The sequence below is a fragment of the Cucumis sativus genome, chromosome 5, assembly GCF_000004075.3.
Source record: "Cucumis sativus cultivar 9930 chromosome 5, Cucumber_9930_V3, whole genome shotgun sequence".
NCBI lineage: Eukaryota > Viridiplantae > Streptophyta > Magnoliopsida > Cucurbitales > Cucurbitaceae > Cucumis > Cucumis sativus.
The window spans coordinates 10617864-10689952 of NC_026659.2; the positions used below are offsets into that span (position 1 = coordinate 10617864).

Consider the following 72089-nt stretch of genomic DNA (forward strand, 5'->3'; position numbering starts at 1 on the left):
ATTATTGAACTCTTTGTTTTCCAGTCGTCTACAACTTACTGGAAAGAGTGACGACCAAATTTCCAATGGTTTTCTCAGAAATCCCCCGTAACAAAAACTACTCAAATTTCGCGTTTCCAGCAACCCTTTTCTTTCTAACTTAAAATTTAACCACTTCCAATCATATTTATCTCAAATAATAATCATGAAAGTTGTAGCCCATTACTCTGTTTTCACCTTTAAATTTCATCACTTTTCCATACGTTTCAGCTCAAGATTCCTTCATAAAAATTGTTAGGAATTGAAGTATCCTTTTAACCTGATAAATCTAGACTTCTAATTCCTCTTGTGCAGCTCGGAATCAACAAAAAACCAGAGATATCTAAGATTCACGCACAGATACTGTAAGCAGTCTTCTCCTTCAATTTTCATCAACTTAACAATAGATTTAGCTTAAGCATGTTTCATAAACGTTATTAGAAAATGCATTAGATTTCAGACCTGAGAGGCCTCACCTTCTGATTCTTCTTGTGTAGCTTGCAGTCAACAAAACATCAAAGGTGTGCTGTGTGAATCAACTTCTGCCAAGGATGAAGCTTTGCTTGCAATTCCCTTGTGTTCTTCAACCCAGAAATCTTTCAGAAACCTCTCTCTTCTTCCTTTCGCAGCCTCCCACTTGATTTTCTGAAAAAAATTGATGAGAAGATGTAGAAGAATGCTTTGGCGGTGGATGGGTTTATAATAGGAGAAATTTGGACGGAATGAGCTCTTTTATTTCCTCCTTCCTTCTTTCTTTCTTTCTCTATTCTTTCTTTCTTTCATTTCTTAAACAAATAAACAATTAACTAATTCACCAACCTCATTTCCCTTTCATTTTCTGTTTTTTTTTTCTTTAACGTTTCGTTTCTTTTCTTTTCTCACTTCTCTTTTCTTTGCTTTGATTCAAGAACAAATTTGCCGTGCTAAGCGCTACACAGTAATCATCAACAATAAAATTTACTACTCAGATTTAAGTGAATCAAAATGAATAGGAAGATCTTGGGTTTACATAGATCCACTAAAAAGGCAACTTTCACTAGATGCAATCACGTCACATATTTGGAAGAGAATGATTCTAGGTGCACATGCAATTATTGTGGTAAAGAGTATTGTTGTGATACTACTTCACGTGGAACTAGCTCATTATCTAAATACTTAAAAAATTTGTGTAAGAAGTACCCGTATAAGAAAGTAGAAATAGGACAATATGGTAGTAATTTTGAGACTACTATTTTTAGTCAACAAGCATGCAAGAAAGCATGTGCTAAGAGGATAATTGTTGTGAGTAGCCATTCAAATTTATAAGTTGAAAAAGGTTCTTTATGGCTAAAAACAAGCTCCAAGAGCTTTGTATGATAGACTTAGCAATTTTTTACTTGAGAATGATTTTAAGATGAAAAAATTGATAATACTCTCTTTACTAAAATTAAAAACAATGACATGCTTATAGTGCAAATTTATGTGGATGATATTATATTTGGTTCTACTAATTCATTTTTGTGTGAAGAATTTTCCAAGTGTATACATAATGAGTTTGAGATGAGTATGATGGGAGAACTTAGTTTCTTCTTTGGTCTTCAAATCAAACAACTCAAGGATGACATCTTCCTAAGTCAAGAAAAATACACAAGGGATTTGCTCAAGAAATTCAAATTAAATGAAGGTAAAGTTGCAAAAACTCATATGAGCACTACCACTGAGTTTAACAAAGATGAAAAAGGTAAATGTGTGGATATAAAAAAGACTTATCGAGGTATGATCGGATCTTTACTTTATTTGACCGCTAGTAGACCCGATATCATGTTTAATGTATGTCTTTGTGCTAGATTTCAATCTTGTCCTCAAGCATCACATTTGCATGTCGTTAAAAGGATACTTAAATATTTCCTTGGAACTATTGATGGTTAGATTATGGTATCCTAGAAATGTTGAGTTTAATTTGGTAGGATATTTCGATGTGGATTTTGCCGGTAGTTTACTTGACCGTAAAAGTACTAGTGGGACTTGACAATTTATTGGTAGTTCCGAAAGTTTTTGTAAGAATAGGCTTAAGCTTGGAATTATTCATTGTGATGCATCTTCATTTTATATTTTACTTGATATTGTTATTGAATGCATATTGATAGGGAAAAAATTAGACATTTTGTATGTATTCATATTTTTTTGGAAGAGCTTACTTCCTTGTTATTCTTTTTTATGATTACAAATGGGGAGAAATATAAGAAAAATATGTTTTAATGAATTTGTTGCATAATTGTTTCTATAGAATAATGCATATTTTTAGAGGGAGAATTAATTAAGGGAGAAGAAGTTTCACTTTTCAATTGTTTTCAAGTATGATCTTTATGGTGAAATATATACATGAGCATTATAGCGATATACATCTTGATAATAGAATTACTTTGTTAATCATGTGTGTTACAAGTTATTTTTCTTCAATGGTTTGTCATCAGAAAGGGGGAGATTGTTGGCCTTTTGGCCCTTAATCTAAAATTAATTAATTAATTAATGTTTTGATGATAACAAATCTGATTTTTTATTGAAAATTTTATTATTTTGAATTGTCCATATTGTAGAGAACAATGATTCTGACGCCTCTTGAATTATTTGAATCGAAGTACAAACGAAGAAAGTATTGTTAAAAGAAGTTTAACAGACAAAATACTCGAGATGGTGATATGGGGCCAAGTATTCAATTTGAACCAATTAGAGAAAGCCACTTGAAGCAATGGAGGAGTAACAAATGTGGCCTTTGGTTTTATTTTATTGGCTTTTAATAAAGAAAATGATTTTAAAAAGAAAATGACTTTAATATTATTATTTGTCTTTGTGTCTAACGGCTATTTTTTTTAAATGATGGTGAAATTGCATTATTGGGATTTTAAACCAAGTATCTTGAAAAGACATATTATTATATTATTATTTGTATTGTGTCTAACGACTAAATGATCATTTTTCTTTTACTTACATTCAATTACCCAAAGTGATTTTGAATTTATATTTCCCCTCTTTCTAAATACTCCATTTTCCCCAAATTCTGACAATATTAAAAAACTTTACAAGGCTCAAAAAGTGCAAAAGCCAATATTGTTATTCTCTCTACAACTTCCAATTTTTATTCTTTTTATCTTGTCCTTGAGAGAATCCTGAATTAATGATTGAGAGCTTCAAATTGTATACTCGCTCTTTTATAGAGTTTTCTTTTGTACGATTTAAAACTTTAACATATTGTAATGGTTTGATCCTAACCCGTGGAAATGATCGGGTTTGCTCTTGAACCCAAAAAAGGAGCAAGTAGCGGTTTGACTCTAATCTGTGGAAAGAGTCAAAAGAAGATTTTCGATCAAAGTCCCAAGAGGTGCTTGCTTGGAAAAGTGAATGTTGGTTGAGTTTAACCGAACTACTATAAATTACAATGTCTTCTTTTCTAACTATTTTCTAATTATTTTTGCATTTAATTTTAGTTACATATTCTTGTTGGTTGAGTTTGATTGCATACTCTCATTTATATCTTTTTATCAATTAATTTAAAAATTATCTAAGTAATTTTATTTAGGTTTATTTGTTAAAAAGTTTAATTAAACTCTATTCACCCCCTCTAGGGTTGCCATACTGGTCCAACAATTTCAAATTGTTCAAAAATACTTTTCACATCACCACAAATTAGTCAAGTTACCTCCATTCTCTAAGGACCTAAATCATTCTCTACACAAAGACTTATCATCCCACATTTAGTCTATGAGGTGACCTTTTCATCATCAGCATCCAAGGATATTTTTATCCATTTCTTATTGCTCAGGTCAAGACGCAATGCACATGTTTTATACATTGTCCTGCCTAATTTCACCATGCATATCTTTTATACAATAGTTGTCTTTACCCTTTATGTACACATAACAATTAGTCAATAATAGCTAGGAAGAAGACTAATGGTTTAAACACCATTTCACAATTATTTGCATCCTCCAAAACATGCTTTAAAACATAGCATAAACTTTTCAAATAAATCTCTTTAGAAACATTGAAATTGAAATTATTATTCAATCAAAAAAGACTTAAAACCTTTCAAACATATGTAATACTTTAGAAGAAAATACTCACACAACTTAGAAATCCAAAATCCAAATGCTTTTCCTTTTCTTCTTCTTACATAGCTATTGGCAGCACTTCAACTCTTTAATTTTTCTTTTCAGATTTTTAGAGTAACAATACTAAATAATCTGGCTTGATCCTCTATTTATACAAGTCTGAAAATAGCTTAGTCATCCTTAATCTCTTGATATCACGCCAGCTCCTACTCACAAGGGTGCACGTGAAAGCTTAAAGTTTAACTTAATTATGCTCATCTTAAACCTCTCCACGTGGCCCCTTAAGTACACTTAGGAAATTTATGAGAAGTTTCTTTACTTCTTATCGCCTAGACTTCATTTCACAAAGAACTTAAATCGCAAAGTAACACTTAGTCTTCAAAAGTCTTGCTACTTAACCTATCTCGTGAACTACCTTAATTAACTATCAACTTCTTAATGCGTAGACTTATCAAAACGTGTTTTCTTTAAACACTTAGTCAACACTACTCCTTAACTTAAGTACGAGTCTCACAGTATTTTAAGTCAAATTAATCCAAAGTCGTTGAGTTCCAAGCTTCTTTAATTAAGTTTGTATTTTTTGAACTAGAGAATGGTAGTCTTGTGATTTTTTGAATAGCATAGTTGGATTGGTTTTGTAATTTTAGAATTACCATATAAGGTTGGAGTTGATGGAAGTAATGTTTTGTATATGACAGTATCAAACAAGTAAGTACAATTTTAAAAATATTAATATATACATGGTCAAATGCTAATATATATAAATTTATGTTATATGAGATTGTTGTACCACACTATAGGGATTACAGGGGCAATATAGGAATAAAAACATAACTGAATTACGAATTTTAAAAAAAAGATTGAAAATAGGGTTGGCATTTTTTTAATGTCATAAACAAATATATTCTTGGCGTTTTTCAAATATCATAAATAACTATATCCTTGACGTTTTTCAAATGTCATAAACAAATACATTCTTGAAGTTTTTTAAATGTCGTTAACATTAACATACTTGAGGGTTTTTATATGCCATGAGCATTTGTATACTTGACGATTATAAACTGTCAACATTTATTATTCTTGACGTTTATTAATTGTCATGAACTTCGACTTTTTTGACACTGGCTTCAATGACAGTTTTAAAACTGTCAAGAACAATAATTATTGACGGCTAAATAATGTCAAGAAAGTATTTTTGTAGCAGTGAAGCCAATCAAACAAGAAAAGTAAAATTAGAATTCTAATATTAAAGATTGAAATTAAAGAACATATTAGACATGATTCTCAGTCTAGAATTTCCATTCCCAAATAAAAGAACCTTAGTTCTTCATATTCTCAAAGTAGCTTCAAGAATAAATTCAAACAAAAGAGACAATTCTTGGTGGAATTTGAGAGAAATTTTGTTTATATGTTGGAGAGAATTAACAAGAGTTGTCCAAAATAATGGTAGAATGAATTATCGAGTGAAGTTCTTATTAAAAATACAAAGAAATGGCTTAAAAACTCATCTAACGTTAATTCAAGAAAAAAATGTGCGCATTTGCATGCTTTTTTATTGTTCGTAGCGTTGTGGAGTCGGGTTTTTTCTTATTTACGAAAATGTAACCATGCTTCTTGATTTGACCCATTTTCGCTCGTTTTAGTTCCAAATTAAATGATTCTTGTTACGTTAGACTTGCTGACTCATTTAGATTATTATTTCCTATAAAGTAACAGATTTAATGTATAACGACTAACAATGTTACCTCGAGAGCCTTAACCTAGAAAACCTAGTTCATTTATGATCCTACTACTCAAATAACGACTAACAACATATTTCTTTATCCAACCTCCTAAGTTTATATTTTTTCTACAAAGCATCCTAAACTAGTTTCACTATCTTCATTGTGCTATAATAGTTATATAACTCATTAGTCAAATTGTTTAATATAAAATTTCTGCAGAGGGTTTTCTTATTCTCAATTAGTTGTTGCATTGGTTTACAGCTAGGTGGAACTTTCATTTGGAACCTTAGGTTCCTCTATGGTACAAGCATTGACAACCTTCTTGACAGAGAGAGAATAGCATCTTTGTGTTTCCGTCGCTTGAAATTCTCCCCTTCAAACCGGAATGGGTGGTTAAGTTCAGAAGACATAACATTGAAGTGTGTTAAAGCCATCAAAGAAGATGAAGAGTGTCTTCAAAATGTTGTACGAATTTCTGACTATCAATAAAAGGAAACAACTCAATTGAACCGTTATTTCTACTGAGCAGCGGAGCTCACTCTCTTTAAGATGCTTTGTGATTCTAACCTTGTTTTTGTGCAAGTAGTTTTGTAGAATAATCCAATTTGAAACTCTTTTCAAAAGTATTTCAAGAGATGATGTTAAATATAACAACTAAAACTACTGTTCAAATATACAATTTGAGAAACTTTAACAACTTCAAAACCACAAAACAAAACCATTCTGATTCTTTTTCAGATAATTTCCTTTCTTTACTCTATTATAAACCAAAATGAAAATCTGTTTTCAAGTTAAAATGAGCACAGAGGAATCACTTTATTTCCAAATTCAACAAACTAGGATGGATACGTACTCTGTTTTAACGGAAGATTTAAGCTTATTTGGAACCATTGCTTAAACTAAAGATACCCTTTTCTTTTTCCTACTTCTTCAAATCACCAAACCCCAAAATCATTCAAACTAGAACGCTTCTTCACTTGTGCATCACTAAAAGCACCTTTCTCCAAAACCCAATCTTCAATCATTGCTTGCGAATTCAAAGCTTGATCAGTTGGAAGAAGATGACCAGCTCCCAACACAACAACATTACTTAAACTCTTCCACTTTTGAACATAACCAGCTAACTCTTCACCAACTTTCCAAATCTTTCTATCAACTCCCAAATAATTCTCAATCTCTTCCCATTTCAACTTCTTTACCCAAGCCTCAGTTGAAACCACACCATCTCTCAAATCATATTGCCCTTGATAAAGCAAAACCTTACTATTCTTAACCAAAAAATCAACTTTATATCTCACACTCTTCATCACATCATCATTCAAAACTTCCCCAACAACATCACTACACCCTTCAAAAACCATAGACTCATTAACTCCCAAAGCTCTTTTTACCTCCTTGAAACTCAAAAACTCATCCACCAAATCAGTATTATAAGGAGCTTTTCTTGTATAATCATACAAAGTAGACAAACCAGTCATGTCCTTGAGCAAATCCAATACCTTAAATCTTGCATTTGTAGCCTCACTCCATTTCCCCAATTTGGTCAACTCCACAGCTTCCACTTGGGCAACCTCCATCTCCTTTTTTTGCTTTTCATTAATCAACCCTGAATAAAAAGCATTCAACCCATGAGTAGCAACCTGAGTGATGGGATCTGTTAACCCATCTCCAATGGCAACACCAACTAAATTAACCCTTTTATCATAAGGTAATTTGGGGTTTTTCTTCAAAATATAATACCCAATTGAAGGAACATATTTCCCCGCATAGCTTTCCCCTGTAATGTAAATGGGTCGATTCTTAAATGCTGAGTTAAGCTCAATAAATGATGAAATTGCTGTAAAAAGATGCCTAGAAACAGAGTACTGGTTTTTGGGGATCTCATCTTTGGTCGTAGCAATGCTGAAGCCAGTTCCAATTGGGTTGTCGAGAAATAGGAGGCCGAATTTTCGGTTCCATGAGCCGGGATTGGGGATTAGGGAAATGGGTTCGGTTTTTTGTTTGTGGAAATTGACACGCCATGGACCGAGCTCGAAGAAATTGCCGACCATGGAAGAACAGCCAGGGCCACCTTGGAGCCAAATAAGAAGAGGGGTTTCTGAGATGGGGGAAATCGGGGTTTGGGCTTCGTAGAAGGCAAAGTAAATGGCAGAGCCAGTGGTGGTGTTGATCGGAAGATAGCCGGATTTGGTTGGAAGAGCTTGGGGCGGGAAAAGTGGTGCAGATGAAGTGGATGGAGATGGAAATGAAGTGAAGAAGAAGAAGAAGAAGAAGAAGAAAACAGAGAGAAGGAAGTTGGCTGAGTCCATGGTGAGTTGTTGAGCTCTGGAATGTGAAGGATTAAGAGATGATAATTGAGTAGGAGAAGTGAATTGAAGTTTGTTCGGTGGGGTCGTCCTTAGAGTCACCTTGAAATCTCCGATCATTGGAATGTTTTCTTTTTCTTTTCGCCAGGATTTAGTATTTCATTGCACTTCACTTCCATTATTCTCTTCCAAATATAACCGTGTCAAAACTATGCATGAGGACATAGCTTAGTTAGGCGCTTCAAAATTAACTTATTAACCTAACTTGGACCTCCTTTTTAATGTGATTACTCCAAATTCAATCTTGCATGCTTTTCATCCAATCAACTTGAACTAGTTACAAGCTTAGGAAAGTTTAATTATCTTTTCTAATTAAGTTGGTTAATGACAACAGCTTCATTTGGGTTACAAGCTTTAACCTAACCCAAGCTACGCATTCTATCATTCATTGATCATATCTCAAAATTTCTCTGTTTAATGCAAATTATTTTATTCATAATTGAAACCAACTACAATCCCTCCTTCTCACTCAGTTGCCTCATTTTCTTGAGAAATTCACGTGCTCTCTATGTTCAATTTGGTCTTGCCACTAAGATTGCCTATTGTGGATAATTCAGTAAATTATTTGATCCGGATTTGAGCGATAAAATTAGCTCATTCATAGACTCACTAATTTCTTTTTGTTCAGAAGTGTAGTTGTCACACGTCTTGCTAAGGACACTCGACAAGACATCAAGTGCAGTTGTAGAGTGAATATCTTTTCTCAAACAATTCTAAAAAATGCCTTAACCATCCTTCACCTTTACATCGATGGATTTCATGACACTATTGATGCACCTATTAAATATTCAAAAATCTCTACCATTCAAGGAGTATTAAAAAGAATGCCTTTTTCATATTTAAAGTCTAGTTTTCTTCTTGTTTTTCTATTATTAAAAGTATAATATGAACTAACAAAGTGTTGGATTTTATGTCCTAAAACTCATAGATAGTAAATGTAATCCATTAAATGTTATTAGTAAAGTGTTGTTGTAATTTCAATAAGTGAAAATAATTATTTTATTTGTTTTGTCTTAGCAACCTAATTCCTAAATCTAATTCCTGATTTATAAGTCTTGAACTCTTGGTAGAAACATACATGGATCAAAGTTAAAGATAAAGCTTAAAGGGTCTATAAAATAAGGATAAGAATGGATACTTTATTCTAGTAACACTATGGAGACGACCCATTTTATATTTGATACAAACGGAATGATCCAACACCTTCATGTAAGTCAGATGCAAGTGAAAGTATCCTATGCAATGAGTTTGCATAAGATTGGACCAGAAAATAGTAACTATTAGATGTAACTTTGTTAACTAGTTAAATTTTTATTTCAATAGAATGATCTAGGCACTTTAGTATTAATCATAAGTGTGTTATGAACTCTTATTTGCAAGGGATTGTCATTTGATTTGTATAGGTGATAGTGGCTAAATTGTCAACTCAATAAGCCTACCATTTTATGAACAAGATCGAGTGGGGAGCAAAGAACATAACCACACAATGGAATTCATTCCTTTCAAACCTTAGGGTAAGTAAATAAGCATTCTCTTAAATGGTGTCTCTGGGACATGAGCAAAAGGCCTACCTCTCTGTGGCAGGAGAGTGTTGGAATTTTTTGTCCTAAAACTCGTAGTTTGTAAATCATATTCTGTTCAATAAAGTTATTGAGAAATTAAATATGATAATCTTAAATCCAATAAATCAAGTTCCAAGGCTATTTTTTTAATAAACTTGAACTTTATGTGTAAACATAAACGTCGTGGATCAAGTTCGAGTATATAGCCTAAATAGTCTATAGTATATGAAATAAAGGTTGCGGCCCTTATTTTGAGAAACTATGGATGCGGCCCACTTTGTATACAAACGAGGTGATCCTAATCGTTCATGTAGAGACATGAAAGTGGGGGCATCCTATGTAAAATGTTTACATAAGACTGAACCATAATTGGTCATCTTTACGTCTTTTATAACGTTATAACACGTTTACTGTTTAAAAACTGACTATCTCAATTATTGATGACCTAGGTAAACTTAGTCTTAATCCTGAGTTAACTATGAACTCCTGTTCACACGAGATTATCCTTAGATCTGCATAGGTGAGGGCAGCTCATCAGCGTTGGCCCAATAAGCCTCCATTTCAGGGGTAAGATCGGGGTGGATAGCTGGGAACATAGGGTACAAGAGGAATTCACTCCTACCCGCTTTAGGGTTAGTAGATAGGTTGCTCTCTTAAGCACTGAATCCAAGTCTTGAACAAGGGGCCCCACCCTCTCATTGGCCCGAGAGGGATTAAGTTTATAGGTTACTTAAACCAATTGTTCAATAGTGGAATTAGTGGGACTTAAGGAGCAAGATGTAATCTTGGGGGTAAAACGGTATTTTGACCCAGCCAAGGTTACGAGCAACCTGTGAAGGATTAACTTACTGATTATGGTTTTATCAAATGGACGACACAATATATCTATAGTGGGGAGTGCAACTACGGGACTTTAGTGAATGCCGTTAGTTTTAACGAATGTTGATTAACTCGGTTTAAAAGAGTTTAGCTAGTTAATCTTGAATCGTTGGAGCCCATGATCTATAGGTCCATTAGGTTCCTCTGCTAGCTCATATGGATTAAACTTAGAACAGTGTGATGAAATAAGTCGAATTGTTCGAATTAGGGAGAAGAAAGGGAAACCGACATATATAGTGATATAGTCGTCGGTCTTCTAATTAGAAATAGAGCTTTATGTTTTACATACTATAAGTATGAATGCGGATTCATACTAAGAAGCTCGGAATTGGTCAAAAATAGTAAAAAGTCAAAATGTTGACTTTTGACTTTGAAAAGTCAAACTTTGACCGGCCTTATATTCAAATGTGATTTGAATTTTGGAAAAATGAATGCGGATTCATGCTCGGGAGGTTGGAATTAGTCAAGACGGACAAAATGGTAAAAAGTCAAAATATTGACTTTTGACTTAGAAAAGTCAAAGTTTGACTTTTGACTAGAAATATCTAATGACCATTTTACCCTTGGACTAAGTTAGTGGGAAAATCCAACATTTTGTTGGATAATCCCACTAACTCTTAGTGGGATATGTGGCTATATGAGATATAGACACCTAGCCCACTAAGTTCCACTAATTGTTAGTGGACATTAGGTGTTGAGATTTGGCAATGAATTGCATGCATTTTTGCATGTAATTAGGCTATAAATAGAGTGTTTTCAAATGTTGAAGGACTTTTGCCTCTTTTATCATTTTCATAATCTCAACAAAAGAAAAAAGAAAGCTTCCAATCTCATTTTATCTCCATTACTTTCTACACCAAAATTGGGTCCCACAACCCGGTTCTTTGTCTAGAGGATAGCAGTTGAGTACTAGTGGTGGTCGGGTAGAATTGGTAAGAAGACATCAAACCTTTTGAAAGCTTCAAAGGTAATACTTCTTAAAACCCTAATTTGATTAGTTTATGGTTAGATGTTAATTGTGGCAATTAGGGTAGAAATTCGATTCTTTTTCCGCTGTGCATGACTTAGTTCTATCAGAGAGATGTTTCTATTTACTGATTAGACCACAAACAAGTTGTTCATTAGAGAAGCACTAATATTTAAGAAGTAAGAAGTAATACAGGGGTAAAATAGTAATTTGAAGGTTTATTAGATCCCCTTCCTAGCTCGTAAAGGGTATTTAGGTTATTATATATTGACTGTAATTTGAAATGTTCAAATCTACTTAAAAAATTAATATAATGTATGGTGATACATTATAATATAAACTTTATATTTTAATTAAATTTTATTATATAAAATAAAGTTTGGAATACGATCGCTTATATTTGGAAAACAATCGATAATATTTAGAAAATGATCGTTTATATTTGGTAGACAATCGTTTATATTTGGAACACGATCGTTTAAATTTGGCTAACAAATTTAAACGATTTTTTAAAGATTCTTTGTACACAATCGTTTATATTTGATTATTTTGGTACATGATCGTTTAGATTTGGCTATCCAATATCTGAATGATTTTTTTTCATGATCTATTATATTTGGAACAACTAAATAACAGTTTAAAAAATAGATCTTTTATATTTAGTACACGATATTGAACCAAATAACGAAAAACTACAGAAGAAGAAGAGAAAAAGATAATAGAAAGAAAAAAAACTGCAGAAGAGGGAGAAAAGAAAGACAATGAAAAAGAATGACAAACCTTAAAATTTTAAAAAAATGGTTAGTTTCATGGGCTTTTTCATTTTATTACACGGGTCATAAATATTTTGTCGGTTTGTTATATTTATGAAAATTAACCTTAGTTTAATTATATTTAATTAAATTAAAACTAAAGATTACACGAGAGGTATTAATTTAAGGGATAGTTGCAAACATAACAATTATATTAAAAAAATTAAATATATAACAACTTTTTAAAAATATTGCAAAAATATAGCAAAATATGTCAAAGTCTATCAATAACATGAGTCTATAATTGATAGATCATTTTGTAAATATTGGTCTATCACTGAAAGACCATATGAGGCTATCGGTGACAGAAGTCTATCATTGTAGACTTTGCTATATTTACAATTTTTATATAATGTTGCTATATACTTAATTATTATTCATAAAATTACTACATATTGTAATTACCTTTAATTTAAATCATAAAGGTAATTAAATATATTTTAATTAGGGGAATTTTTAAAAATATTAATTTTACAAAATATTTACAACTTATAGCAAATGCTATAGTGATAGAAGACTAACAATGATAGAATCCAAAAGTTTGCTATAGGTTGTAAATATTTTAATTTATTTTGCTATTTTTAAAATGTTCATTTTAATTAAGGGAAATTGTCAAAAATAGAAAATTTGACAAAATAATTACAAGATATAGCAAAATTTTAGATTCTATCAATAGTAGACATCGATAGAAACTGATATGCTTCTGTTAATGATATTGATAGATAGTGATAAAAGTCTATTAATTTCTATCTCTGATAGAATCTAAAATTTTGCTACAATTCATAAATATCAAATATATATTTTTAATTAATTATACTAAAATAATCAATTAATTTAATTATATTAAATAGACCAAATAACTCCCTTACATAAGAGTTATTTAAGTGAACGTACGTGGGATGCTCTCATGTATCCCCGCTTTCAAACTTCTTTCTTCTTTTATAGGAAAGTAACGGAAAATTGAAAGTTATTTTGCTCTCTCAATATTTTCTCCAAAATCCCAAAAGGATACCCACAAACCTTAAGCTTCAGCTACTCTTGAGAATAGAAGAGATTTCAAGTGCTGCTGACTCCCCAATGGATGTTTGTTAGAGATCATAGACGACTAGGGTATGGTTTTTTTTCTTTTAATTTCTATTTTAAATGCATGCTTAGCCATTTATTTTACAGTAGGTTGTTGTTTTGTAATTATCAATATATTGATATTTCTAATTTTTCAATTAATTTGAGTTTAGGGTTCTCTAAAATTTTTCTCTCCATAAGATCTTTAATCCTTTCACAGATATATAAAAATATTTAACATTAGGTTTTCTCCTCCACAAACTTTCATAATTTGTGCTGAGAGTACCAAGACAAAGAGACACACAATTGTGAAAATTACAACAAACGATGTTTAAAGCTTCTCTCCAGAAATGATAGGTAAGATTGTTAACATGAATCATAGCACCAACCATTTCTTGAAGAGTACGATTCTTCTTTTTCACAAAACAATTCTATTAAGGGGTGATTGGAGTAGAGAACTCAGGATGAATTTCAAATGAGCTACAAAAATCAGAGAATTCATTTAAATTTTCAAACTCTCACCACGACCACGACCACTACATATTTTAATTATACGAATATTCTTCTCATTCTATAGTCGAATACATAAGTCTTTGAAGGTTTCAAAAGTTTCAAATTTCTCACGAAGAAATCTAATCCAAGTGTATCTTGAGAAGTCATCTACACACAAGTATATATATTTGCATATGTCCCATGAGATCCATGTGGATTAGTTTGAGATATGATTAGTAATTGTATGAGAGTCAGATGGACAATGTTAGGAGACTTAGAATAGCATTGTAGGATGCAACTTTCCAATAGCACGTATATACATGTGACCAAACCATTTATGCCATTGAGACAATTCATAATGACGAGAGAGATGAGTAACCTAGGAAAAATCATTAGGGTGCAACAAATTACAATTCTTAGAAGAATGGTGCGTAACTATCATAATTTATGCATCTGCGTCACTAGAGACAATACATTTGTCCTTGGTAATCTTGACATTTAAACTTTAATCACACAGTAAGTCGACACTAATAAGATTTGCATTTAGACTATCTCTCAAAATCACATCCTTTATGGTAGGTAAGCCTGGAAAGTTCAACATTCCTTTTCCAACCATTTTTGCAAAGGTATCATCACCAAAGGTGACTTTCCTAGATAATTGATTTCACATTAGTTATATAACTTATTTCTTTACTCATATGAGAGAAACTATCATTGAAAGTACCAATCTCCTTTAATAAAAGATCTAAATGGGGTAAGCATGTCATGTTCCACCCCAAAAGTCGTCACTTTACGCAACCTAGTGAAGACGTGCCACCTAGACACTTAATGTGTATCTCACCGCGAGATAGCACGTTGAACGCCTAGTAAGCGAAATTACTTAAACAACCACTCTCAACACAAAGCTTGAACTTTTAAACTTAAGACTTTCACAACGCAACATAATACAACAAACGATTTCTTTGTTAACTTAGCAATAATACAATACAAAGCTCATCGATCCTTTCTTTACAACAAAGCTAAAATATAAACTTTAGGCTATCAATGCCCAATGCCACTTCTTGTCTTAAACCATAAGTCAAATACTTAGTGGGTGATGCTTTTATAAATCATCTTAGGGAATACAATACAATCACATAAACTCATTTTCATTTTCATAAATAGTCTCTCAACGCCCCATTTCAATAAAAATATAAAATCACACACTAGCCTTTGCTTATTCCTTCCCCAAAGAACATGAACTATTCCCTCACATAGACTTGAGATTCATCTCACCAGCATCTTTTGGGAATTTTCCTAGTTCATTTCCCATTGCTTAGGTCATTCATTCAACACCTTTACTCATTATGCGCACATCACATAATAGTTAGCTCATTGAGAGGAATAAGGCTAATGGTTTACTCACATACAAGCATCACAATCATTAGTCAAGACACATTAGTTCATAAACTTTCTTTTAAAATAAACAACATCAATCCCCTTACAAGTTAGAATAATGGTATCGACATGCATGATAAATGTGCCAAAACGCGTAACTTATGTTATAAATACATAATTATTTAGAAATGCACTTTACATGAATATCATGTCTGGATTACCATGTTTTTAATGTTTAAACGCAGAATTATTAACAAAAGAACAAGCTGGCAAATCGTAGAGGAGCCGCAAAGGGATAAGGCGAGAAGACCAAATCATTACGCGAGAAAAGGTTTGCTAGAAGACAAAAGTGGTAGATGGAGTAATGTGACTTGATGAAAAGGATAGCTTTCGATGCTGTCATGGTTAGAATGATAAATTTCCTTCCAAAAGCTGCCTATAAAAGAAGCTCCATCTCCATCAAGTGTTGGTGTAAGGCATGTATCAGCCATAACACTACAAGAAAATATATATTTCTTGACGCACAACACAGACGTTGAGATAAAATACATCGGGAGAAAAAGTTTCTCCTGATGTCGTAGAAGCTCTATTGGGAAAGGTAGGCCATCCCAACGTGACATAAGGTGACGTTGGTATAAGTTAATGTAATAAAAAGTTTTAAACCTTTTCTGATGTCATTATGCATGGGTCAGAAAATTTTTATTTTTTAAAAAATTTTAAACTTCTCCGAACTCCATTATGCATGGCGTCAGGAAAAGTTCAAATTTTCTTAAAATTTTAAACTTTTTTCGATGTTGTTATGCATGAAATTGCGAAAAGTTTAATTTTTTTAAAAAAATTTAAACTACTTTCGGATGTTGTGCCTAATGGCGTCAGGAGTTTCCCTTTAAAATCCCAAGATCGTGAAATATTCTGTCTTCCGTCGTTCTTTTCTTCTCTTTTTTCCTCGAACGTCTCTCTCCCTTCTCTTTTCTTCTCTTCTTCCTTCTTTTTCTCTTTTCTTTTTTTCTTTTTTCTCTTCTTCCTTCTCCTTCCCCTTTTTACTCTTTTTTATTCGTTTGATCTCCCTTTCTTCAAAGATATGAGAAGAAGAGAAAGAGGACACTGCATGCTACCGTTAAGGATGTCTTAGTGGTCACCGATCGTGGTAAACCGCGACAGCTAACCAAGTGCGTAGATTTATTTGTTTGTTTGTTTGTTTTTATTTAACTCTAAATTGTTTGTTCTTTATTTTATGATGAATCTGCATTTTGATTTCTGTTATGCTTCAACTTACAAGCCAAAAATGGTGAGGCCAATTCATTTTACAATTTTTAACTTTGAATAAATTTTTTTAAAGTAATATTAATGTTGATTTTCTTTTAAAGTAATACTAGTTCTGAATTTTTTCCTTTTTTTTTTTTTTTTGGGTAAGACTCTTTCAGTATAAACCTTCCTTTTAATAATGGAAGATATTTTTAAAAAAATCAATATAGGATCTACCAATGCACAAGATTAAGCGTTGAGATATCCTACACACATCTCTCGATGCGTAATCTTGTGCGTTGAGAGATCCACTCCTGACACATTTTGCCTAACTCCGGTCCTGACAAACGTTTATTTGTTGGGAGATCATTTCCCAACACTTTTTTTTTGTTTATCTCTCGACGATTTTATGTGTCGGGAGATACCCTTTTTTTTGTAGTGTAAGACTAGACGTCTAGATTGATTGGTCGTTCCTAAAGAGTCGGTGGCAAGGATTAGCCCTTACCATCAGTTGTAAACCATTCTTTTCTTCTCCATTCAGTCGGTAAAGTGAGAGCATGCGATCTGAATGAAGAAGATATCATCCTTCATTCCCCTTTTTCTTCTCTTTCCATTTTAATTATTTCTTTACATTGTATTTGTTTATTGTACAGTAGTGGAAAGCTTATATTCTTTAATACAATGTATGATTGTACACTTTTCTTTCCATCCATCTCTTTACTGTTCATTTGTCCTTATGTTATTTGTAGTTTAGGTTTACAATTCATATTTATCAAGTAATCTAGCTTATAATACTTGTTACGTTAGTCGAGCTACACTTTATACTTGGTCAGTGTATGTCGCCAACTGCTTGAAAGGGTAAGTAACAAAGACGTGACTAACACAAGCAAGGAAGAGTTTTCTCAACCTTGGCGAGATGACTTCCTTCATTTGTATCCCGAAAGATGAACAAGTTGGACATTAGGCGTTAAGAGGTTGTCATCCTTAGATGTGAAACATTCCAAGTATTATAAGTGAACACTACTAGATATAACTCGCTTAGCTAGATTTAGTCATTTGGATCCCGAAAGGAGACCAAGTGTGGCGTTTAATAACTCTAAGAGGAGCACGTCTTAATCATAAACTAGTTATGTGAGGTGTATCATGTTAAGATGGTCATATAGCTTATTTGCCTAGTAGCATTAAACATTTCTTCACCACATTCCCCTTACAAGTTAGTTCACTCAATCTTCCATTACACAACCACCTCATTTAATTCACTTTACAGGATCTCTAGGATAGTAGGTAGTTTTTATTCTTTTTATATTCTTTTAACTCATTTGTCATAAAGTCTAGCTGATAAATAGATCATAGAACTAAGCTTTGATATCAATTTTCTGTGTTCGACCCTGGATCACCCAGGTAAACCTATTGTTCGCTTACACTTGGACAAGCAATTGAAAAACTTGCACTTGCAGACGTAGCAGTGGGTGGTGGAGACATTGGAAGGATTTTGCATACAATGACATATCAACTCGCATGATAAAGATAATATTGGAGAGAATTTTGTATGCAATGAACCGTATTCAATGACACGTCATTACACCACCAAACTAACAAACTAACAAATAGTCATTCTATGATAAGTTTGAATGCTAAGTTCCATGAAACACAATCCCAATTTCAAAAAAATTACATTCACAATCCTCACATCTTGGTCGAGAGTTTCATGAAAGTAAGGTTTTCATAAGCAAAACAAAAACCCCCAAGAAGGTTTTTGAACCAAGCAGCAGCATAACCCTTAAGTAATTTCTTAACAAAATCTCAACATAACACCAATTTTCTCGTCTCTTATTTATATTAATCCTTTTAATCTACTTAATCATCACTTAAGCCTCTCTTAGCTCGCCACGTCCTACTTCTTTACACATGTCAACGTATAATTCATTAGGCCATGCTACCATGTTAAGCTCAATACATAGCCAACTGTCAACTCAAGATTAGACATTCCATTGAGATCCTAACCTTGTCTTCACATACTCTCTCTAACACGGTACACCAGAACGCCTAACCATTCCAACATCAAAATGCTTATTTTTTTGTCTCTAGTTTCATCCAAACACAGCCTCGGAATGGCCTAAATGCTCTTTAGTTTTCACTTTGAGCTTTCAATATCCACAGGTCATGGCCTCAAGATTGTCAAGTTTTTAACTTCCTAAGCTTTTTGTCCTTCATCTCGATCAAACAAGCATTAAGGTGGCCCCGAGATCACACTTGTGTTTTTAATCTTGCCCACGATTCCACATGACTGCTCGAGATCCTAACACAAAAAGTATTATAACTTTCCTTTCAATCGAGCAAGACAGAGTTTTGCCTATTCTTTTGAGGCACCAATCTCACAAGGCACTACATTGCATTTAAGTTGATGTTCTTTTACTCTCCATATTTGTTTAGATTGAGCTTGATGCTTAAAAGGTCTAGAAGATATTTTTCTTTGAACTGAACTTTGAGAAAAGCCATGCATATGGTAACAAAAAGGATGTTTATGCCCAAGTTTCTTACAAAAATAACAAACTCACCTTCTTATGTGAAAATTAACATAAAAAAGTCTTTGTCTAAAAGAATAAGATTTTTCCTTGGAATTTGAGCAACTGAACGCTAACAAACTAATTTTTTTCCTTTGTTAATATTTGATTTAGAGTTTGAAATTATAGATTTTACAAAGCCAAGTCCAGAGTGATCTTTGGTAGACTACAAGTTTGTCCAGAGTGTTGGTGTCAGGATTAAGCATTCTAATGGACTTACACATTTCTTCTTTTTCTGTTGGAACAATATGTATAACCCATGTTGTAGATTAGTGATAGTAGACATCAATTTGTGATTATCCTACACTAATGTCTCAATTCTCTCTTTTTGAACATATCAAGCACATTCCAATCCACTTCCCATTTCATGAATAACATCATGTACGAAGGATTAAAGGAATCTTTTATAGAAGGACTGCTATAAATCCCCTGATATGCTTCAAAATCTGGATCTTCATATGGACAGGTGTTTGAAGATATGTTGCTAACAAGAGCCTTAACATTAAAGTTAGAGTCATTCTTTCATCCGAATCAACATCTGTTGACGTATGAAAATCACTTTTGTTCTATTTTTTCAGTAATGTTGGACACTCAACTTGAATATGTCCATTACTTTTAAATTCTCTACATTTGAAGGACTTCCATTTCTCAAACAAACAAGAGCTACTATATTTTTTTCATTTTCTTTTCAAGAGCTTTGAGTTCTCAGAGGTTTTTTTAAAGGCCTCCGTTGGACTTTGCAGGCTTGGAGCGAGAGTTTCTTAATCTTTTATCAAAACACTTCATTACACGAATGAATTGTTTAGAAAGCAAAGAGATTGATTTTGCAAGAGCCTTATCAAAGTTTTGAGAACTTTTACTGGCATCATCACAAATAAATAGAAGGGAATTTTTTTTTTTTTTTAATCCTAATTTCCCTTAAATAACAATTCAAGAGTTAAGAGTAACCAAAACAATTCATCTACTTTCATAGATGAGTTATCTTAAGCTTCCTAAATTGCGTGACTTTCATGTTAAAGAATTTTGTCAAGGAAATACATAATATTTTTTACAAGCTTTTTTCCAAGAGAAAAGAACTTATTCGCTAGGTCAAGTAATCTCATATTCAATTTAGTAATAGTTTCATCCTCTTGCATTCAAAGATTCTCAAACTTTGTAGATAGGAACTGAAGTCTAGACTGTTTAACTTAGAACATTTTAAGCATCTTTTGCGGTCACACGTATTAATCAACTAAAATATATTTCTATTGACTCCAATGAAAATGGCATTCTAGGCACGTCAGTTTTCTAGAGATGTTTCATCTTATGTAGCATAGTTTATTCAACCTTAAGCTTGAGTGAGATTTTTCCATCCTCACTAGTAATAGTAAGATCAATCCATCCAGCTACAATGGACTTCCAAGACTTGCTTCAAATCTAATGACTTGATGAAATTTGTCTCTTTGCCTTCCAAAATTCGTAGTTAGTCTCATCAATTACAACAAGACGATTCTTAGAGTTGTTTTATGTATAACAATCCACGATCGAGATACCTGAGATGAAGGTAACCTATGATACCATTTTAAATTATGTAAAGACGAATCTAGTGTGAACTAAGATGTCACACAATATGTCCTAGGAAGAATAATAACAACAGTGAAAATAAAAAAAGTAACCAAAGAATACACAAGAGTTGGTAACCTAGTTTGGTGTAATAACACCTACCTTTAGGGGCAGAATGCATATGAAAGATAATCCACTACTATCAATGAGTTAAGTGATAACTTGTAGAAATACAAGTTATTGTAGCCTCTTTTATAGAATAACGAGGCAAAGATGTAGGAGAAATGTATCAAAACGTGTAGTTTATGTTGAAAATGCACAAGTATTTAGAAATATACCTTACATAAGTTGTCATACATGTTTTGCCGTATGTTTAATACTTTAACGCAGGATGGTAAACAAATAGAAGAAGCTAGCGAATTGCAAGGGATCTCGTGAAAAGAGACTTGGCGAAAAGGCTACAACATGAGGCAAGAAGCAATCCACTAAAAGACAAATTAAAATAGTAGTTTGAGTGACATGATCTATTTGCAAAGATTACTTTTGATACGCACAACTCGAAGGACAATTTTTTGCCCAAAGTGTCTATAAAAAGCTTCCTTCTACACTATTCATGAAGGAGACATGTATAGGCCAAAAGAGCCTAGAGAGGCCAAAATGTCCTAGAGAAGTGGAGAGGACTAGCCTTTCCACCGAATGCAAAGAACCTTTCTTCTTCTTTTTCGATTAGGTTGTTCAGTGTGAAGCTTAGAATCTGACCAGGAAGAAATCCACCATTCATTTCTCCCCTAACTTGTATTGTTTTGCCACTCTCTTTCCTTTTCATTTTTGCATTCATTGTGTAACATATTTTGTTTATATTGTACATTGGCCAAAGGCCTGCATTCTTTCATATATTACACATTTATACATTTTTCAATATGGTATTCCTTTACTTTTCATTTGTTTATGTGTTATATGTACTTCAAGTTTGTAAAGAATTCTAGATAAGAAGTCTAGCTTAAAACTCTTATTGAATTAGTCGAGCTACAATCCACACTTGGCCAGTGTATGTCGCTAACTACCTGAGAGGAGACAAGTAGCAAGGACGTGGCTAACACACATAAGGAAGGGTTTTCTCGACTTTGTGAGATGTGAACCTTAGGCATTGAGAGGTTGTGTGCTTAAACGTGAAGCTCTATAAGTTTTATAAGTGAATACGCTAGACATATTTCTCCTAATCAAGATTAGTCATATGGATCCTGACAAGTGGCCATGTGTGGCATTTAATGACCCCGAGAGGAGCACGCCTTAATCATAGTTTAGTTAAGAGCAATGTGTCACATCATGGTTCTCGCAATGCTTAATTGCCCTGCAATGCATAGATATTTCTTCATTCTTTCTTGCATACAAGTTAGTTCGTATCTCCATCTCGCCATAATTTATCTCGTATTACATGAGTCTCAAGGTGTAAATATGTAGTTATAGTTTTTGTCAACATTCTTTCACATTCTTATATTTTTACCATAATGCCTAATTGATAAGTAGACCTTATAACTAAGCTTTGATATCAATTTCCTGTGTTCGATCCTGGTTCATTCGGAAAAACCTATTATGTCGCTTACACTTGGAGAAGCAATAGGAAAACTTACACAACGGATGCTGAAGATAAAACTGGAAAGCATTTTGTATGCAATGATCTGTATTCAATGACACATCAGTACATCACAAACAAGCCATTGGGCTAGATAAGTCTTTGTGCATCTTGATCGACAAGCATGAAGTGATTACAACAATGTAATTATTGGTAGAGTCATGATTACAGAAAGATCATAGATCTAACTAACTAAACACCTAGGCTCCCCTTAGATGTAATACTTCTTCTCTTCAAAACATAGGCTCCCTAAGCAAATTAACATTTTGATTTCACAAAGTTTTCAACAAATCATTCACATAAACAATAGTCATTATAACATCCAGAGTTTAGGAGAGGGACATGAATGAACCGATATCACATCTGAATAAGAGGGATTCTGAGGACATGAAAGTAAGGTTAAAAAAGACTTAAAAGAATTAAAAGTTATTACCTATACCAACAAGGTGCACCTTCCTTTTAGATGGCTTGATCATAGGAACTATGAAGTTAAGTGTGCTTAGCTTAGAGCAATTCCATGTTGGGTGACCTTCTACACTACAGAGAATGAAAGCTTCTACAACCTTTTCTATTTTCTCAAAGATAATTAGCACAATAAGAGTATAAGTGACGACCCTAAACATTGACTTTCTTAAGCTTAAATAACACGACACAAGCAAGGAAGGAGGCCTCAAATGAAATCTACATGAAGAAGAAAAGGAAAGAATTCATGCAAAGTCAACCTCGAGAATATTGTAAATATGAAAAGAAATAACATGTAGGATCCAGAACTTTCGAGACAATAATTGAAACAAGAACATAATGATACATCTTCTAAGACAACTATAGGACAATTCAAGCAAAAAAAACTAGAGGTCGTAAACAATATATTTAGCCAATAATAATGACAGTAACAATATTAATAAGCCAATATATAATTTAGAGAAAGTTAGTATAGGTTAGAATTTAGTAACTACTACAACTATTTATGTGAGTTTATTAAACTATAAGAAGTAAAATTTAATTTTGAAAGTGTATGAACTAAATTCTAACATTATTGTCAATAATTAACTCTGTTAAGGTTTTGTTTAAATACGGTTTGGAAATTGAGTACTCTTAGAGATGAAAATCATATCAATGTCACCAAGAGGGGTTTACTTTAAAAAAATATCATATTTGTGTCAATTAATTATATAATATAGGAATCGTATGGTTGGTTTAGCAATCAAACAAAAAAAAAAAAAAATGAAAGAAAGATTGCGTTTAGCACATTTTTTCTTCTATTGGTTAATTTATGTAGCAATCAAACTTAATTTTATACCAAACTTGATTTTATTAAAATTAGTCATGTTATAAAGGAATTTTGTATTTACCTTGCCTTTTGTTGAAGTTAGTGAGAGTGAATTAGAAGAAAATAAAGGCAGAGTAAAAATTATAAAACTTGTCTAAATTTGGATTTAACTTAATGGAATTGAAATTAATTTTAGGGTGCAAATTCATGTAATTAACTTCACAAAGTGTATGGGTAAAAGTTATATATATATATTTTTTCCATTACCTAATATGTGAAAGATTTTATGTTCAAAGGTAATTTTAGTAGTATACATTTTGATTTAGTCATTAAATTTAGTACCCAATGATTTAATTGATGTACTCTCAAACTATTTGTAATTATTTCATCTATGCAATGAAATGTTCAACAGGTAAAGATGAAAATTTGAATAATTGTGTTAGTCAAAGAGAACGTTACGTTTTAACTATTCTGCTTGTTAAAAGAAATTAAGCTCTTAAATATTGTTTAAAAAAACCAATTAAAGTTTTGAAAACCAACTAAGAAAAAAATAAAAACTTATTTTGTCTATGGAATTTAATAATGAAAAAATACAATTTTTTTTTTCTTTTTAATTTTCAGTTTAATGTGGAATGGTATGTAGATTTCAATATCTCACCCTTACTCAAATATGTTAAAATTTAGAATTTTTTTTCTTATGTTTCTTCTATCACTTTTTTCCTAAGTAAATATTTAGTTCTTAGTCAAATTGAAATTTGTGTATGAACCAACCTGTTATAAATTTGAGAATATAGAAACTATATAATTGTTTCATGCTAAAGGAAACAACTAACAATATCATTTAGATAAGTATTTTTGTTTTTTTTGGTAGACTTGTGTTTATTTTTCCACTTTTTTTCTAAAAATAAGTTTGAAATATTTTTAAAAATAGTCAAACAAATTAAAATATTTTTAAAAATATTCGAATTTGTTATAGGTATTTTTTTTTTTTTTTGTAAAACTTGTTATTTTTGAAATTTTGGATGTTGAATGATAGAGGAAACAATATATAACTCTATAAACAAAAGTATAAATAATAGAAAATTGTTTTATCCTATGAATGTAGTTTAACAACATCAATTTATTTTATATTTATCAATTCTGTGTGTATTCCATTTAGTAAAAGGATAACTCTACAACACCTAATTCATTTTTATGATTATAAAATTTAATTGTCTTTTTGTTTGTTAAATTTGATTATTAGTTGTGGAAAATGAAGGCATAGAAAGAAAAGAGCAGAAGAAACAAAACAGAAACACACATAAAATAATAGGAAACAAACAAGACTGACTCAGCTATCACTAGTAATAATTAGTATATGGTTCTTTGCTAATGCGACCTAGAAGTTTAGGTCTCAACAAAGAATTGTTTGGCTGTATGCTTTAGCTGTATATGAGATATATCTCGACATTAAACACTGAGAAAAGCCTCTGGAAAGGAAATTCTATTATTTTCATTCAATCCATCATGGTCCATGGGGTTACGTTTGTTGTGAGGATTGTCCTAACAGAACCCAAGAAAATAAATTAAACCCTAGATCAGGACATGTAGGGAAAAGAGAGGTATGCTAGTGAAGTTTTTATGTGAAGTAAATTTGTTTCTAGGTATTTGAAATTGTTTTCTTACATCACTAATGAGTATTTTTGTTGAATTTGAGAGGAATGTATTTTCAATTTATACTTTGTATTACATCCAATTTGCAATTTCATATATTGAGAGTTTAATTTCATAATTTTATAATTTTTTATAGCGTTGGAAGTTAGACCTTTTGTTGATATGGATAATTTGGATATATATCTATGCTTAGGTCCTATAGAATGTCTAAAAAAGGACTTGCTCATTATCAATATAGGATGTTAAATAGGTCTACTATAACAAAAGTATCTATTACGGCTTGTGTACATCTCGAAATTGAAGGGAGGAAAAAAAAAACTATCACAAAAGTTAAAAATTGTGAGAAAAGATGAAATTTTCGGATTTTACTTTTCACGGCAGTTATTCGTTGTCATAAAAGATTTCCAAACCCTCGTGCATGATTGTCCATGAACTTCAAATAATCTGAGCAGACAATTGGTTTATACATCCTCTTACTACCCTCTTCGACCAACTCCTCCATCGCTGACACCACCTTCTCGTCCTCAAAACCCCAAAAGAAAGCAATCGAGAATCGATTGATCTCCGGCGGCCTCAAAACCACTCTGTGCTCCGACGACCTCAGCCTGTCGCTGCTCCAAGCTTGAAGCAAGTCCCAAATTTCACCACTAGTGCTACTAATTCTTCACATGGGTTTATGTCTATCCATTTCCCTTCGCTTGATTTCACTTGCAAACCACCTGTTTGATCTTGGTACACAATGGTCAGGCAGCTCATATCTATATGCATTCCAAGTCCTTCTGCTTCTTCACCGTCTTCCAACGTTTACGGAGGTGTGTAGTTGTTTATTCTCAGATATCCATGGCAATTCTTGAAATGGGGTTCATGGTATTTCTTCTCAAAACCTTCACCAAAGCTCATCAATATGTTCTTTATAATTTTCCTTGATAGCTCTGTCATTTTTTCTCCATATTCTTGCAATATCTCACTTTAACCACACGAAAGTAGATTGTTAGGATCAATGAAGTAATGATCTTAGATTACAGAGATAGTGATTCTGAAGTGGATGTGGACGTGGACGTGCTGTGATGTGAATTGTGTATACCTGGACTGGTGAGAGCCTTTTTGGTTAAAGAGGAATTCTGCTGAATTCTGAGCAGAGGCTAATAACTATACTTTTGTCATATGCCTGAAGTAATTGTATGTTTAGACGTAGCATTTTTAGTTTCGTTTCTGCCTTTTAAATTGTGTGTCACCCTCTCATTTCATGTTACTTGAATTCCTTCAAATTTACAACTAGCACAAGGTTAATTGACTCTTGTTGTAGTTTCACTCGTGGGGAAATCCACCCCTCCCGAAGTCCAGCAAATGTTGACTTATCTTGTTGTCATTAGGCATCCTGAAGTCAAGTGTGTTGATACAGCTCATGCTTACACCTTTGGCTTCCTTTATTTCGTCGAGGTTATCCATACCCTATCAACTTTCTATGAGTCACTTTTCTCTCTAGCAATAAAATTTCTCCAATGTCGTATTAACGCCACAATCACCACAATGTGACTAGCGTTTGGCAACTTTACACTGTTGGATGTAGGAGAAAAAGACTAAAAAACGGCTTCAAATTTGAATCCAGTGTCTATTAGTGGTGGCATGCATATTTCTGAATTCACATCCAATGGTTATTAAAAGGTCAACCACATTCCAATTGTAGCTGTGGGCCTTGTGACTAATTGAACTTTCCTCCTGCCGTTCGTGACTAATTGAACTCCATTGTTCTCTCTTTTTGTGAAAAAAACTTGGACACAACCTAGGTGCACCCAATTTTGTGCATTCATATTTTTAAATTGGATTATTGTTTATTATTATCATTACTCCTACCTAAGAAAATAGGACGTATTTTAGAAGTTGCACCTTATTATTGACTCTATTTTCATTTTAACAACTTGTACTGAAGTTATGAGTTCATAACTTCAGTAACTCATGATGTCCTTTTAAGATATGAATAGCCTTAGAACCAGAACGTTGGAATTTCACCCCACAGTTACACGACATTCTTTATTATTCTTCTTATTAGTATTAAAAGAAAAAAATGTAAACAATCTAAAATGGAAAGAAAAAGAATCTGAAACGCATATAAATGTGGGGTTATACATACTGAGAAGCAATGTAAACTCAGGTGGACATTGAACTTTCGGAGGAGCTGCCTTTGAAAGAAGCACACGCCATTGGAGAGACATTGCAAAATAAAGATTGAAAAGCTTCTGAAAGTTGAAAGGGGCATTTGTTCATCTTGACTTTGAATGTGAGCATTAACCGAAGCACTTCATTCTCAACAGGTTACCAAACACTCAGCCCTAAAATGTTTTTTCTTTTTCTTTTCCTCATCTCCTTTTATATGAATATTTTTCAATCACATCAAAATCATCTCTATTTCTACTTTCCAACTTTGTTTTTGGACTATTCCTTTTAATCCATGCTTCCCTCATTCTCTCCCTCTCTTCTTCTTCTCTCTCCTTTCATTTATGGTTTAAATAAATTGTAGGTTAAATAACCATTCGAACACGGAACCCAACTTGGAGCAATCAATTGATATAAGATATTTTTGTATAGTTGATAGCAAAATCTTGGTTCCAATGTACTTATTTTAGACTTGTTCATAGCCAAAGATGTCAATGTTTATTTTTTTTGTATGTAAACTACCATTTGTTTCCATCCTAGTATACGAATATTACAAAGTGTATTATTACGTATATATATTAAAATGTTGACTCTTTAATTTCATAATGATGTGATGTATTATTACAACTTTGTGATTATTGTTATAAAAATAAAATATGACAGTTATTTGTTTTCATAAAATATTAAATAATAACATTTACTTTCGGTCATGAAAACACTTATTTTCTTTATTGTGATAGTTTTTTAAAATTGTCATCGATGGTCTTTCTACAACCGACGATTTTATGACTGTAAATAACTATCATTAATTTTATTTACAACAAAAAATAATCGTCGTCGTAGACCATTTTTCTTGTATTGCTCTCATTGTTCATTCTGTTGGTCAATTGGCTATTACTTTGGATTCTAGAGCTTCCCGACTCATAGATACTATAGGATATACCAAGTTTTATATAGAACATTATTACAGTTGTTTATTATATAATGTGAGGTATATATATGTGAAATAATTAAATATACATGTGAATATATGAAAAAATGCATAAAATATAGATCTTACAATGATGTAAACTTACTAAAAATCTATAATTTTATATTCGTATTTGATATAAACATGGTATTTATTTGAAATTAACAACTAAATCAAATAAGTGCAAATACATAACAATTTTACAATATATTATCTTATATTCCAAATAACATATGAGATGTATATTTTCATTTTTCAATATGTTTATCAACACAAAAAATAAAGGAAAATAATTTTCACAAATATAACAAAGCACCAAAATATTTACGACCCGTGTAACAAAATAAAAAATCTCATGAAGCCGACTATTTTTTAAATATTTCAGGTTTGTCCTTTATTTCCTTCTTCTTTCTTTAACAATTTTATTTTCCTTTCCATTGTCCTTTCTTCTTCCTCTTTTGCAGTTTTTCTTTTCTTTTTTTTTCAAACTCTTATTAGGTTCAAGATCGTGTATCAAATATAAAAGATCTATTTTTTATTTGTTTTTCAAACTATTATTTGGTTGTTCAAGATTGTATACCAAATATAAAAGATCTATTTTTTTGTTTTTGTTTTTCAAACTGTTATTTGGTTGTTCAAGATCATGTACCAAATAGAACAGATCTTGAAAAAAAATTGGTTGTGGTAATTTCTAATTTCAATTAACCGCCTTATATAATCATAAGTGAAAGTGGGATTGTTAAGTGTGTTTAACGGCGTAACTTTTTGCGAGTGGGATTGTCAAGCTAGTTTTGTCCTAAAATATTTTTTTTTCTCTAAAATCATGATTTTTATTTTGTTTGTCCTATTTTATTTCATGAATGAGTCAATTTTTTCATGGAAATTTTACACTCTTGCTGTAAGTTAGATGAGGGAAATTTGATGATATAATTTACATCTATTGTTATAAAATTAGCATTGTTCGAAGAAACTTGATTTGCGGAGTTAAACTCGAGTTGATGTTTTATTTTTGTTGATTTGATATGATGTGGTTCGATTCTAAAATTTGATCATCTGGTTCTCTCTCGGTTGACTGACTACGTTTGATTTAGAGGAAGCGAAGCACGTGATGTTCTTGAAATTAGAGTCTTGTAAGAAAGCTTGTATCTTCAAAGGAACTTCAATATTCAAGAGTGGTCGACTTAGGAGTTAGGGAGCCTTCTAGGTGTTGAGAGAATTCTCTCTAAGCCTTCTAGAGTCAAAAATTTTCAACTCCTACAAATGAATAGAATTCCTCTATTTATAGATTTATCTAATGTGCTTTATGTGCTTAAGCCTAGTTCATCCATGGACCAGACTCATAGACTCAACCATATGGATCTGGGTCATATTTAGCCTTTAGACTAAATTAAGCTTTTTCTTTCTCAAATTTTCATATTCAACAAAAGTTCCTCTTTTTTTAGATTTATGCACGTATATGGGTGGATGAATCTCGAAAAAAGATAAATTTGAAGTCAAAATTTGAGCTTTTTTTTTTTGCTCAATTCGACATGTCAAATTAATCAAACTATGAATTTAGTACATGAGTTTGATTTAAATTTGAAATAAGGATTGGAATATGGTCACACCTTAATTAATTTGAGAAAAGTTCAAGACTTTGTCAACAATTTAATTTGATTTGAGGATAAAAATTTTAAATTGATCTTTTTAAAAATAAAATTTGGAACACAACCAAATTTTAATTTGAAATAAGGATGAGTTTCTACCACACCCAGATTTGTCTTGAGCGTGCACGCGAATTTGAAATGACTATTTTAATTTGAGATAAATAGGAGGATTCAATCTTAAGATAAAGTTGGATTTATGGCTCCAAATTAAATTTAAGATAAAAAAGAAGGCCATATATGCAAGTTAATTTGACTTGGAATTTGAACCCAAATTTTAATTTAAAAATTGGAGATACAATTTAAATTTTGAAACATTTAAATAACTTATTTATCTAAAAAAAAATGAAATTCGAGATTTATCCCAAAAGTGAAATATTTTAAAATAAGATAAGATAAGGGACATTTTTTAAAATAGCAAAATAAATTAAAATATTTACACACTATAGCAAAATTTTGGATTATATCAATGATAGTCTTCTATCACTACACCATATCAATGACTATCAATGACTATTAGTGATAAATGACTATCAATGATAGAATTTGCTATAGGTTGTAAGTGTTTTTTAAAATTTGCTATTTTTGCAAATTTCCCATAAGATAGGGGCATTTTTAAAAATAGCAAAATAAATTAAAAATAGAGTATCTTTTCTCTTTTAAATATTCAATATCATTAAAATAAGATAAGATAATTAGATTATCTTTTCTGTATTATTAAAAAAAAATTGAATATCATTCCAATTTATTTTAAGAATTGAACTTGTTGGCCTTATAAATAGACTCACACCTTGATCATTCATCCCTCATCAAGCAAAAGAAATGTATGAAAAAAAAATTTCTCTTATCCCTTTCTTTTTCTTTTACCTTTCTATCTTTTCTTTTAATCTATTTATAGGAACTAGAATTGTTGTGCCCCTCTTGGCTTCCAAACAAATTCACAGAAGGTTAGATCTCTTTTTTTTTTTTTTTAATCTTTCTTTCTTCTTCTCTTTTTTCTTTTATCTTTCTTTTTTCTTCTTTTTTTTTTTTTCGTATCCTTTGCAGGGGTAACTCTGCCGTTAGTGATCCAACTTCTACTAGGGGACAATCACATATTTGTCGTCAAATCCACCTCCTAGTAGGAACAATCAAACAAGTTGCTTGTCCAATCTTTCATACCAGAAAACGTCTGTTTTGGTCCCCAAATTAGATTACACAATGTTTTTCATCAAAGTTTCATTGTTTTAAAGTTTGGAACTACCATCTTGACCGTTATTAATAAAGTGTTACTATTATAATTTTAATAAGTTTTATTGATTATATTATTAGTTTTATCTTAATAACCTAAATACAATAAACTAACATTCTAAGTTGTTTGATGAGTCTTGAACAGTATGTAGAGACATACAAAAATCAATGTTTGAGATACAACCTAAATAGTCTATAGTATAGAGATAAGGTTGGATACCTTATCTTGGTAACACTATGGATATGGCTCACTTTGTATTTGATACAAACACAATGATCTAACGCATTCGGGTAGGTGACATGCGAGTGAGGGTATTCTATGCAATGGGTTTTGATACAAGACCAAGTGGAGAGCTGGAAACATAATCACATGAGATGGAATTCACTCCTTTTTTACTTTAGGGTAAGTAAACGAGTGTTCCATTAAATGGTGTCTTCATGACTTTAACAAAAGACCATATCCTCTCTGTGGCACGAGAGAGTTTTTGTTTAGTGGTTAGACCATAAACAAATTGTTCATTAGATAAACAAGTTGTTCATTAGATAAACAAGTTGTTCATTAGATAAACAAGTTGTTCATTTGACCATAAACAAGTTGTTCATTTGACCATAAACAAGTTCATTAGACCATAAACAAGTTGTTCAAAACACATAAAATGGAATTCGCTCCTTTCTGACTTTAGGGTAAGTAAATGAGTGTTCCCTTAAATGGTGCCTCTGAGACTTGAATAAAGGACATTATCCTCCCTATGGCACGGAGGGTTTCTATTTAGTGGTTAGATCATAAACAAGTTGTTCATTAGAGGAGCACTAGTATTTAAGGACTATAAGTAACTTACGGGTAAAACGGTAACTTAATCCCGCTAGTGTAACAACATTTGTGAATGACTAACTTACTTGTATCAGTTATATTCGTGGACACAAAAATATATCTATAGTAAGAAGAGTTCAGCTGTGAGTATTTAGTTGAGTGACACATAATTAACGAATATTGATTAATGTGGTTAATGAGTTTAGTCAATTAATTTCACATCATTGTAGCTTCTAATTTGTAAGTCCATTAGATCTCTTTTCTAGCTCGTAAAAGGTAATGAGATTTATTTATATTGGTTGTAATTTCAAATGATCAAATTCACTTTGAGAACTAATATAATGTACGATGATACATTATAATATAAAGTTTATATTTTTTTAAACTCAATTATATAAATTTAATTTTGGATATGATTCAAAATTAATTTAAGAGTGAATAAATATTTGAATGAGTTCAAATTTTTATTTAATTTAGCAATTAATTAAGTGCAGAATTAATTAATTGTTTAGTCTAATTTGATTTAATTAAATTAAAACTATAGGTTATAGGTTATGTGAGAGATATTCATTTAGATTTGATTTAAATGAAATATTAATAAAATATAATTTAATTAATTTTTATTTTAAATTAAAGTAAATTAAAATAGGAAACATGGGTGATTTTCCAGCGTTTTCAAATTCTCTTCAACTTCTCTTTTCTTCACTCTGAACAAGGAGTTATATGGCAGAGAGTTTGAGATTTTCTACTGAACTGATACTCTAGTTTGGCATGTTCTCTCAACAAGAAAAATTCTCCCAAAAATTTCCTTCCAATTTTGGTTTACACTAACCAAAATCTCGCTCAGAGAATAGGGAGGTTTCCAATTGGTAGTGTCCCAAAATTTGATGTTTGGTAGGTTCAGAGTCATTAACGAAAGTACGTTCTCTTCTCTATATTTATTCTCTGTATTTTTATAAAGCATGCTTAGCCATAGAACGAAATTTAACCTAGGCATGCAAAGGACACCTATAAAGCACTTCACCGACTCCACCTCTACATCAGCTCGCCTAAATTTACTCAAAACGCCTATGCAAAATGCCTTGAGCCTTTGCAATGTCTTGCTAACCTCCTTAGCCTTGGCCGCAAGCCTAATCTTATGCATACATGTCTCCTTGCCTAGCTTCCCACACCTTACTAACCTCTATGGACAAACCTCCAACCTCTTGGTCGCCTAGCCTATTGCCCAATAACCTCTCAAGACAAGTCTTCTGACCTAGTTCAAAACACCTATCTCACTTGGAGGTTATTCACTTCTCAACCACACATACACAACTCAAGCTTTGTCGCCTACTCTTGTCTAAAAGCCTAAATAACCTCAGAGGTTATTTTATCCTCTTTTGGCCACCCACCAAGCCTAAAATACGTAGCCAAAGGACTTAGCCAACTTTTCCACTTTTTCAACTTCACCTCCTTAACTTTTAACCATTCTTTCTTAATTTTCTTTCTTTCCACCTACCATGACACATTTACAATAACACTTGTTAAGTTTACTTTCCCCATCTTAACTTCACTTAAAATTAACCTTTTAAACTCTTTGGAAAACCCAAGTTTCTTAGGGTTTGGGGTTATAATTTCTCTCCCCTTTAAGAAATGTTGTCCTCAAAATTTCAAACAACTTCGGCTCGAAATATTCTACTTAAATATTAAAAAAAATACTCAAATAAAAAACTTACCAGTAATGTGTTCGGTGTCTCTTCCACTTTCCGTTGACCTAGAGCATACATCTTTCCTTGTTGTTGTGGTCTACCCACAACTCCTTTTTGCTTGACATCGCTCGTTCCTTCTCCTCCATCTGTTATTGCTTTTAGTTGATTAACAGTCTGTGATTGAACTTGTGAATCCGTTTGCAAATCAAACTTTAATTGAGGAAAATTCCTTTTAAAATGTCCAAGTTGCTTGCACGGATAACAAATATTTGCTTCAACCAAACATTGTCCCCAATGATATCTTCCATATTTATTTCACAAAGGTTTCCTAGTGTGCTAGCTATATGTTATTGTCCAAACTGTGAAGTTGTAGCTGACCTTGCTGGTTGACTTAAACTTCTTTGTTTTGGTTTTGAATAGACATTCCATGTGCTTATTTCTCGTGATAGAGTCTTAAGGCAGGTATATGAAGTCCATGTCCATCCATGCCTTGTCATAATTTTGTAACTCGTTCATCACATATTTCAATATAGTAGCATCTTTAACTCAGGTGTACTGAACGTCAACAAGGTGAGTGTCCCTCTCAATCTCCTTGTATAGACATGGGTTATGACTTAAGAAATTCTACAACATAGGGTGAACCGAAACACAAATTATTAACAAGTTGAGAATAAAAATTCAACCAAAAGTTGTTTAAACATATTGAGGGATCGTCATTGACCTGTAACTTCTTCTAGGTGAATAGGAAAAATGTGTTCATCGTCTGCAAACAGAGAGAAGCAAGTAATTAGTGTCAGATGATGACATACATAATGGAAAATGTACCAATTTTGAAGTACATATATACGTCGTCATCCATGAATGTCTGTGGAGTTAGGAGGTTCATAATCACGGAAACACCCTCGAGGATCTAACTGTCTTCCACAACTCTGTAGCTCTCTGAGGTTCCACGAGGTATACCAAGAATTGCATATTGGACTTCACGAGGATATTGCATACTATATTATAGGGTGCACCCTCTTTCTTCTCTTAGCCCCTTGTCCGTGTTCAAAAAATGGTGACCGCAATTCTTATGGTATACCTGTCTTCTTTGTTATCCCTTTCTTAGGTACAACATCCGAAAAAACTAAAGGCTGTATAATTCATAATTCAGTTTGTTGGTTAGTTCTATTATTGCTAAAATCACCATATAAAGAAATGCAAAGTTTGAAACCACTTACCTCGTCCTTTGACTCTAGCAAGGGTTGGGGAGGCAATGGTTGGGGCGGCAATGGTGGCATATCCTCACCCTTCGATGGTACGTCAATGGGTATGATACCATCTTTGGGGTTATCACTGACGGATGTTCTCGTCTCCTCATCAACGAGTTTGTCATCTATGGTTGAAGTGAAAACATCCACGAATGCGTCTCCAACCAAAGTCTGACTCTCTAGTGTGTTAAAAGATAAACCTTCACCACCACCATAGTATGGTTGAGAGTCAACTACCTTACCTTATTAAGGAAGCAGTAGAAACATAAGTAAGGACTAATACATAGTTAAGACAAAAACAATAAAATGTTCCACGTGAATAATAATAGTACCTTAACCAATACCATTAGAAGCTCCCTTATGATCGATAACTTGACTAACACGAACAACATAGACGACTCCATTCGTTGTAAAGAATCCTCCATCCGATCTAATCTCCCTTTGATGTGATTGGTTGTTGGTTTCAAACTCTGTTGTGTTGAGTTTGGCTCAGACTCAGGGATGGTTAATTACACAATTAATTATACGGGTTAAGTCATTAGTCTTGATCACTGCATGCGAAGTAGTCACTACGTACCTCTTTATTGCATAGTTACTGAGTCCTTGTTCAGTATAAGTTTTCCTACTTCTTGTCCAAGTGCAAGCAAAACAGTAGATTTACTTGGATGACCCAGGTTCGAACACATGGAGTTGATTCAAGACATTAGATGTAGGAATTACTTATCATCTATTATCTAGACGGTATAAAAGAATTAAAGAATAACAAATGTAAGAATTGTTAGAATAAGCTAAAGTACTAAACTAGGCTTCGAGAGTCTGTAAAGAGGAAATATGATAGCGAAATGGTAATACAAACTGACTAGTACTAAAGAAATGAAGGAATAGATGTCTATGCATTATCATGCAATTAAGTAGGGCGATAACTTTGATGCAATATAACTTACTAAACCATACTTTTGATTAAGGCTTGCTTCTCTCGAAGTCATTATACACCACACATAATTGCTTTCTAGGATCCATATGACTAAGCATGATTAGGTGTTGAGATATATCTAGAAGAGATCACTTATAAATCGTGTAGGATTTTGTGATTAAGGACAACAACCTTTTAGTGTCCACGTCCACACTTGTTCTCCTACTAGGATACAAATGCTAGAAATGATCTTGCGTTAGTTAGGTCCTTGCTACTTTCCCTCTCGGATAGTTGACGACTTACGCTCGCTAGGTTGTGTGAATAGCTCGACTAACGCGATAAGACTTATAAGCAAAAATTCTTATCAAGAACTTAGCACACATCTAAATTACAAATAACACATTGGATGAAGAAGAGTGAAGACATGATGGATTGAAAGTGTATAATAATGCAATATATCACAAAATGTAGGCTTTAGGCCATTGTACAATATGAACACATATATTACATAGAAATACAAAAGTGGAAAGTAAAAAGAGAATGATAGTTGTTACAAGTTAGGGAAAATGGGTACAAGGTTCTCTATCACTCAGACTCTAAGCTCTCACTTAGAGCATGATCGAAGAAGAAGAAGAAAAAAAAAACTCTTTACACTTATGGTTCATCTAGACTCTCTTTTATGGTCCATTCAAACCTTTCTTCTAGCCTATACAAGCTTACTTTGCTTGGTGGGGATGAAGTCTTTTTATAGGCAGCTTTCAATGGGAAACTTTTATTCTTCTGAGATTGTTAGCGTCGATTGCAGCCTTACGAAGTCACATCAATTCCAACTACCATTTTTGTCCTCTAGTGAACTTTCCTCTCAAGATGACATGGTTTCTCGTCTGGAGATGTTAATCTCCAAATGAATTCCCATCATGTAGCATTTGCGCGAGATGTCCCCTTCGATTAACTAGTTTCTTTCTTTCTACTCATCTTGCGTTTAGACATGACAATCACATAAAACATGCATAATGCTTATGTAAGACGTATTTATAAATACTTATGTGTTTACAACTCATAAGACACGCGTTTTCATCCTCTTCTTATGTGTTTTGATCTCATTATTCTAGTAAAAGAGATTATAATAACGATATTTATACACGTTATCAGCGGCTTACATGTTGGCTGCAATCACACGTCACCCAAGGATGTTGGGTAAGAGGAGGAGGAGAGGGATGATTGACATGAGGAGGAGGAGGGGAATTTTGAAGTGTTGAGGAGGAGAGTCTGATCAAGGTAAGCACACTCATCATTTGTAGGTTCAACTCATGTATCCGGGCCTAAATATAGAACATCAATAGGTGCTAATTAAGAGACTAGACCCTAGAATACTATAGTGAATGTGGAGGAAGAAGATGAATCATAACATACCATTTGTGACTCGAAGGCCTAGGACTTAATCACCTTCAACCCAGGTAAGTGTGTGCAGCTCAACTGCATGATGCATGGTATCGCAGATGATGTTTCCCTATAAGCAACCCAACCACTGATGGACAACACTATCTAGTAGGCCCAAATCTACAAATACAATGATATCGTTAACACAAGCATATAACTAATGAAATCAATAAAACACATTGCTAATGAAATCAATAAAATACAGTGAGCACATAATCACTAACCTGAAAGGCAAAGGGAAGTCCATTGAGGCTATATGACTTCGGAGACTTGTTATTAACAAATTTTTTCTTATGTAAGACTACTTTTCCATGAAGTGCCCTTTTCAAGCAAGCAAAGGTCTTGGTCCATACCAACTCACCCCAATCGTACCTGATGAAGTCCTCCCAGTCGTCAATCAGAGCCAACATCATCCAACCCAATCATCGCAAGCTTGATGAAGTAGAATACAAACCTCGAGATTACCCTATAAAATGCATGTGAAACTCATATGATCTTCGGACTTCTTCAACGAATCTCGGGACAAAGTCATACATTTTGGTCAGATTTATCATCTGCACAGACTAAGATTCATGAAAAAGCCAAGATTCTTCAAAGAAGTTCATGATAAACAATAACATCAACCCAATATAAACTCAACATCTCAACAATAACTACATCAAGACACCAAAACTACATAGTTTCTCATCGCCTCAGATTTCAAACTATAAATCTAAAAACATAAACCAAACAACTAAAAGCATAAAGTAAAAAAACTAAAAACATAAATTAAAAACAAATTAACACACCTTGACCAATTTGAGTTCGAGAATGGCTTCTTCAAATTTGGGGAAGCAATAATGAGGAAAATTTGAAAGATTTTGGGAGTGTTCTCACTTAGTTCTCGGTCGAAATGAGAAAAGTTTTGAGAAATTAATGGGTTTTGTGATAATATCAAATTGTTGGTAGAGATGTCCATTTAACCCGCGGGGACTCTCCCTGAATTGGGTGGGGAATCCTTGAATATACAGGGAATAGGGGAGGGAGTGGGGAATTTTTTTCCCCGCTGGCAACACGAGGCCAGGGACAGGGAATACATACTTCGATCCCGACCCCAGCCCCGATTCCCCGCCCCAATTAAAAATATATTTAATTATATATATATATATTAAATATAAATATAAAGATTTATTTATTTAATAATATGTAAAAGATAAAAAAACCTATTTTGATATTCTTCATTTCCTTCCTTTCTCTATTCCATTTCTTTATTTTTCTTTTCTAATTGCAATTTTTATGTTGTATATGTATCTATTAGGCTTGATTTGTCATTTGTAAAATTTTCTTAAAAAAATATATTGTTGTCTTAAGATGTAATTGAAGGCTTCGTTAGAATACTTATGGATTCATCTTTGATTTTTTTTGTATAAATTTTTTATTTTTATGGATGGATTTTTAAAAGTATCTTTTAATAATTGAATTTTTACTTTTATAAACAAAGAGCTTAAATTTGACATTTTAATGGTTTTAAATAAGAAAATTGATAATATTTTATCGAAAAGAAAAAAACATTGAAAATGTATATACATGTGGATTGAAAAATGAAATTAAAATTTAAAAAAATAGAGAATATTTCCTCGCGGGGAATTCGATCCCCGTGCAATCCTAGAGGGAAATCCCCGCCCCGTTCCCCGGGGAAAAATTGGTGGGGATGGGGAATGGGATAGGGGGCGGGGCATGGCATCCCCGGTCCCGCCCTGCCCCGTGGACATCTCTAATGATTGGTATTTTAGGGGTATTTCGGTCATTTGCTATCTTCCTTTATTTTCAAATTTTTAATAAAAAAATGCAATATCTCAATGATACACTCGGCTGAGATAGACCGAGAAATTTCTTTAAAAGAGTTTTTTAAAATTTGAGAAGAATCATGGGTTGATCTCGATCAATTACGAGTTTTTCAAATCCGTGCTAGTTTTGGAATATAGGACCAAAATGTTGCTATACTTTTGTGTAAGTTTCCAAAATCATGGTTATTTTTGAAAAAAGTACATCATTCTCAAAAGTTATCCCTTCACGCCCCCACGTAAACCCCCCTCAAATCCGAGTCCTCAATTTTGAACCTTCTCATTTGGACCCCTAATTGTTCTTCAATTTTCACTCGCTCTCAGTTTTCAGCTGTAGTCTCTTCAATCTACATTTCACCCTTCCCCAAATTCTTTCATCCTTTAACTGCCCAACCTTCAATCGCAGCCTGCTTCTAAGTTTGTTCGCGATTCATTTCCGTGAGCCTGTAATGGTGATTCGATGTTTATAACCCTTGTTTTGTTCATTACTAGGAGCCTCCAATCTTGCAAATATGCGGCTGTATTACGGAGCCAAAGAGATTCTAAAGATTCAAAAATTTCGCAGAATTGTGTCCTATACTGGATTCTATCTTTTCGCTTCTGTTTTGAGCTACGCTTATACAAGCAATACGTGAGTTTAGCCATTGCCCATCGAAGTTCTCCTCACTTTTAGTTTTATTCTAATTTTTTTTCTGGTATTGCAGAACTAGAGCTGGGTATTCTCGAGGGGATCAATTTTATGCTTCTTACCCTGCTGGTACAGAGCTCTTGACAGACACCACAAAGGTTTTGGCATTCTTTGATTTGGGTTCACTGTTTTTTAAGTTCTATGACTCTTGGTACTAATTTTCTTTTTAATTGCTGTAGTTGTATAAAGCTGCTCTTGGTAATTGCTTTGAATTAGAGGAATGGGGTCCAATTGAATTTTGCATCATGGCTAAACATTTTGATCGTCAAGGAAAATCGCCTTATGCATATCATTCTGTAAGTTTGTCCTTGGCTGGTCTCTTTTTAGTGTGGGGCACAATTTAATTACATCTGAGTATTGAACTTTTATGTATTCCATTGATTTCTAGTCCGATCTTGTGTTCAATTTTGTGATATTATTATGGGAGTTGAAAAATATTCGTATAGAAGTTGCTGTGCAGCTACTTAGAATTTTGAAATTTTCTGCTGTGTCAAGAGTTCAACAATGATGTTAAGATGAAAAAGGACCCTTTTCTAAAGTCCTTATGGCAATGAAATGAGAGGAGCATGGAGAGCATGCTAATATCTAAGTTTTGCAAGAGCATTTCTTTAATTTTATTGAGTTTGTTTTGGAAGATGGGAGAAACGTTAGGTTTTGGGAAGATAGTTGGTGTAGCCAACAACCCCTGTGTATCATGATATTTATACCAACTCCACTAAAAAAGAAGCAGCTCTTGCTTATTTTTGGAACTCCACAAGCCAATCTTGGGATTTAGGGGTTGAGTAGAAACCTTTTCAATAGAAAATTTGGTACCTACATTGCTCTTGCTCAATCACCGAACTCTTTTCAAATCATTTTCACTCATTTCTCTCCAACTCCACCCTCTTTTGAATTCTCCAAATCTCCCCGCCAACCAACCTTCTTGTCGGTTTCTGCCAGTTTCCCCATAGTTTGGATGCCAACCCTCTTGCCAGTCGCCAGTTTCTTTATGTATCTCTTCTTTTAATTGTTTTTCTATTTTTCATGCTTTGTGGTCGAATAATGGACAATATGATATCAAATCAATTATCATATAATTTTTTTTTCACTAAATCTTATTTGGTTATTTTTCTGTTTTTATTTTAAATTTAGTATGGCAGAATCATCTTCAAGTCATACCGAAATTAATTCAAGAATGACTACTGAAGATGAAAAAAAACTGTCATGGCAATATGTGACAAAACATGAAAGATTTTGTGGTGTTGGAGGGAATTGTGCTTGGCAATTGAATTTTTGTCAAGAAAGGAGGAAAGGTTCTTATACAAGAGTTTGGACACACCTATTAGAAATGGTTGGATTTGGGATTGGGGTATGTAAGGTCACCCCTAAAGATCTTGCTGACATGCAAAGGTTAGAAGAGGAAGCTAAAGTTCGTGTGGCAAACAATGCTCCTAAGTAAGTTCCATTACCACCTTCACAACATATGCAAACTAAATCTCAATCTTTTGGATCAGGAAGCATGGGTAGCTATTCATATTCTTTTTCACCAATGGAACAAAAGAGAAGTAAAGGAAATGTTAGTGCTCTTGAGAAGTCATTTAATTTGGTACTTCGTGATCAAGTAGATTCGGAGATAGCTAGAATGTTTTGTTCTTCAAATTTGCCTTTCCATTTGGTTAGAAATCTACATTATGTGAACCCTTTTGCTTTGGTTGCAAATAATTTTTTGTCCGGTTATTTACCTCCGGGTATAATAAACTGAGAACAAGTCTTCTTCAAAAAGAAAAGGCAAATGTCGAGAGATTGTTGCAACCTATTAAAACTACATGATCTGCAAAGGGAGTAAGTATTATTAGCAATGGTTGGAGTGATTTGCAAAGGAAGCCATTAATTAATTTTATGGTAGTTACAAAAGGAGGACCAATGTTTATTACAGCTGTAGATTGCTTAGATGAGAGAAATGATAAATATTTCATAGCAAATCTGATGAAAGACCTCATAAATGAGGTGAGACATGAAAATGTGATTAAAATAATCACTCACAATGTTGCAAATTGTAAGGGTTTAAGATAAATTATTGAATCACAGTTTCCCAACATAGTTTGGACACCACGTGTAGTTCATACCCTTAATCTTGCTTGGAAGAACATATGTGCTGCAAGAAACATTGATAGTCCCAACATGTATTTGTAGAGTGTAGCTGGATTTCTGAAATTTCTGATAGTGTTATGTTTATATAACACTTTATAATGAACCATCCTATTGGACTAGCTATGTTCAATGAGTTTGTATTTGAAGTTACTTGCAGTAGCTTAAACACATTTTGCATCTACCATCATTATGCTTAGAAGATTTAAACTCATTAAGGGTGGTTTACAAATAATCATTACCAGTGATAAGTGGGGATGCTACAGAGAAGATGATATGGGGAAAGCAAGACGTGTAAAGTAGTTGGTGCTTGATGATGCTTGGTGGGAAAAGGTTGATTATATCATTTCTTTTACTGGTCCTATTTATGGTATGATTAGAGATTGTGATATGGACAAACCTTGCCTCAATTTGGTATATGATATGTACGACACCACAATAGAAAAAGTGAAATTGACAATGTGTAAACATGAAGGAAAGCGCATCGATGAATTTTCATCTTTTTATGACGTGGTGCACCAAATTTTGATTGATCGATGGAATAAAAATAACACCCCTCCATTGTAGCACATTGTCTAAATCCAAGGTACTATAAGTCTATCTTAGATCTTTATTTTATTTTTTCAATTCCCAAACACACCCTAAAGTTTGGTCTACTTAAATTTTATTTAGGTATTGTTGTGCACAATGGCTTCAAGAAGACAAGTCTCAAGTCCCACCACATCAAGACATAGAAGTAGAAATAAAGAGGATGAAGGGTATTAAGAAATATTTTAGTTTAGAGGATGAGTGCACAAAAGTGAACATTGAATTAGCCAATTTATCTACAATGTCTGAACAGTTTGCTAATCATGAATCCATACGTAATAGATATGATATGCCTTCGAACAGTTGCTAGGCCATCCATGGTGCGTTTACTCCAACTTTACCATCACTAGCTATAAAGTTACTTATTCAACCTTCACCCCCCTCATGTTGTGAGAGAACTTTGAGTTCATATTCATTTGTGCACTCCATGAGAAGAAACAAGATGACACCGCAACGTGTAGAAGACTTGGTGTACATCCATAGCATTCTACGCCTTTTATCAAGAAGAACTCCTGAATATCTCAAAGTAAACAAAAATGTGGAACATTGTTGGGGATTCGTTTGATTCATTTGAAGATGCGAGAATGCTTGAGGTGGCTAGTTTATCTTTGGACGAACCAAGAAGCTATAGTTTTAGCAATGCTGGTGGTGAGGCTCAAGTTCAGGATTCTCAATAGGACATTGAAGAAGAATGAAAACATGTTCTTGATTTTATTTTGTAGTTTTGTAGTTTTTTACCTTTTGGCCTTTGGCTTTTGTTGTGTTGAACAAACTACTCTACTAAAACTTATTATGTGTTATGACTCTAAACTTATTGTTTTGATGTTTTAATTGGAATGTTTCACGATATGTTTATATGCATGACATTTATTTAATTTTTTACTAAAAATTTATCATGTCCTCAACGTGTCGTGTCCTACTTTTTTCTAAAATAGTGTTGTCGTCGTGACGTCGTGTCGCGTGTCCATATCTGTGTTTCCTAGCAATCAATCGGACAATTCTAACACTTCATTCCTTCCTTGGTGGTGATATCCATTTCTTCTCTTGGTTATGAAAATTTCGTGACTTCTTTTCCTCCGGTTTTATTTGATACATAATTTTATAAGAAACAATATTATTTAGTGCCTCCAAACTAGAAGTTCAGGATTTTTGCTCTTTCCCATTTGGTGTGTTTCTCAAGTTAAATATGCAAGTTTTGCACTTGGCAATGGAGAAAACCCAGTGTTAAAATGATTTATGTCATATAAGATTGAATATTTCCACTTGAACCCTTAAAAAGAAATAGAGCTAATGTATAAGATGAACATATATTTTGTTTTCTCGATATCAAAGGATATCTAATTCTGCTCAACTGCTATTCTTGGTTGTATTGGTTGTAGTTGTTTTATTTTGTTTCTTTGTTTCGTATGATTTTATGAATAAAAAACTTTATTTGCTTTTCAAAAAAGCAAATAAACACCATTTTCCAGAGCATTTTCTATTCACATCCTCAATACATTTCTCCCCTAACAATTTTAGGGTTGTATTATTTGAAGTATTAAAACATTATTTTTTTGCGAGGCTAACCGAAAAGGGAAGTCTATACCCAGGCCATTACAACTAAGTTGCCCTTTTTTGTTTGAAATTTGGCAGCAATACATGGCACATCTTCTGTCTCATGGACAACTTGATGGAAGTGGGTAGGATAGCATCAAATCAACCAATACCCGAAGAGCTTGACCTTGTTTGTTGGTACGAGCTGAGACTACACACCTCAATACTTGTGAATTTTGAGTATTGGGTTTCTAAATGACTGACTAAAGGATAGCTCAGTTAGTTAGGTTACTAATAACCTCATTTATGAGGGTCATAGGTTTAAATCTTCACCACTTTATTTGAATTGTATTATTCTTTAAATATATTTACAGCCATTACTCTGGACTGTTTGTTACCTTCTCTTATACTAGAATGTGCTATTGATATTCAATAAGACTGATGTCCACCTCTTCAACTGTTCCTATTTTTTATGAATATAAATACTTTTCTGGGATCTATTTTATGTATGTGTGTATAATGAATACTTTTCTTTGCTTTTCTTTTCTCTTTTGTTGTTTCTAATTCTAGTTTTCTTCTATAGAAGTATAGAAGTAAATATATGTTGGTCACTAAACTTTTATAATTTTCTTTTAAGAAGTTTAAAACTAACCCTTCGTGGGGATCTTTTATTTTAGACTACATATGCTGTTGTTGAGCTACATAATTTTTGGTCACTTTAGCAGTTTATGTTTTTAATTGGGATTGGATGTTTGTTTAGGGATGTCCAAAACTTCTCAATTTACATATTGTTTTCATATATTCAATGTTTCTGTTATTAAAGATCAGTTTTAGTTTATGATGCTTATATGCATCTATTAAAATGATATATGTCAAAAGTAACATGCACCAAGTGTATTTCTTATTAATTAAAAATAAACCATAGGGTGTGTTTGGATTAATTCCTACAAAAATATTCTTTATAAACGTATGTTTCTAGAATAACTTTTAAAAGGTTAGCAACTTTAAAGTGTTTAATGTAGGTTTATGAATGATTTGGAGATGATCAAACGTATAAAAATCTTAATATGTGAAAAGCAGTTTAAAACACTTGAACATGTTTCCATAATTTGATACATAACACACTATTTTGCTTAGATAATAATACCTTTGATGTTTGGTGTGTTATATTTTATTTTGGATACAAAAGGAATTTTATTTGATTTTTGTTTTTCTTCTCTTAATTTCATGAGTTGTATTTGTGTTTTATTGAATTAGTTACCATTCTAAATTGTTAAATACTTCAAATCAATTACTCATTTGGATGAATGATGAATATGTATGTATCTATATATATATATATATATGGGGTTTTTTTAAAAAAATATATATAACAAATTGGCATAATATTTACATTGTATAAATAATTTTGAAAACAAAAAAAGTTCATTCATCCACAATGAAAAATACCAAAAATGCCATAGTCAACACACAATTAATCGATCACACGCGTGCATGTAGTTCTTGTTTTAAAAGATCATGATACGTGATCGTGTAGGAAAGGATACACGATTATATAGGTAGTATCAATACCGGCCACACACGCACGTGTAATCATCTTCTAAACGATCATGATATGCGATCATGTAGAAAATGATGCATGATCGTGTAGGTAGTGTAATCTTCTTCTAAACGATCATGATATGCGATCATGTAGAAAATGATACATGATTGTAGGTAGTATCTAAAGAGATAAAAGCCCATGACAACTAAAGATTTTACGGAACCATTCCTCAATTTAATTTTGGAATCTTAAAATACCAATACATTGGCAAAAATAATTAAGAAACTAGTTTTTTTTATTAAGACTTAAAGGTTAAACATGCTTTTTAATTATAGATTAGATAAACAAAATCTTACTTGTTTGACGTTTTTGGATCTGCAAAATAAATCTCCAAATTAGAACACCACCAATTGGAGACCTTCCTAAAAAGTTTAAAGATATTTAAGAGAAACTCTTCTGCAAAAAAACAAAATTATTAGTTTTTCTTTTTGGTTCATTGAATCGTTAAAGAAAACGGGTTCTTTACTTCTTGGAGTAGGAAAGAGAGTGGGAGAGAATCATAGATTCTATTAATTTTAAAAATATTAAATTACTAGAAATTTCAAGCAACTAATTAATTAACCATTAATCAGTTAGTTAATAATTAATTAATATTTAATTTAACTCTTATTTAATAAATATCTCTTCAATATCTTGTAGTTTTATATTAATTTAATTAAATCAAATTTAATTAAATAATAATAAGGGGAATTTACATAAGTAGAAAAAAATGGAAAGTATTTACATCCTATAGCAAAAAATAAAAAATAAAAATACTTTGGGCTTGGGAATTTTGGTTATCCATTTTGAGCTTGAATTAAAATTTTGTTATGAGTCGTAAATAGTTTGTCAATTCTTCTATTTTTTAAAATTTTCCTAATATCAAACCAAGCTATTAATTAATTCTTCAATTAATTAATAGCTAAATTAAATATCTTATATTTATCTTAAATTAAATTTAAAACATATTCAAATATAATCTTTCTTTCATAACCAATAACTTTAATATGAATCTAATTCACATTAAATTAATATATGAGCTCATTCAAATATTTATCTCTCACAAATTAATTTTGAATCATATCGAAAATTAAATTTATACAATAAAGTTTGATAAATTTTATATTATAATGTATCACTATACATTAAACTAATTCGTAAAGTAGTTTTAAACATTTCAAATTACAAACAATATAAATAAACCTCATTGCTCTTTACAAGCTAGGAAGGGGACCTAATGAATCTACAAATCAAAAACTACAAAGATCTGAGATTGATTGACTAAACTCATTAACCATATTAATCAATATTCGTTAATTGTGTGTACACTCTATTAAATACTCACAACTAAACTCTTCTCATTATAGACATATTTCTATGTCCATGGATATAGACCAATAATAGTAAGTTGGTCCTTCACGAGTGTTCGCAACACCAGTTTGGTCAAATTACTATCTTACCCATGGGTTACCTCTAATCCTTAAATACCAATGCTCCTCTAATGAACAAGTTGTTTATGATCCTACCAATAAACAGAAAACTCATCTCATGCCATAGAGAGGGTAGAACCCTTTGTTCAAATCTTGGAGACACTATTTAAGGAAACACTCATCTACTTATCCTAAAGTAGGAAATGAGTGAATTTCATCTTGTGTAATTATGTTCCTAGCTCCGCACTCAGTCTTGTCCCCAAAATGATAAGCTTATTGAGTCGACGATCTGGCTACTCTCATCCGTACAACTCAAAAAAATAATTTCTTGCAAACATGAGTTCATAATACACTCAAGATTAAGACTAAGTTACCTAGGTCATCCTAATGAAATAGAAACTTAACTAGTTAACAGAGTTACTTTTATGCAAACTCATTGCATAAGATACCCTCACTCGCATGTCAACTACACGAACGCGTTGGATCATTGCGTTTGTATCAAATACAAAATGAGCAGTATCCATAGTATTACCATGATAAGATACACAACATTATCCTCATACTATAGACTCTTTAAGCGGATCTCAAACATTGATTCATGTATGTCTCTACATACTGTTCAAGACTCATAAAACAACTTAGGATGTTAGTTTATTGAACTTGGGTTATTAAGAAAAAAACTAATAATATAATTAATAACAATTATTAGAATAATAACACTTTATTAACAATGGTCAATGAACTATGTTTACAATCTACGAGTTTTAGGACATAAATCTCAACAATATCAACATCGACCACACGCATACATGCAATTCTTCTTCTAAATGATCATGATACGAGATCGCATGCCAAGATCTAAACTATCATGATACGTGGTAATTTGAATAAGTGAAAAAAGAAAGCAAAAAAAAGTATAAGTAATAACAAAGAAGGAAAACATTCTAGAAGATGAAATGAAGTAATTGCGAACAAGAACAAGTGAGAATATGAAGAAGAAAAAGTAATAATACGAAGAAAAAGAAGTAATAATATGAAAAAGAGAATAAATAACAAAGAAGAAAAGAAAAATAAGTAAAAAACCGTCCACAATATTCAATGACAAACCTGAAATTTATGAAAATATTATGGACTTTTTGATTTTGTTAGATGAGCTGCAGATATTTTAGGGATTGTTTGGCCCTCAAACTAGGAAAGATTTTAGCCAACTCCATGTTTACCCTAGAGGTTATCATAACCCTAGAATTAGAATTATGACTATTCTACATTTTCTCTTTTTGTTATCTGCTACTATTCCTCACTTCCACTTTCACTATTTCTCACTTCCTCCTTTCACCGTTCCTCACTTTTTCATACAAAGTTATAATAACTCAGACTATAATATTATGCATTCCAAAACACAGACTATAATAACACACAAACTATTATAACTCACCGATTATAATAACCTCATATTATAATAACTCACTCCACGCTCCAAACGCCTCCGAGTGTTTTGTTATTATTTAGAAAACTTTTTAAAAAGTAGAACATTTGACAAAATATTTAAACTTCTTAGAAAAATTAAGTGTAATAAATTATCTTTTATTGGTTTTGTTGTAGAGAGTAAAAATAGTTTGTTAATTTTTTCTAATATTTGAAGAAACTCCTTATATATTATGAAAATTATATATATGTTTGAGAATATTGGTATAGATTATAAATGACGCTAAAATCTTAACCATCAACAATTCTCGTGTAGCCATGTTATTGTGACATGTTGAATCCACATCTCAATTTGAGGGCAAGAATAGGATGCACATCAAAATTGATTTTGAGGGAAAGAATAGGATGCACATCAAATTTGACAAAACTAATAGAACAATTGTGTTGGGTAACGCCCTCAACAAAAAGTTGGATAGCACTTTCACTAATGATAATTAAATGTGTAACGTTGGTAAAAAAATTGCAAAATTAACAGTCCCACACAAGACTATTTGTAAATGTTTGTATATATATAATGTATATTGATTTTAATTATTCTAAATCAATTTTATTGATATAAAAATTGTGCTTAAAATTATAAAATTAAACACTAAATTGATTGATTTGATTTTACGTGATTATTGTTGGCCCTATTCTTAAGAACTGACATCTTTTTTTCTGGATTCCCAACCAAGTGTATGAAGTACATGAGAATAACAAGCACTTTTCAACACTATGGAAGAAGATCAAAGTGAGAAAAACAAAAGCTTTCCTTAGTTTGAACCACGTTATCACACAGATGATGAGCCAAATAGCATAAAATTGGTCTTTGGTTTTGCATTATATAACCATTTCTTGTAGACATTTCTACTTGTACAACCATCAAATCAGTCCTGACAATTACTTTCAGTGGCCTGTGAGTGGAACCATACAGCAGTATAAAGTTAAAGGCATGTTTAAAGACATAAGAATGAGGATAATTTTACAAATTAAGAATCTGAGGAAGACCAGCAGTGTTGCATTCTTTCTTTCCTGCAAGAAGAAAGCAAACAAGTTATACAATTTTAGAATATTCTGATTGCTTTCCAATTAACCACTTACCCTGCAACCCATCCAATTAATCCACCCATTTAGAACAACTTATACTAGCACTCCTCAACAGGTTATAACTATTGCAATCGTTCCGAGCAGTTAATGGATAAGCAGGTGGGCTATGAACCGCTGCACGTTCAATTGAAGCTGCATTTCGGTATCCTGTTCTATGTTTTTCATCATCATCATCTTCATATCCCAGCGTATATATTCGCTCCCTAAGATGCAAGCAAACGAGAAGGTGATGTCACACCAACAAAAGAAATGATGAAATTTGTAATACATAACTTGCTTGTTGCTTTTGTTCAAATACAAATTATATACCTAGGCAAGGAGGCATGCTTCCTTAGAAGTGGACTGCCTCTCTCACCTTTACCAGAACGTTCCTCAAGATGATCAAATTGTCGCTTGAATCGGTCAATTCCACTAAATTAAAAGTTTTTTAAGTTAAAAAGATGGAAATTACTATAATCCCTTCCAAATAAATCATTAATAAATCAATTAGAGTTTATTACCTGGGATACAAAAAGTGGCTCCCGGAGCCTTGAAGGTATTCCTTAAGCATTTGAGGGTGATACTCCAAAATCTGTTCAAAGGATAGTTTAAGTGGACTAATCAGAATTGCTTGAAACCCAAAAGTAAAAACATCTGATCAGCAGTTGCATGAAGCAATTGATTTAAGCGAGGATCTTACTTCTCTATATATAAGTTCCCTGACATCATCTTTGGTCAACTTTCTCTTTTCAAACTCAAACTCGAGTTTTGAAATGGGTTGCCTGGATGGTTCATCCTTCAGATTAGCCAGTCCATGGAAATAAGGATCAGCTAATGCCTACACAAAAGAACATTAGAGGTTAATGAGTTCTACAAAAGTGATGATAATTAAAAAGAGGATAAAGAATAGTATCACTGCATCCCACCTCCTCAGCAGAAGGGCGATCATCAGGATCAAATGCAAGCAGACGTTCAAGTAAACGAAGAGCTAGTGGGTCTGCATTAGGAAACTTTTTCGATAGAGGTATTGGATCTTTTTTTCTCATGCCACTCAAATACCTTTTAGCCTTTTCATTACGAATCTATAAGTAAGAACGACGTCAGTGTACAATCAGGATCAATTTATGAAAATTGTAAGGATAAAATCTGAATAGAAACCTTAGCAATACATTCAGCTGAAGGGGTACCAAGTAAGTCAGTTATTAGATCCAGCTCATGGACAACACTTTTCCCTGGGAACAAAGGCTTGCTTCCCAACATTTCAGCAAATATACATCCTATGCTCCAAATATCAATAGCTGGTGTATACTGCAAATTATAGTCAACCAAAACATGTTATGGTAAATGTGGGAGACCTTAGTTAGATCAGCACATAGAAATTCACTTTATAAAACTACGTTCAACGTTTTTGGTTCAACTAGACTTCCTCACCTGCACGATTTCGAACAACTGTAACAAAAAAACACTTGGGGAAACAACCAATATTATAGTACAAAATAAGATTACAGTGGACATGACAAGGAAATTCATTTTTGCAGCACTAAAATTAAAATGGAGCACTTAGCACTTAGGATATTACAGTTCACTCCAATATTCTACTTAATCATGACATAAAGTAGGGTTGGACATTTATTATTTGCATGCTGCGGTGAAAATATGCAGTCAGACTATACAACTTCGACATGTAAGAGTTCACTTCAGAAAATGTGAATATCACATCATGAAGTAAAGGATGAACATTAGAGTTAAAGATTGAGCGATATAGTCTAGGATATATTTAAACTTTCACACATGTTCTTTAAAAATGCCCTCTAACTTCACGAAAGGATGACTATTATCTGAGATATAAAGGAAACAACACAAAACTCAAGAGGTCTTTCTCTAATAACAAATTGAGTCCCTACTAGACCTAAAATTTTAAGCCGATATAAAATTTACACATTTCTAACAGTAGGCTTGCGCAAGCTATATTGAACTGATTCTTCAAAATAAATAAATAAGGTAACCACAAAATGTGGAAATAAATGGGATTGCTATTGCACAATATGCTTTTCACGTTGTTCACAGTTCTTCCCAGGTGAGAGTATCAGTAGTCAAACTTGTACTTCTATCATTGTCGACCAAAATCATATATGGAATTGTTAAGATTAGAAGAAACCCTTAAAATATTTACTTATATTTCTAAAATTAATCTTCAGTTTTCTTACTTTTAATACTGGATTTTGTTAACAGAGTAAAAAACTGAAAGGAAGGTGTGTGTGATTGTCATAAAAGGACAGATGGGTATACAAGAGAGAGAGAGAGTCTGCAGTGCACAGCACAGCCATAAACATCTTTAAAAAGTCAAATCATATACGTCTGATAAGTGATAATCCAACAGACTGCTAGTTTTAATTCAAGAATCAAAAAATAAAATATAAAATATAAAAAATAAAAAGAGAAAGATGAATTTGACTTGAGTTTTATCAAATCAATCTGGAGCTCCAAGGATGTAGGTTGGGATTTTGTGGAATCAAATGATTTTTCTGGAGGTTTGCTCACCATATGGGATATGAACAAATTAATTGTATTAGAATCATTGAAGATTGAAGGGAGGTTAATCTCTAACTGTCAAATGTCTCACACTATGTAAAAAGTTTGCTGGATTAATGTGTATGGCCACAATGACTACAAGGAGAGAAAATTTGCATGGCCAAAGTTAAGCTCTCAGTCCAGATATCGCATGCAAGCTTGGGGTGTTGGCGGGGACTTCAACATCACAAGTTTGGCTCACGAGAATTTCCCCACTGGAAGGGCTACCAAAGGATGGCGACAGTTTGGAACCTACGCAGCCTTTTTGCTTAATACTTTTATAATTTTTTCAGGAAACAGAAGCTCTGCCATCAACTTCTCAGATGCCAAGGCCAAGAGTACAGCTAGACCGATTATCTGTATGGCCTGGGATTAAGTGATTGGTTGAGTGCTAGGGGCCTCCTGCGTTTGTAGAAAGGATATTGGAGCATTATCCCATTTTTCTTAAGATCGTACTTAATCATATAAGTAGTGATTCATTTGAATTCTCTCATGCAGTTAAATGCTTAAGACTACTCCTTGAGATGCTTGGCTGTGAGCTTTGGTAGAGGTCTACGTTATCTCCCAGTGTGATGCATAACACTTTATTGGGTCAGTGCTTCCACACTCAAAATGAGAAAAGTCATAAAGACAATATCTTTTTCTGCGATTTTTGCAGTCTCACGAGGCTTTGCGAGATGGAAAACATGGAAAGCAACCTCTTCAATTTTTCACCGAGGATTTATGATGGATCCACCATGCCCTCCTTTCGAGTGTGCACATATGTGAGGAAGATGTGTGAAGATAGCAAGAAAATGTGAAAATGAAAAAGAAAAGGGGTAAATGTAGCTATCACAACTACAGGTACAATGATGGGACCATGAAGTTAGTTAGGAAGTACTATTGGAAATAGGAATATAGAGACAATTTTCAATGGTCAGACTATTTGGAACATAGAGATGTCTGAACAAGTTGCAAAATTACGCAAAGTACATGATCCTCTGGAAAAACCCTATGACAACTACAAGAAGAAGTCAGAACAAGATCAAGCTTGAAGCAGCACGGTTGGTTGCCTTTTCTTGGTGTTTTCCTTTACATTAGTTTTTTAAGCAATTTTTTATCAAGATTTCAGCTGATTTGGGGCTCCCTTTCGAATGATTTTTCATTTTGATTTGTATTTAGTTCTTGTTTTGCTCGGGTTAGAGAAGGTCTTGTCCAGCTTGTTGTATTTTTATTATGTTCTATCTAGTCTCGATTTATGCTATATATGTTCTTTTAGTCCTTTTGGTTTTTGGTATATTTCTCGTCCTTTGAGCATTACTCTTTTATACTATTATTAATAAAGAGGCTCGTTTCTGTTTTAAAAAAAAATGTATGATGCATGTCTGGCTATCTATTTGAGAGCAAGAGGAAGAGAGACAAGTGGCAAAGCCAGCTTCATATTATATAAAAACATTTCACACTTACATGATTGATATTTGAACAACTTTTTCTTTACCATTTTTTAAAGGAACAAGATTATGAAAGAAGATTGTCAGCATTATAACTGAACTAGTGAAGGTGACAGACAAAACAAAATAGAGCAGACAGATAGAGGACAAATCACCGATTACATCCTGCAAATATTAAAAACATATGATTGGAAAGAAGATTATAGAGCAGGATATCATTTATTTACCTTTGAGAAAAAAGAACCACAAAGTTCAGGAGCACGGTACCATCGAGTAGCGACATAATCCTAGAAAGAAGAGATTAAAGTTAGCCGAATCAAACTGGATCAAATCAACTTCCAACAAGCTTGGCATTCCTAGAATGGATCTTAAACCATTTGTTATCTTGGTACAACGAGAAGCACATACAGTCCAAAATATAGCAGACGGGGCATCACTGAAAGATGCACGTGCAAGTCCAAAGTCACAGATCTTCAGCTTGCAGTCTGCATTTGCAAGTATATTCTTCGGCTTCAAATCTCTATGGAACACATGAGCTGAAAACCCCCAAAAGAAATCAGAGGCGATAAGTGCGTAGAAAAATATTTCACCAAAGCCATACAAAAATGAGAGGCCCAACCTGAATGTATATACTTCAATGCTCTAAGAAGTTGATATAAGAAAAATTGATGATGCTGAGGAGTGAGATCATCATTAGTCTTTAGTACATGATGAAGATCACACTCCATCAACTCAAAAACAATGTATAAATCTTTGAACTCCCTTCGGGATGGAGGGAGCATTATATGTTTTATATCGACAATATCAGGATGTCGAAGAAACCGAAGAAGTTTAATTTCTCTTAGAATCCGCGTGGCATCAGAAACATGCTCAAACACATTATTTATCTTCTTGATAGCAACTTTCTCACCAGAATGAGTGTCAATGGCAGATGCCACAACTCCATAGCTCCCTTTACCAACAACTTCTTCAATCTCGTATTGAGTAGCTTCACCATATTCAGTGAAAAATTCCTTTTCAATCATATTCTGATTGCAATCACAAATATCAAATCAGAACCACAGAAAAAAAAAATGTAAATAGTAACATAAGAAAAGAAAAAAAAAAAGGACATAAATTCAACCAAAACCCTTCTTCCTTGATCTATAGATTCAATAAGACAACTACAAGAATCAAACGATAAGAGATTTCAGCAAGAATGTCTTTTAAATTCCAACAAAAGACACCGAAAAGCATAAAAAAAATAACCCAATAATATCTCCAAAGAGTCAATAAACCTTTGAATAGTTGAAGTCAATTATAATCACAAACCACGGGAGCACTATTGAACTGTTCTTCAATTTCCATACTTTCCCCCAACAAGGGAGAGTCAACCCAGATGAAATCGGAAAGATTCAACACAAGAAACTAGAAATATAATCAAACACAATCGTGAATTAGAGAGTGTTATCAGTTGCGTAAAACGACAAGAACAATAAAACCCTTAATAGCTAGAAACAGACAAAATGCCTCGAAATGCGGGCCTTATCCTGTGAAATTCTGATGAGGAGAAACCGAATTAATGGGGAATAAACAAACCTTGTAAAGGGGTCCACAGTCCAGACAGAGAGGCGTATTTTGATGGTTATCAAAGAGAAAAGAGATGGGAATCGAAATCGAAGAACGTATGAATATGAAGATGAAAATGAAGCCCAGTTTTAAGGGCAGATGAAGAAGAAGAAGAAGAAGAAGAGGAAGAGGAGGAGAAGGGGAAAAAGGAATGAAGAAGAAGAAGAGTGATCGATGACTCCATTAAAGGACTAAGTTGAAGGTCTGGTAAAACCGAGTCTCCCATTTTATTTGTTCGCTTTTGGCTGCGTACTTTTCAAATAAAGTTGGAAACTTTTGAATGATTTTATTTATTTTTTTATTTTTATTTATTTATTTAAAAATTCACCATCAAGTTTCTTTTTTTTTTTGGATGAGAATGAACGCAAATGTGCCACGTCAATGTAACGTGTTTGAGTTTTGGTATTAATTTTTTTCTCTACCAACTTTAATCTTTTAAAATACTCTATTATAATATAACTTCGTTCATATTTATTATTTCTACCATCAAAGTTATTATTATTTAGATCCATTCGACTGAAAATTAACTTTTGGGAGACAAATTCTTATAGATAGAAAAGAAATATAGTAAAATACTTAAACGAATAGATTTTGTTTTTTTTTTAAATAGTTATTGGATTTGGATTTTTAGTGTTATTAAATTTTAATTTAATTAAATATTTTATATGTATATGTGGATATATATATATATATATATATAATTGTTGTGAAAAATGAAAATATAATTATTATGAAAAATATATTTATATTTTGAAAAAAAAAAGTTTGATGTGATTGGAAAATAGTTATTGAAGAAAGAAAAGGATTTGGAGGAGGAAAGAGAAAGATTAAGACTTAATAAGGATGAATAAATTTATTCTTTTCCTCCCTTAATCTTTGTCTTATAAGCTTTTCTTTTCCTGAACGGTTGTTTGGAGAGTTGGCATGTAATTAGCATTATACGAAATTAGAAGAGTGTAAAAAAGCAGAGTAATCAAAGATAGAACATGAATAAGATCCAAAATAAATTGACTAAAAAATTAGGGGTGTTCAAATAACGTAACAACTCGAACCACCTGACTCAGATTGCAAGGGTTAGGTCAAATTTAGGTTGGTCCAAAAAACTATCTCAAACCTAACCCAATTCTTTTACACTCCTATCCAAAATGTTCGATCAAAATATGAATTTTAGATTTGAGTACAAATTCGATTTGATACGTCAGTAAACATCGTGTTTCTTAAATGTACGCCACAAGTTATTTATTTATTTTTGTCAACTTTAATCTTTTAAAAGAATTGAATAATTGAAATACGTTACTTGGTATTGTCAAAAAAGAAGAAAAAGAGAAATGTTTTAGTCTTTGCTTGGAACTCAATATTGGCTACTCATATATTCGAAGGTATCAATAATTGTAGCTTTCTATTACCAAATTTCAACCATTTATTTATGTGAAAGGACTAATTGAGAAATTTCAACCATTTGTTTTTGTGGAAGGACTATTTCATAAATTTCAACCATTTGTTTTTGTGAAAGGACTAATTGTGAAATTTAATACACATAGCCATTTCCATGTTTTGGTTGTGCTAATATGAGAAATAGTATCTTAAAATATGACCTTTTCTAAAATTGATTTTGCAAATATTTAGGTTGCTTTCAAAGTGATTAAAGTAGAAAAAAGTGCTTTGAAAAAAAATTTATCTATTTGAAAATGCAATTTGGAAAGATTAATTCATAAAATAATGTGGTTAGGATAAACACTCTTAGAAAGGTGAATTCATAGTGTTTAATGGTTAATCTTCCTAATTGGTATGAAACACTTTAGCCACCACCTTTGATTGTCCTTACCAGCCAACCTCTGACAATTGTCTCCATCAACCATCGATGGCCAATGTCCAACCACCATCTATGGCAACCATTACCACAACTGCTTCCAACGAACCTCCAACCATCCTTTTTCACTCGATGGTCGACAATCAAATTTCATCTATTGTTTTTCGCACAACCGCTTCCAACCAATCTTTGGTGATCGTTTTCCAAGAATCGTCATCAACCAAACTTTTGGTGACCATTTTTTGGTGAACGTTACAAGTAGGGGTGTAAGAATACGGGTTGAACCCGAATAACCCGGACTACCCAACTCATATTATAAGGGTTGGGTTGGGTCTCAAATTGGAGGGTTGAGAAATTCGGTTCAACCCAACCCAACCCAACCCAAATTAATATAATATATGTATATAATAATAATAATAATAATGATATATTATTTAATAAAAAACAATTAGATTTCTTTTTCTTTTAGGTTTAGATTGGGCTGTATCTTGAACTTTATTATTCCTTTATTATTAAAAATGAACTTCATGAACATTTATGGGTAATTTTTAGATTTGTGTATTTTAAGAACTTTGAATTTATTTGTGTTTGTAATTTTGAATTTATTTGTGTTTGTAACTTTGAATTTATGAATGCTTAGCTTGAATTTATTGTATGAAATTTTGAATTATGTATGTTTGAAATCTAAATGTAACAAACCTATACAACCCGATTTAAATGTAACTAGAAACAAAAGAAGAAGAAAAAAACTATACAACCTGACAACCCAACCCAACCCGTAAAACACGGGTTGGGTTGGGTTGAATTGGAAACTAAATTCAGATTATTCGAGTTGCCAACCCAAATAACCCGAAAATATGGGTTGGGTTGAGAATGTCCCCCAACCCAACCCGATTTCACCCCTAGTTGCAAGATAACTACTAACCACTATTGATCATTATTGACAAACCTCCGATCATTGTTTTCTCTCTGTTTTGTCAACCGTTGATGGTCAACTTTTGTGTACTTCTTTTCGGCAACCAGTGTTGACCAATCTTCAAAATTTTCTTTCCAACAACTATCACCGACCAACTTCCAAAGAACGCTTTTTGGTGTCCATCACTTGGCAACTTTTGAAGATTGTTTTCAGCAACCACCACCTACATCCTTTTATCGTCGTTTTTTCATTGACCACTTTCCAACAACAGTTGCCAACCAACTTTCAACAAAAAAAATTATGATTGTTTTCTGGTGATTGTTATTGTCACACCCTTGATCATTTTCAACAACAATAATTGTTTTTCTTGACTGCTAATGGTCAACTTTCATTAACCATTTTTCAATGATTGTTGTTCATAAACTATTTTTAGGTAAGTGTTGTTGGCTAACTTTTGTCGAACATTTTTTAATGACAATTGCTGGCCAACTTTTGTTGATCTTTTTTTACGACTATTGCTAGCCAACTTTAATTGATCATTTTTTGTGACCGTTGTCGGCTAACTTTCATAGAATGTTTTTCAATGATTATTGTTGCTTAATTTCCATTGATCGTTTGATTATGATCATTGTCGGTCAATCTCTATCGATTGCTGTAAGATGATTGTTGTTAATGAGCTTTCGTTGACCATTTATTGATGACTCATGTCAGTTAATTTTCTTCGACTATTTTTTGGTGATTGTTGTTCGATGATCGTTGTTAGTCAACTTTTATTGAATGTTGTTCGGTGATCATTGTAAGCTCTCGTTTCGTTCTCCTTTATTTTAATTATTTATCTAGTATCTCCTAGATGGTGTAAAAAATAAGTTGGAATACTTTTTATACTCTTTAAGGTTGATTTATTTGATAAGAAAATTTAGAACCTCTTTTAGTTGGGTTTAAGACTTTGAATATTTTTTTTACGTTGAAAGAAGGAAACTAAGAACAAAAAGGTAAGTTTAAGTTTGAAGAGAGGGACATTATGGTATTTTCTCATATTATTAGTAGATTTTTTTAAAAGGAAAAGAAAAGAAAGAGAGCAAAGAGGAGTTCTTTCGTGGAAGTTGAATGTCCCCCTCCACCATTTTCTCGATTTTTCTCAGATTCCTCCGCACTCCTCTCACAATTTTTCCTTTCATCGCCAACTACACTAATTGTCGTCCACTCTCTCTTTCACTCCTTCAACCGACGCCACCACCCAACCGATACCACCACTCAACCGACCACCAACCGTGTCGCTCGTCTCCTTCGTGTTGTCTGGCGTCCGCGTTGCAGCTTTGTTCTTCCTTTATCTATGCATCTATTGACTCACTAGGAGACGACTTGCACGCTGACAATAAAACCCAACCACGTCGTCATTCACACTAGTCACAAGTCGATTCTCTGATGCCTTTCCTACAACCATCGCATGCAATAGCTCACCGAAGATCAAGTTAATCGTTGTTTGTCTCCATTCTTCATTCAGATCGAACTCTTAGAATAAGATTCTTTGGTTTGGGGTTGTCTTTTAGGTGTTTTTGAATACCCATTGAGTTTTAACTTGATTTCTTCATTATCTACTACTTTTTAATGCTATATTTGAGCTTTAGAAGAGTTCGAGCCATTGTCCAGCCATTCAAAAGTCCAAAATTAGGCGTTTGCACAACATGGATAAGATTTTAAACTTTTTGGAGTCGATCTTGAGTACCCATCTAATCTTAGTGATAGTATCGAGTAAACCATGCATGGTGGTGGATGCTTGATTTTGAACTTAGAAGGTGATTAGGATGTTGTCATTGAAGTTAAGAGTACTTTGATCGGTTCTTGACAAGTTTTGGAGTAATTAAAGTGAATTTCATTTGAATTCTTACATGCCCATTGAATCTAAGTATTTAGATTAGATTACTCATAAGACTCGAGTCTTAAAGTTGAATGTTAAAGGTCAAGAAGGGACTTTCTTCTAGCTTTAGAGGCCGTTGGGTGTTGTTTCTACATATTTGAAACATAATGGTTTGAATGATCTTAGAAAGTCTTTAAGTTTGACTCGTGGTAATATAATGGGTATAAATACCAAGCATCATCGATAATGGAGATAATAGTGTATATACATGAAAGACTCATTGAATTTGAACTAAGTCGGTTGCTCATGGGGTTAAGGATCTAGATTTTGAGTCCAAGGATTCGTGTGTGAAAAGTTTAGTCTAATCCTAGGCGCTTTGTAAATTCAAGGACCTTAGAAGCATCAAATAGATTTTGGTGGAGTTATGAAGTACTTTACACCTAGTTGTAGCCCCGTGTCTTAGGAAGATAACTAAGAGTCTTTGATCGTTGTTTTAGGCCAAATTACTGTAGGGAAAGTGTATAACCCTGGGGGATCAAGTTATTGATTGTGAGTGGCTAGTTTTCAAGTTTTCTTTCTACTTATACATGTTATTTTACGATATCGCTTGGGAACTATGGTTGTTGTCAAGTTGGACTTACCAATTTTATGTATGTGTTACACAAGTGCAACACTTCACTAAGTCGGGTCATTGCACACAATGCGCTCATCATGACTTTCGATATTGCTTGCTTTTACTCTTGTGCGATGAGTCATGAGTGATGATCATTGCATTTGCATTGCTCCCATGTACTTCTTCATCACATAGTTTCTAAGTCCTCATTGAGTACAAGTTTTCCTACTACTCACCCAAGTGCAAGCGAACAATAGGTTTACCTGAGTGATCTAGGGTTGAACACAAGGAATTGTTATAGATGTTAGTTCTAGATTCCACTTATCATTTAGGCGTTATAATAATTAACTTGAAAGAACGTATACTAACTACAACTACTTATTTACAGCTCGAGGCTTAAGCATCACGAGTAAATTAAGATAGGGGAGAATGAGTTGAACTAACTTGTATGCAGATAATGGGTGAAGGAAATTCTACGTACTATTAGATGCTTAAGCGTTACGATAACCTTAACGCGTTATAATTGCATAATCAGCACATGATTAATTAAGACGACCTTCTCTTGATGTGTTTAAACACCACACTTGTTCGCCTTCTAGGATACAAATGACTATGTTTACTTAGGCAAGTTATACCTAAAGAACGTGATTCATATAGGACTTCTTGTTTAAGGACGACAACCTCTTGGTGCCTATTGTCCGCACTTACTCACTTTTTGAGATACAAATGCATTGGAAGCTACCTCGCTAAGGTGAAATTTGTCACCAAACTTCTCCTTGCATGCATTAGCCTTATCCTTGCTACTTGCCCTCTCAGGTAGTTGGCGATTTACATTGGCCAAATGATGAGCATAGCCCAACTAATGCGATAAGGTTTATAAGTTGAACTCCTTATCAAGAACCTATCACAACTCTTCTTATTTAATAACACGAAGACAAATGAAAAGTTAAGAAATTGTGGATTTAAAAGGTATAAACATGCAGTTTATGTATAAAGAATATAGGTCTTCCGCCACTGTACAATATGAACAATACATATACTACAATAAAATACCAAAATGGAGAGATAGAAGAATGAAAAATGTTGCTACAAGTTAGGAGATCAACAACAAATAATCTTTTCTTTTATCACGACTGTTTAATCTCCCGGTATCTTGTTCAAGCTCTCTCTCTCTCTTTGTAATTTTCTCCGGTTATTTTTAGTTTCTCTTTGGCCCATTCAGGCTCTGGACCTATTCGAGCTCCCTCCTTTCGGTGAGGATGAAGTGCTTGTATAGGCTACTTTTCGACAGGAAAATTTTGTTTCTCTGAATGTGTCAATGTTGTTATCTACCCTTGTGACGTCACATCATTCCTGATAGAACTAAGTCATGCACAGCGGAAAAAGAATCGAATTTCTACCCTAATTGCCACAATTAACATGTAACCATAAACTAATCAAATTAGGGTTTTAAGAAGTATTACCTTTGAAGCTTACAAAAGGTTTGATGTCTTCTTACCAATTCTACCCGAGACCACCACTAGTACTCAACTGCTATCCTCTAGACAAAGAACCGGGTTGTGGGACCACCAAGAGAGAATTTCCCATAGGCGCGGCGGAGCAGCAAGAAGGTGGTGTAGAAAGTAATGGAGATAAAATGAGATTGGAAGCTTTCTTTTTTCTTTTGTTGAGATTATGAAAATGATAAAAGAGGCAAAAGTCCTTCAACATTTGAAAACATCTCTATTTATAGCCTGAGGGAGCACGCTAATTTTGCAAACAAACTAATTTCCAAAGTAAACAGCAAAGGAAGTGTAAATTAAAGAAACTTGATGTAAAAAAAGTCTAGCTTAAGATATATCGATCTTTCCCTTTCCAAATAATTTGTTCATCGAGCTATCATCATTTGTCTATACGCAACTTTTGTGGGGAATTACTATGGTTGTGTTGATTTTTAATTAATGTTTCAATTCAAAATTAATAATTTACTATAATTAGTATTATTTTGATGGTTATAAGCCCAAATGGAGAATTGGAAGCTTATTAGGAAATCCTAAGTATATTAGGAAATCTGAAGCTTATTAGGAAATCCTAAGATTATTGGGAGATCCTATGATTATTAGGAGACCCGCGAAAACTTATAAAAAAGAGAACATTAGTGTTTTCGCAGGGTTTTGGTGATACGAATTTGGAGGATCGTTCTTATAAGAACAAAGGCAATTTGAATTTGGAGTGTTGTTCACATCGACACAGAGGTATGCTTATTAATGATTTACTTATTTATGCACGATCTGTTTATGTTCTAGGGCTAGAATTTTTTTTTTTTTATGTGAATTATGCAGCGTCTAGTCCTAGTTCGTTTTTCAACCGACTGAGCTTTGTTGAATAGGCAGTATGCTATAGAGAGGAGTTAACCTAGATAAGAATTAAATGGACAAATGTCTATTTTAGGGGAGGTTCAGTTCGAACTTTGTTCGAGGGAATGATCATTTTGGGAATGCGACCAAAGTCCCACATTAGATAAGGAAACTGATCATAAGTGCATAGGTGCAACTTATGAAAAAAATATTTTGAATCAAAGGTTGAATTTAGAATTTTTTGATTACTGTTCATGGTATGCCTAAAATAGCCACTGTAGAGCCTTAAAAGTGTCTGTAGCTGTATGTGGTAGTCTTCTAATACATCAAGTGTACGTAAAGATGATATTCCTCAATGGTAACTTGGAAGAGTCAAATTACTTTATGGTCTTTAACTAGTTCCTGAAACTTTGATGAGAAAATTGTTTAACTCCACTTTAGTAAACAATGTCTTAATTAAGAGAACTATGGTAAGTTTGAAAACTTTCCCTTGTATTTTTTTTAAAATTAAAATGCGCTTTATTAAATTTTCAACTTTTTCTTAAAAGTATATTTGCCAATTGAGTGGCAGTAGTTCAAAACACAAAGGGTTCAATTGAAGTAGAGTCAATCATTGCAAAATGTTTTAAGAATAAGGATGTTTCATATGCATAAGTCGATATTAATTGTAAATTGTACAAAGCATTTGTTTGATTAATTTTTTCCTGTTCTGTCATCGTGGAATAGGTTGGTAACCAAAACCATATTAATTTTTTTTTGTTTGATTAATGTATTATTCTATTCAAGACTACAGGTAACCGAGTTTATAAATCTTAAATAACATTTTAGCACGTATGTAAATCCTTCGCGTAAAAGATAATTTAGTGACAATTTTCGTATTTGTTAAGTAAACTATTTTCACGATATTTAAATTAAATATTTTAATTGAGACTTTCACAATTAAATAAAATGTATGAAAAGCTAGTTTTTTCTATTTAACATAGTATAAAAAATAAAATGTTGAAGCTCCAAGAATATGAATGTATAATTTTATTCTTTCATAATGTTTTTTTTATATATCTTCATTTCATATCGAATCCAATGAATTGGTTATCGGTGATTATTCTAGCAAGAGGGAAGGGTAATTCCACATTGAGAGATGATTTTTTTGGTGGTAGGAGATTGTAAATAAGATTGGAACGTCGGATTTTTCTTGTATTGACAATAACATGATCTATGCTTCCTCACCATGTCACAACAAGATGATGATGGCGCTGTTGACGTAGTGTATGCCCACATACATACTCTCATCTCATTTGGGTCGCATGTCGCTGCATTTGCCAACTGAGCTTCTTTTACAAATACCGCCAACAACAATACTAAAAAGAAAAATCTTGTGATGGAAGAAACTCTATTCATTCTAGATGATTTTAAAAAAGACAGTAATATGTTGTGATAGATGGGCAAAATGATTGTATTGTATTGGGTAAATGATCCAACAAATATTTTATAGACTCGTATCAAGGAATGTTCATTTTAACTTTTAAGGAAAACCGTTTGCTCCAGCCTTTTGGCTATTTATGTGTTATGTATTTTTGGAGTATTTGTTAATTGTTTGTTTTTCTAGACAATTAGTATTATTTGTTAGTTGTTAGTTTGCTTATTTTAATTATTTGGTTGTAAACCTTGCTCAACACACATCAATCTCGATTCATTCTAGAAACCTGAGTGTTGAACACATACTCAACACCTAGCTAGACTACTAAAGTGGACCATAGTCACACTATCAGCATCCAATTGAAAACCCAAGCTCAGCAGCAGTTGCTCTAGTGAAATAACTTGAAAAAAAGACCGTATCCCACATTCAGCTACAATACCAGGCATTGGCAGTTGACCCATCTGATAGAACTAAGTCATGCACAGCGGAAAAAGAATCGAATTTCTACCCTAATTGCCACAATTAACATCTAACCATAAACTAATCAAATTAGGGTTTTAAGAAGTATTACCTTTGAAGCTTTCAAAAGGTTTGATGTCTTCTTACCAATTCTACCCGAGACCACCACTAGTACTCAACTGCTATCCTCTAGACAAAGAACCGGGTTGTGGGACCCAATTTTGGTGTAGAAAGTAATGGAGATAAAATGAGATTGGAAGCTTTCTTTTTTCTTTTGTTGAGATTATGAAAATGATAAAAGAGGCAAAAGTCCTTCAACATTTGAAAACATCTCTATTTATAGCCTAATTACATGCAAAAATGCATGCAATTCATTTGTCAAATCTCAACACCTAATGTTCCACTAACAATTAGTGGAACTTAGTGGGCTAGGTGTCTATATCTCATATAGCCACATATCCCACTAAGAGTTAGTGGGATTATCCAACAAAATGTTGGATTTTCCCACTAACTTAGTCCAAGGGTAAAATGGTCATTAGATTTTTCTAGTCAAAAGTCAAACTTTGACTTTTCTAAGTCAAAAGTCAATATTTTGACTTTTTACCATTTTGTCCGTCTTGACTAATTCCAACCTCCCGAGCATGAATCCGCATTCATTTTTCCAAAATTCAAATCACATTTGAATATAAGGCCGGTCAAAGTTTGACTTTTCAAAGTAAAAAGTCAACATTTTGACTTTTTACTATTTTTGACCAATTCCGAGCTTCTTAGTATGAATCCGCATTCATACTTATAGTATGTAAAACATAAAGCTCTATTTCTAATTAGAAGACCGACGATTATATCACTGTATATGTCGGTTTTCCTTTCTTCTCCCAATTCGAACAATTCGACTTATTTCATCACACTGTTCTAAGTTTAATCCATATGAGCTAGCAGAGGAACCTAATGGACCTATAGATCATGGGCTCCAACGATTCAAGATTAACTAGCTAAACTCTTTTAAACCGAGTTAATCAACATTCGTTAACTAACGGGTCATTCCACTAAAGTCCCGTAGTTGCACTCCCCTCACTATAGATATATTTGTGTCCATTTGATAAAACCATAATCAGTAAGTTAATCCTTCACAGGTTGCTCGTAACCTTGGCTGGGTCAAAATACCGTTTTACCCCCAAGATTACATCTTGCTCCTTAAGTCCCACTAATCCACTATTGAACAATTGGTTTAAGGTTCAACCTATAAACTTAATCCCTCTCGGGCCAATGAGAGGGTGGGGCCCCTTGTTCAAGACTTGGATTCAGTGCTTAAGAGAGCAACCTATCTACTAACCCTAAAGCGGGTAGGAGTGAATTCCATCTTGTACCCTATGTTCCCAGCTATCCACCCGATCTTACCCCTGAAATGGGAGGCTTATTGGGCCAACGCTGATGAGCTGCCCTCACCTATGCAGATCTAAGGATAATCTCGTGTGAACAGGAGTTCATAGTTAACTCAGGATTAAGACTAAGTTACCTAGGTCATCAATAATTGAGATAGTCAGTTTTAAACAGTAAACGGTGTTATAACGTAAAAATGACTAATTCATGGTTCAGTCTTATGTAAACATTTTACATAGGATGCCCCCACTTTCATGTCTCTACATGAACGATTAGGATCACCTCGTTTGTACTACAAAGTGGGCCGCATCCATAGTTTCTCTAAATAAGGCGCCCAACCTTTATTTCATATACTATAGACTATTTAGGCTATATACTCGAACTTGATCCACGTTTATGTTTACACATAAAGTTCAAGTTTATTCAAAAAATAGCCTTGGAACTTGATTTATTGGATTTAAGATTATAATATTTAATTTCTCAATAACAACTTTATTGAATAGAATATGATTTACAAACTACGAGTTTTAGGACAAAAAATTCCAACAATTCCAACTACCATTCTTGTCTTTTTGTGAGTTTTCCTTGTGTGATGTTTAGTTTCATCGCCTGGGGTTGTTAGTAGCCAGACATGATCCATCACATTGTCTTTGTGTGGGATGTCGCGTACGAATTGCTCCTTTTTGCTTTTTACCACTTGTCTTGAATTTAAACATGTTAAACACGTAAAACAGGAATGACACATTTCTAAGTATTTGTGCCTGTACAACATAAGTTATGCGTTCTGAGCATTCCTTAGGCATTTTAATTACATTATTCTAACAAAAAGGGCTCTAATAACGATCATTTCCACATGTTATCAAACAACTATTGTTATCAAATTTTTTATAACTATGTTTTCATTTATACATAAATGATGCGTTTACTCATAATGATTTTAAGAATGTGTATGTTTGGAATTTTTATAAAAATGTTATTCTAAAAGTATGTGTTGATGAAGGACTGGAACTACATTATGAAAATGTGTTTTCTGACCATGTTGAGCTTTTAAGCATGAAATATGTGATTTTATGAATGATGGTGATTTACCTATAAGTTATGCAAATGTATTTTTGTAGCGCCACCTATGATTGTTAGGGATTCTGAGGCTGAAAGAGCCATGACCGAAGATTCGAGAACTTGAGCCTAGCTGAGGATATGGATGGAGGATTGAGATATGACTTTGGCCTCGTTTAACCTATGGTGAGTAGCTCTGTGTGCACATAGAAGTGGGTATGGAGATGGTTACTGTGGTAAGTGTTAAATATGTGTGAGCTCTGTTTGGCCGCGTATTTTCTTATGGATATGAATCACGTGTGAGCTATTTGGGGTTGTGTATTTAGTATGTTGTCGTGGTTGGATTGGATGGAGGTTGTTACTATTGTAGGTGCTAAATATGAGTGAGCTTCATTTGGTCGCGTGTTTCCTTGTTGATATAAATCATGTTTAAGCTATTTCAAGTCATGTATTTTGTGTCCTACCATAACTGGATTGGATGGAAGTTGCTATCATGACAATTACTAAATATGCGTAAGATAGGTTTGGTCGCATGATTCCTTGATCATGTGCGAGCTATTCTTGATTGTATATCTAGGCGCCTTACCATGTTTGGATCGATCACGGGTTTGTGGGCTTATCGTGTGGATTATAGTTTTATGTAATGATGATGTTTTCATTATTATTGCATCATTTATACATGTTCACACATTTTCTTTTTAGCATGTTTTACAAGTTTTTACATCTAATAACTTGCCACTCACTGAGATTTTGGCTTATGTTTCAATGTTTTCTTTTCCCCCCAGGTAGCAATCCAAAACCAAGCGTTGATTGAACTACCATCATTCTTGTAGATCTTCATTTTTTGTATGTATATAGTTAAATTTTTGTATTGCATCATAGGGTGGTTAGTCATATCAAAGAGATACATTAAGAACTCGTGTTTTGAAAGATTCTTCATTAGATTGTAATCTTTTTGTATGCAATACCTAATTTAAACTTTAAACTCTACTTGAAACTTTGGAATTTTCTGGATGTGTGTGGTGAGACACACTTGTTGTGTTGTAGTATCAAAAGTCTGGTTTTATACATATCAAAGTGAAAACATCTTCCTTTTCAGGTTTGGCTACCTCGTATTTTAGGGGAGGTGCTGCCAAAACTTTTATAGATTTTTATTGAAAGAGTGTTTTATAAATCTTAATTTTGAAAAGAGTGTTTTAAGGAGTAGATTCAACCACGATCTAGCTTATAGAGAAAATCTAAAACGGGGTGTGACAATTTGGTATCAGAGCATGATTTTGGGAGACCTAAGGATTTTGAGCGAGAGTTTTGGAGGATTCTAAGTGTTATGCATTAGAGAAATCACATGTTTTGTAATGCTTTAGTAAGTTTCATGAGTTCTATTTACTAAATAAGTGTGTTATATCATTACATTATAGGAATCATGCCATCGGGTAGACTCGAAAGTGCCCTGTCGCAGAAGCTAGTAACGTTACTAGAGGAGCAACTATGGGGAATGAGGAGTCGGATGTTGTATCTAGTCATCCCCATGTTAAAGGGAATGTGGAAGAGTAGTTGCTAGATAGACTTGCTCAAATATTGGCTTCAAGGATTAGATTGACACAATCAGACCCTAAAAAGAAATATGAAATAGAACGATTGAGGGCCTTGGGTTCTACCACTTTTGCTGGGACAATTAATCCTGCAGATGCTCAATCGTGACTTACTTTGATTAAAAAGTGCTTTAGAGTGATGAGATGTTCAGAGGACAAAAAAGTGGAACTTGATATTTTTTTGCTCCAAAATAGAGCTGAAGATTGGTGGTGCATGACAGAAAGTAGATGAGGAGCTACAGGTGATAAAAGTTGGGATGAGTTTAAGAAGGCATTTTTTTATTAAGTTTTATTTGCGCTCTTTCCGTGATAAAAAACGAAGTGAGTTCTTGAAGCTTACTCAGGGCTTAATGATTGTTACTTAATATGAGACGAAGTATACTGAATTATCTAAGTGCACCACCAATGTGATTGAGGATGAGGCGGAAAGGTGCAAGCGATTTGAAGAGGAATTACGAGAGGAAATTTGTACTCTTGTGACAACTTGTGCAGATTGAAGTGATTTCTCCAAATTAATGTAGGCAGCATAGTAGAGAAAAGTGTAAAATGAAAGGAAACGTGAAAGAGAAGCTTCCAAGAATGTACGTATATTTAACACATCGAGCAATCATTGAATCCGATTAGGAAATGGAAGAAGTGGGAGATTTGTACCAGGGGTGTCTAATAGAGGGAATTTTAATTCTCAATACAATAGCTTTTCTATTTCTAAATCTGGATCAGGTGGAGGAGCTCAGAGATCGACAAGTTCTAGTTGTCCTATATACCCTACCGGAGGTTCTCATGTTGTCCAATTTGAGAGAGTAGTATCAGGGTCTGGCAATAGCAGTGTATGTTATAACTACGGTTAGCTAGGTCATTATTGTAGAGACTGTCCGAATTTTATACCAGAGGGTAATACCATCCAGAAAACTACTTTTTAGACAGTAAGCTAGCAACCAAAAACTATAAGAAACAAGTGGTGAAGGCTCTAGTGGGGTAAAACATAAAGGATCAGTTGGCAGATCTTGTCAAGAAGGAAATGTTTTTTCAATGACACGATAGGAGGCAATAGATGCACCAAATGTTGTGACTCAAACATTAACTGTATTTGTGAAACCCAAAATTTCTTTAACCTTTTAGATTTGCTAAGATTAGTCAAGGACAAGAGAAAAATGAAATTTATGGGAAAAGAAGGTAAAAATATTTGGAATTCAAGTTTGGTTTAAAAATAAGAGAAAAGTTGGAAATTTGACTACGTGTCAAATTTAAGTCACTAGGCGTTTGAAGGTTAGCATGGGCGGCAATGAAGGCAAGGTAAAAAGAGGCTTGAAAACCTCAAAAGAGGTTAGCTTGTTAGGTGTTTAGGACTTGTATTAGGCGACAAGATAATCACCAAGAAGGTCATGCTTTGAAGGAAGACTTGCGGCCAAATGTTGAGAGGTTTGCTAGGCGTTTAGGCTTGGGAAGGAGGTTGTCCATAAGAGATTATCCATGCAAGGAAGCCTAGGCAAGGAAGGATGTTGGGCGGCCAAGGGTGTCACGCGAGGAAGGCCTTGAAGGGTTAGTTGGGCTAGAGACTTGGCCACACATAGAAGGTTTGTAGGAAGACACTTGAGGAAGGCTTGGCAGCAAGTGTTTAGAGGTTTGGCTAGGTGTTTGGCTGAGTGATTAAAGGTTAGTATAAGGCTTATTCACGCGAAGAAGCAAGGCTAGGCGAGATGAAGCTATGTAGCCAAGGCTTGATGTCAGATTACTTGTAGGTTTGTCATATGAGTAGGACAAGTATGTGGCACCATGAGGGCATTCAGTCAAAAGTAAGTCCAGGTGTCATTTCCATGTCATCATGCATTTTTGCGACCAAGGACATGGAGGAGTTACTGAGGTGTTAACAAGAGATTAAGAGGTGAGTCTAATCAAGATTAAGTGTCATCATAATCGCATGCAAGGGACTCTATAAATAGACCAACTTCAGCAATAAATTTCTCACAACTCACTCGTATAAAATCACGCGAAATAGTAACCACTAGATGTAACTCCGTTAACTAGTTGAGTTTCTATTTCATTAAGATAACTTAGTCATAATTCTGAGTGTATTATGAACTCCTATTTGTGAGGGATTGTCCTTTGATTTGTACAGGTGAGAGTGGCCAAATACCTGACTTAATAAGCTTATCATTTTGGAAACAAGACCGAGTGGGGAGTTGAAAACATAATTACACAAGATGGAATTCACTCATTCCCTACTTTAGAGTAAGTAGATGAGTGTTCCCTTAAACTGTGTCTACAGGTCTTGAACAAATGGTCATACGTTCTCTGTGGCACGAGAAGAGTTTCAGTTCATTGGTAGGACTATAAATAGGTTGTTTATTAGATGAGCACTCTTATTTAAGGATTAGAGGTAACTTAGGGGTAAAACAGTAATTTGACCCAACTGGTGTTACAAACACTCGTGAAGGACTAACTTACTATTATTGGTCTATATCCATGGACATACAAATATATCTACAGTGAGAAGATCTCAATTGTGAGTCTTTAGTGGAGTATACACACAGTTAACAAATATTGATTAATATGGTTAATAAGTTTAGTCAGTTAATCTCAGATTGTTGTAGCTTCCGATCTATAGGTCCATTAGGTCCTCTTCCTAGCTTGTAAAGGGTAATGAAATTTATTTATATTGGTTGTAATTTAAAATGTTCAAAATTACTTTGAAAATTAGTTTAATGTATAGTGATACATTATAGTATAAAATTTATCAAACTCAAAATTAATTTACGAGAGATAAAATATTTGAGTGAGTTCAAATATTAATTTAATCTGAATTGAATTCATATTGAAATATATTGGTTAGAAGAGAAACTTATATTTGAATATGATTCAAATTTAATTTAAAAATATTTAATATAGTTATTTATTAATTGAAGAATTAATTATTAATAATTTAGTTTTATTTTATTTAATTAAATTAATATAAAACTATAAGATTTTAGATAAATAAGAATTAAATAAGAATTAAATAAAATATTAATTAAATATGATTTAGTTAATTATTAACTAACTAATTAATAGTTAATTAATTAGTAGATTTAAAATTTTTATTAATTTAAATTAATAGAATCACATGATTCTCTCTGCTCCAACAATAATTGAAAAGAATAGTTTTCTTTAATCAATGAATTAATAATAATAATAAAAGCAATATTTTTGCTCCGTGCAAAAAGAAAATAATTTCTCTTTAAACATTTCTCTTATCATCCCATGAATTTAGAGATTTACTTTGTAGATTAGAGTCTACGATTAAAAAGCATGCTTAGCGTTTAAACTTTAATAAGAAAATTTAGTTTCTTGATTAATTTTGTGAATGTACTCATATAAATCTTTGGGTGCAAT

At 33.0% G+C, this 72089-nt stretch overlaps 3 protein-coding genes, 1 long non-coding RNA gene and 1 pseudogene across 8 annotated transcripts; 2 read left to right on the forward strand and 3 right to left on the reverse strand.

Moving 5' to 3' along the window:
• Positions 1-6471: 6471 nt before the first annotated feature.
• On the reverse strand, positions 6472-8298 carry LOC101205133 (serine carboxypeptidase-like 50). Its single transcript, XM_011656131.2, has one exon. It carries the CDS (start codon positions 8254-8256, stop codon positions 6766-6768), a length of 1491 nt encoding a protein of 496 aa, XP_011654433.1. The 5' UTR covers positions 8257-8298; the 3' UTR covers positions 6472-6765.
• A 17160-nt stretch (positions 8299-25458) lies between these two features.
• On the reverse strand, positions 25459-35404 carry LOC101206556 (annotated as a pseudogene).
• Positions 35405-39398: 3994 nt separating this feature from the next.
• LOC101204884 lies at positions 39399-44617 on the forward strand. Its single transcript, XM_004149084.3, has 4 exons — positions 39399-39807; positions 39881-39962; positions 40044-40160; positions 44212-44617. Exons 1-4 carry the CDS (start codon positions 39689-39691, stop codon positions 44260-44262), a joined length of 369 nt encoding a protein of 122 aa, XP_004149132.1. The 5' UTR covers positions 39399-39688; the 3' UTR covers positions 44263-44617.
• On the forward strand, positions 40167-43440 carry LOC116404128. The gene is made up of 2 exons (XR_004217047.1): positions 40167-42577; positions 42664-43440. It is a non-coding gene; the product is annotated as an uncharacterized LOC116404128 (long non-coding RNA).
• Positions 44618-49361: 4744 nt separating the features above from the next.
• Positions 49362-55524, reverse strand: LOC101204645 (mitogen-activated protein kinase 9). Of its 5 annotated transcripts, none has more exons than XM_031886041.1 (12): positions 55254-55521; positions 54953-55082; positions 54295-54703; positions 54084-54211; positions 53903-53962; positions 50833-50982; positions 50601-50756; positions 50375-50512; positions 50196-50266; positions 50005-50106; positions 49690-49898; positions 49362-49620 (listed from the first exon to the last, which is right to left on the reverse strand). In XM_031886041.1, exons 3-11 carry the CDS (start codon positions 54698-54700, stop codon positions 49706-49708), a joined length of 1404 nt encoding a protein of 467 aa, XP_031741901.1. In that variant the 5' UTR covers positions 54701-54703; positions 54953-55082; positions 55254-55521; the 3' UTR covers positions 49362-49620; positions 49690-49705. The 5 variants fall into 5 exon arrangements, with proteins under 5 accessions (XP_031741901.1, XP_031741902.1, XP_011654436.1 ...); XM_031886042.1 differs by lacking the exon at positions 55254-55521 and adding an exon at positions 54799-54838 and having other exon boundaries at positions 54953-55136; XM_011656134.2 differs by lacking the exon at positions 54953-55082 and having other exon boundaries at positions 55254-55524.
• Between the last annotated feature and the right edge of the window lie 16565 nt (positions 55525-72089).

Bases quoted from the DNA above. Each gene is read 5' to 3' on its own strand.
- LOC101205133 (XM_011656131.2), bottom strand. From the start codon at position 8,256: ATGATCGGAGATTTCAAGGTGACTCTAAGGACGACCCCACCGAACAAA.
- LOC101204884 (XM_004149084.3), top strand. From the start codon at position 39,689: ATGCGGCTGTATTACGGAGCCAAAGAGATTCTAAAGATTCAAAAATTT. The intron at 39,808-39,880 runs GTGAGTTTAGCC...CTGGTATTGCAG, and splicing joins TACGCTTATACAAGCAATAC to AACTAGAGCTGGGTATTCTC. The intron at 40,161-44,211 runs GTAAGTTTGTCC...GAAATTTGGCAG, and splicing joins CGCCTTATGCATATCATTCT to CAATACATGGCACATCTTCT.
- LOC101204645 (XM_011656134.2), bottom strand. From the start codon at position 54,700: ATGATTGAAAAGGAATTTTTCACTGAATATGGTGAAGCTACTCAATAC. The intron at 50,757-50,832 runs GTTTCTATTCAG...TCTTACTTATAG, and splicing joins CAGCTGAATGTATTGCTAAG to ATTCGTAATGAAAAGGCTAA. The intron at 50,107-50,195 runs GTAATAAACTCT...CTTTTAATTTAG, and splicing joins AGCCACTTTTTGTATCCCAG to TGGAATTGACCGATTCAAGC.